This window comes from Bombina bombina, chromosome 2, assembly GCF_027579735.1.
Source record: "Bombina bombina isolate aBomBom1 chromosome 2, aBomBom1.pri, whole genome shotgun sequence".
Taxonomy (NCBI): domain Eukaryota; kingdom Metazoa; phylum Chordata; class Amphibia; order Anura; family Bombinatoridae; genus Bombina; species Bombina bombina.
Window position 1 is genome coordinate 472834205 of NC_069500.1, and position 72089 is coordinate 472906293.

Sequence of the window (72089 nt, forward strand, 5' to 3'; positions counted from 1 at the left end):
ATAACAAAGGTGGTCAAAATGAAAGGGACAGTCTACCCCAGAGTTTTTATGGTTAAAAAAAGATAGATAATCCCTTTATTACCCATTCCCCAGTTTTGCATAACCAGCACGGTTATATTAATATACTTTTTACCTCTGTGATTACCTTGTGTCTCAGTCTCTGCAGACTGCCCTCTTATTTCAGTTATTTTCATAGATTTGCATTTTAGCCAATCAGTGCTGACTTATAAATAACTCCATCGGAGTGAGCACAATGCTATCTATATGGCACACATGAACTGCCCAAAACAAACAGGATTACTTTAGAGACCATCCTGGAGTCATGTGATGATCATCAAACTACTTTAGAAGTCATTTGCACATCATCAGGCATCATCAGGCTTGTAAAGCCATAAGCTAAGGTAAAACATTATGGGTGATTACTTCCAAATGATTAGCAGATTACCTTACTGGTTACTTCACAAGCATGAACAGCCAGTGAATGACTCTAGAGTCATCTCATTTAAATATTTTGGCCTGTGGGCATACTTCAGGATGGCTTTTGATGATGAGTCTGAAGTCATTGATTACTTCAAAATGACTCCTGGAAGGCCATCCTTTTTGATTAGGGTATCGCTGTCTAACTGTGAAAAATTGTCAAAATGCACTGAGATAAAAGGCAGCCTTCAAGGGCTTAGAAAATGTTTAGCTTTCAACAAATAATGCCAAAAGAACAAAGCATATTTGATGATAAAAGTAAAATGGAAGGTTGTTTAAAATTGTATGCCCTAGCTGAATCATAAAGGTTTAATTTTGGCTTGACTGTTCATTCCACCTTTTACTGTCTCTTTTTGCCTATTTTATTTAACTCAACATTTTCATTTGGTTTCCAACCTACTTGGTAAAGAACTAAACGTGCAGGAAACTTACACATTTAGTACTGTTGATACATTTGAGCACCAGTTTACCCAGTTAGGACTGGGGAGTGATAAATAGCAAACTCTAGAGCCACCCCTGAGTAACATATGTAATGTGGACCCAGCAGAGGAACATTAACATTTTTACGAGGCCTCAGCCTCAGTCATAGAGACATTTTTGGGGTCTCAGCACCACATCACCTACAATCATCGGCGTCCAAAGGAGGGGCAAAGGGGGGGTGTTGTTGCCCCCTCCTGGAATTTTGCTCCAGGTAGAAAGTAATGCACAGTTTTGCAAGCACACAGCTACATTAAATCTTACTCTAACATTTTGCTTTTAATCTAGTTGTGTGCTTTCAAGATATTGTCAGACTTTCTATGTGTTAATATTTTTGTTTTGTAATTTTCCCTATGGGCTTTGCGCCCAGGCTGGTCTGGAGTGGGGTTGACTGCCTGAGCTGATGGGAGCAGTACAGCTGTCTGTGAGTGCTGGCAAGTACCCAGGGCTGTGAGTTTATCAGGGACATAGAATGTGCACCCAGTCTAGTTTGAGAGTATAGTCCATTTCCATTGTTTTGTATTTGTCTAGGGAAATTAAAAAAGGCCTGCATCACCTTTGTTTGTATCTCAATGTGTTTGTTTAAAGGAATGCATTGCGTGGCTGTAAGGACCCAGGGAAGAAAAGACCTTGACATAGTCTTGGGCTATCACCATTTGACCAAATGCTGTAGCTAACTCTTCCATTTTGCTTTTAAAGGGACAAGAAACTCAACATTTTTATTTAATGATTCAGATAAAGAATACACATTTAAACAACATTCCAATTTACTTCTATTATCTAATTTGCTTCATTCTCTTGGTATAATTTGTTGAAGAAACAGCAATGCATGTGGGTGAACCAATAACATAAAGCATATATGTGCATCCACCAATCAGCAGCTCCTGAATCTGATTTTCATCAAAGGATACCAAGAGAACAAAAAATAGATAATAGAGATAATTTGAAAAGTTTTTTTAAAAATTGCATGCTCTCTCTGAATCATGAAAGAAAAAAAATTGTGTTTCATGTCCCTTTAATCTAGCTAAATGCTTGCAAGAGAGTGACAGATTTTCTATGTGTTGTGTGTGTATATATATAAAATAAGTTGGCTCCTAGATTGCCAAATCATATTTACTAAAGGGACAGTCTAGTCAAAATTAAACTCTCATGATTCAGATAGGGCATGCAAACTTAAACAACTTTGCAATTTATTTTTATCATCACATTTGCTTTGTTCTCTTGGTATTCTTTGTTGAAAACTAAACCCTAGTTAGGCTCATATGCACCTCTTATCTCACAGCTAAACAGCGCTAGTTTGTGTGTGTCACATAGACACCATTGTGCTTACTCCTGTGGAGTTATTTATGAGTCAGCACTCATTGGCTGAAATGCAAGTCTGTCAAAAGAACTGAAATAAGGGGGCAGTCTGCAGAGGCTTAGATACAAGGTAATCACGGAGGTAAAAAGTATTTTAATATAACCAAACTGGTTATGCAAATGTGGGGAATGGGTAATAAAGGGATTATCTATCTTTTTTAAACAATAAAAATTCTGGAATAGACTGTCCCTTTAATCCCTGCCTTATATCTAAGCATAAATAAGCATACACACTCACTTGAGTCACTCTTTTCACGCCAATAAGCTACCAAGTTTAAAATTATGTGCAGCTCACAGGTACGACGTCTGTATTTACATGTTTTCACTGATATTATTATGCTTAGGGTATTTTATTTCCCCCCCCCCCCCCCCGAAAAATTTCTTCTCATGCTCATGCCCACAATCACATTTGTAGCACTGACAAAAAACAATAAGTCCTGCTTCTTAGACTATGCTCAAGATTCAATAAAACATTTGTAAAACTAATTACAAGAAAAACTCACTGCAACATCTCAACTTAAAAAGTGATAGTAAAATTGAGTGAGTGAGTGAGTGAGGACATATTTGCAGTTGGTGCAAATGCGTTTTTTTTCCCTTTTTTTTTAATTTTCTATTATTATGTATATATATATATACAAATACAAATGCAAAAAAGGATAGAGCACAAAGCTATATCTTGGAAAGCACTATAATAGAGAGAACAGGAGGTCAAGGAGACTAACAATATTAAATATATGTGTAATAGTATGGGGCTGATACAAAATACTGTGTGGTCGGGTAACCCTTGTAACCACCAGATCACATGACCAACATATACATGCAAGAGAACAAAATTATAAGAAAAAAATAGAAAGAAAAATGAAAAGAAGAGCAGATATATATATATTCTTACATATGGCTCATTCCACTACCCACCTCCCATGATTGACAGTTTTTTCATCTGGTGACAGTTACCCAATGACAGTCGTTGCCGTGCGGCTCGCTGATTTACAAAGCAAAAAGGGTAAAGAAGGGGCAAAGGGAATAGTTTATTACAGGGCAACAAAATTATAATTTATTATAAAATTTAAGTAAAAAAAAATGAAAAAATAATAGTGGTCTAAGTTGGGCTATGCTAATGTAATAAACTGGCATTTTATACAATACTTTCCTGTAAATGTTGCAGAATTCATAAAGTGATGTACCCCTCCCTCCCCTTCATATCCATGAGTTACAAGTCACTTTCCATTGCAATCACTACAAGTTCCACTGTGAAGAATTACGCTATCACAATAGAAAACCTTCAAATCTTTTAAAAACAAACACATTAATAAAAAACAAAACCTCTTTAAGACAGTCCACTAACATATACAAATAAAGAAAACTTGAAAACAGTTAAAGAGATAGAAAAAATAAATAAAAATCAATCAAAGGGAAACGCTAGGATTTACCAGTGGAACAAATAAAGGGGACTTTCAGTCATGAGCTATAAAATACTTCATGCTGAAAGTTCCTTTATTTGTTTGAAGCATTCACCGCACTGAGCAGCTCAAACAGCCAACGGCAGAACGATATTTTGCTGTTGTGAGTTGACGTTTCCACCTCTTAGCAAACAGCCGTGCAGGCCAGTCAGCATGTTCCAATGGAAAATCCTAACGTTTTACAAGCGCTAGGATTTACTATCACCTTAAGCTTGTCAGCTTTGAAATACTGAGACACCACCACAAAACGAGAATCCTCACCTCTCGGGAAGTGCCCACAGCCAGCCCCTAGAGACATCTTTCATTCTGTTCAGTGAGAGTACTTTACATTAAAAAACAAGCGCAAATATTTCACAATTACAAAAATTGCATAAACCATTATGTAAGTGCATTTTTAATGGACCACTGAGTACAGTAGAATTTATAACTGACATATACACATACAAAGACAATGAACAATACAAAACAGTACAAATACAATGCAATACTTACGTAGTAGAACATTTTCAGGCAATTTTTCCTTCCCCCAATCACAGAATGCATAAACGTATATACTGTGCACTTTTGCACATGCTCAGTAATCGCTGGAGCCTCATAAATTGTGCTTATACAAAGAATGCACACAATTTGATGAAGGAAGTATATTGAAAAGGTTTTTTAAAAAATTTAATGCTTTCTCTGAATCATAAAATTAGAATTTTGACTTTAGTGGCCCGGCTGTAATTATTGTCTTTCTGCAGTGCTGATGGAATGTGTTTAATGTGGGAGATATCATGCACTGGACACCTCATGACAGTACATCTGTTAATGGCAGAAACGCCCACTTACTAAACTGGAAAATATAGGTAAAGTGATATTCACTGCATTTCAAACATGAGTGTGTCTATGAATTTAGCCCAGTGTAACCATACACAGCACCAAGCTGTATCCACAGGCCAGCAAATAAATATTAAGGCAGGTGCTAAATGAAGAGGAAAAAAGAAGACAATGTTCTGCAGCTAAAACAGCATAGAATTTGACAACTAGATGGAGAAAGATGAAAAAAGAGATTTAAATAAGAAAGAATAGTTATTAGTAGACAATACTGTCAACCTATCCCTAAACCAGTGTGAGTACCTTAGTGTGTCAGCCTCAGGCACTGATTTTCTCACACAGAGTTATTCCAAAATTCTGGTTGGTCTCCAGCCCTAGAAGATAAACTTTAGACGACCTTGTATAATGCCCAGTACCCTTGCTATTTATTAGCTGCCTTTGGTATGAATCCCATATAAGCAATAACTGATGGTGACAATCACTTGATATCAGTTGCAGTTTGTGTGCAAATAGAAACCTAAAAGCAATTAGCATGTCACTTGCTGCATGCCAAAATGAATAGTGGAGGATGTTATTCCTGTGAGAGTCAAAAAATAATTATAACAACTGAATCTCCATCATGTCATTAATATTTACAGTCTATTGCTGTGCCTATGCAATACCCTTCTCCTCTACATCAGCCTTGATGAGATGTCCTTATATCAGCTACAAGTTAGACTAGGCATACAATCAAAAATAGATGATCACTGAGTTGACAGTATGGTGATCCTAGGATCCCCTGGAAGTGGAACCCTACCTCACACACAACAATTATCCCTAACTGCAAACTCTCTGCACCATATCACTAAAATATTTGCCCTACTAACAACTTAGTACCTCTGCAAAGCTTCACCACCAAAACCATCCTACAACCCCCACACACACACATGATCTCACTCCACAAACACCACACAATGAAAACCTACATCACCCACCTTACAATCCCCCTAATAACCAATGAATCTCCTTACCACATGAGTTCTCAAAAAAATATCCACTTCTTACTGCTCTAAAAAAACAAGCACCTAAAAATATAAAAAGCTATTTCTAACCTTAATTGATGTTCAAAATGGTCTGTCTTCAGTCTCTTCCACCTCATGTTAATTCTACTCTTTATCACTATTAGCTGAGTTCAATGTTCCCTCCTATTTATATATTTAAAGGCATTCCTGATTAAATAAGAGATAAACCAATCAAAATTGTAGTTGGAGAGCAAACTATCAGAATTGTGTAGGGAGATCACAGTTATGGTCATTTGCAGTGTAGGAGCAAATTATGGTTACTGGATAAACACTTTTACCCTTATGGTATGGGTAACATGGCTGGTGATTTTATTCATAATAGGGTCCATTTATGTGCCTCAATTCAGTATTATGTTAGTATACCCAAATAATGGTCCAGAACTGCTGCTAATCATGCTATGCTACTTGTAAATACCACACTAAGTTATACAAAAGATGCAGAATGCCATTTTATTAAAAGTTATCATGAGCTTGTCTAGGGCCTCTAAGGTAAAGAATTGTACAGTACATAACTGTGACTCTCTATGACTTTGGCTTCCCATATATCTTGCTATGCAGACTGCTGCTCTCAGTTCTGTACACTCCTGGACACCTTATATAAGTGGTGGATCTGGGCTTTTCCTGTCCCTTTCAAACACAACCAATCTTCATTGTCTGGCGGGGGGGCAGGTGGATGTGAAATATGTGCCAGGGTGATGCAGTATATTACCAGTGTCTGGCCTTGCTGTATAAAACATGACTGTAGTCGGCTTTTGCACTTACTCACCCCCGCTGCCTCCTTCACATCACCACCCCTATAAATCACAAAGGAATTGCTCTCCTTTCCCCAACTGCTAAAAAAACTGATGTAGAAGCAAATATTTATCACAGTATTATAGATTAAATTTGTAATATGTAGCACTGCTAATAATCATAAACTTAATAAAGCACACTTCCTATGTTATGCTAATAAACATTAATATTCACCAGGAAAAAATATAACTTTGTGTATCACATTTAAATACAAATCTTAAATATGCATAGAACGTACATCTCCACATTCAGGGTATGTATGAAATATTCATAGAAATTATATGGAAATCGCACTTTTATTACAAAATAAGGTTGATAAAGAAGGAGTTAATATGAATGTCCTTCCCAATGGAGCCTGCAATAAATAATGAGACAGTGAAGAGAGTAACATTTATTGGCTGGAGCTAGGGCTTAATGACATTTCAGATAAAAACAACATAAAGGTCAAAGAGTGTGAAAGGTTGGGAGAGGTCATATCAGAAGATTTCTTTTTAGTTCAAACGTGCATTTTTATTGATGTGGTGGATAAATTAAAAAGCCTAACTATTTTACACTACTCAATAAGATTTATTCATGTTAATCTAATAGTAGAGTGTGTTTTTTTTTTGCACCTGTAAGATGTTCATGAAAAAGTTATGCAGTAAATGGTACACAGATTTGTGCCTCAAGGCTTTAATTAGGTTTTTTTTTTGTGTTATGAATATGAATGTACTTTAGCTTGTTTTAACTACTTAGTTTTCAATAGAAAATATCTAAAGGAGGTGGAAATCCAGTTTACATTGCAAATCCATGCATCTATTGTTATTATTCCCTTTTACTGTCATTAAAGGGACATTAAAATGTAAGGGCTAGATTACAAGTGGTTAGCGTGCGCATGATATTGAAACTTGTGCGAATATTACAAGCCGAAAGTAAACGTAACTGCATGAGTGCAAACTATCGCCTAGATTTAGAGTTTTGTCTGTAAAAACCTGCGGGGCTAACGCTCCTTTTTTTTCCAGCGCACCCTTAAGCCAACGCTGGTATTACGAGTTTTCTGAATGGCTGCGTTAGCCTCAGAAAAGTGAGTGTTGAGCCAAATTTAGCTCCACTTCTACCCTCAATACCAGCGTTGCTTACGGTTGTGGTAAGCTGGAAAAACGTGCTCATGCACAATTTCCCCATAGCATACAATGGGGCTGAGCTGCAAAAAAGCAGTATTCAGCTCCTAACGCAGCCCCAGTGTTTCCTATGGGGAAACACTTTCTAAGTCTACACCTAACACCGTAACATGAACCCTGAGTCTAAACATCCCTAACCTTACACTTATTAACCCCTAATCTGCCACCCCCGCTATCGCTGACACCTACATTATATTATTAACCCCTAATTTGCCGCTCCGGACACCGCCGCCACCTACATTATAGCTATGAACCCCTAATCCGGCGCGGAGCGCGTCCATCTTCAAGACATCCGACGCGGAGCATCCTCTTCTTCCCGATGACTAACGATGAATGAAGGTTCCTTTAAATGACGTCTTCCAAGATGGCGTCCCTCGAATTCCGATTGGCTGATAGGATTCATCCATCTTGGATGACGTCATTTAAAGGAACCTTCATTCGTTATTAGTCGTCGGGAAGAAGAGGATGCTCCGTGTCGGATGTCTTGAAGATGGACCCGCTCTGCGCCGGATGAATGAAGATAGAAGATGCCGCTTGGATGAAGACTTCTGCTGGATGGAGGACCTCTTCTGCCCTGATCGGATGAAGACTTCTGCCACTCCGGATGTCCTATTCTGGCCCATCGGTGCCCGGCTGGGTGAACACGGCTCAAGGTAGGGTGATCTTCAATGGGGTAGTGTTAGGTTTTTTTAAGGGGGGATCGGGTGGGCTTTAGAGTAGGGGTGTGTGGGTGGTGGGTTGTAATGTTGGGGGGGTCTTGTATTTTATTTTTCAGGTAAAAGAGCTGATTACTGTGGGGCAATGCCCCGCAAAAAGCCCTTTTAAGGGCTGGTAAAAGAGCTGATTACTTTTGTAATTTAGTATAGGGTAGAGAATTTTATTATTTTGGGGGGCTTATTTATTTTATTAGGGGGCTTAGATTAGGTGTAATTAGATTAAAATTCTTGTACCATTTTTTTATTTTTTGTAATTTAGTGTAGTTTATTTAATTGTATTTTAGTTTAGATCATTGTATTTAATTTATTTAATTAATTTATTGATAGTGTAGTGTTAGGTGTATTTGTAACTTAGGTTAGGATTTATTTTACAGGTAATTTTGTACTTATTTTAACTAGGTAGGTAGGTTTTGGCGACATTGGGGGGGCAGATTAGGGGTTAATAAAATTTATTATAGTGTTTGCGAGGCGGGATTGCAGCGGTTTAGGGGTTAATACATTTATTATAGTGGCGGCCGGTCGGCAGATAAGGGGTTAATAAGTGTAGGTAGGTGGCAGCAACGTTGGGGGGGGCAGATTAGGGGTTAATAAATATAATATAGGTGTCAGCAATGTTAGGGACAGCAGATTAGGGGTTCATAGCTATAATGTAGGTGGCGGCGGTGTCCGGTCGGCAGATTAGGGGTTAAATAATTTTATTATAGTGTTTGCGATGTGAGGGGGCCTCGGTTTAGGAGTTCATAGGTAGTTTATGGGTGTTAGTGTACTTTGTAGCACTGTAGTTAAGAGCTTTATGTTCCGGCGTTAGCCCATAAAACTCTTAACTACTGACTTTTTATGCAGTTGGAGTCTTGGAGGTAGAGGCTGTACCGTTCACTTCTTCCAAGACTCATAATACCGGCGTTAGGCAAATCCCATAGAAAAGATAGGATACGCAATTGACGTAAGGGGATTTGCGGTAGCCAAAAGTCGCGGAAGAAAAGTGAGCGGTACACCTGTACCTGCCATACTCATAATACCAGGGGGCGTTAAAAAGCAGCGTTAGGACCCCTTAACGCTGCTTTTTAAGGCTGACACAGAACTCTAAATTTAGGCGTATATTTGTGCTTGTCAGGTTAGCACGACTGAAGTCCTCGCATAAAGGTTTAGGACTAAATAAAGAGTTGCACCAAACAAAACATAAATACATTAAAATAAAGTGTTGCACTTGTATATACACAATCTAATAAAAATATTCACATAGATATTAAAAATAAAAAAGTTATAAGGGTTAAAAGGTACAGTATATGGTATATGATAAGGTGTTTGAATGAAAAGGGATATAATGTATATATATATATATATACATAAATATACAGTACATGCCTAAATATGTGTATGTATGTATACATGTGTATTTATGCATATATGTACATATATAAATACATATATACATATGTAAATATACTTTGGAGCCCTTTCCACTCAAATACGTGAAAACATAAAAAAACATTTCTATTACATTTTAATATTTAATAATGTGTTTTACTGTGTATGTACTGTAAATATTTTATATGTTCTCCACATAGGGGAAAATGTTCTATGTATTTTTGAAGTATTGCATGGTTAGTCCAATAAAAAAGTATCATTGCTCAATGCAATACTCTTGTTATTTTGTTGTCTAAATCACTGGACTAACACGGCTACTCCAATCAATATATGCAGTGGATATAAAAAGTCTACACAACCCTGTTAAAATGGCAAGTTTCTGTGATGTAAAAAATGAGACAAAGATAAATCATTTCAGAACTTTTTCCACCTTTAATATGACCTATAAACTATGCAACTCAATTGAAAAACAAACTGAAATCTTTTAGGTGAAGGGAAGTAAAAATAAAAAAGTAAAATAATATGGTTGCATAAGTGTGCACACCCTTAAACTAATACTCTGTTGAAGCAACTTTTGATTTTATTACAGCACTCAGTCTTTTTGGGTATGAGTCTATCAGCATGGCACATCTTGACTTAGCAGGATTTGCCCACTCTTCTTTGCAAAAACACTCCAAATCTGTCAGATTGCGAGGGCACCTCCTGTGCACAGCCCTTTTCAGATCACCCCACAGATTTTTGATTGGATTCAGGTCTGGGCTCTGGCTGGGCCATTCCAAAACTTTAATCTTCTTCTGGTGAAGCAATTCCTTTGTTGATTTGGATGTATGCTTTGGGTCATTGTCATGCTGAAAGATGAAGTTCATGTTCAGCTTTCTAGCAAAAGCCTGAAGGTTTTGTGCTAATATTGACTGGTATTTGGAACTGTTCATAATTCCCTCTACCTTGAATAAGGCCCCGGTTCCAGCTGAAGAAAAACAGCCCCAAAGCATGATGCTGCCACCATCATGCTTCACTGTGGGTATGGTGTTCTTTTGGCGATGTGCAGTGTTTTTTTTGCGCCCAACATATCTTTTGGAATTATTGCCAAAAAGTTCAACCTTGGTTTCATCAGACCATAACACCTTTTCTCTTGTTAAGTGTATCCAGTCCACGGATCATCCATTACTTATGGGATATTAACTCCTCCCCAACAGGAAGTGCAAGAGGATTCACCCAGCAGAGCTGCTATATAGCTCCTCCCCTAACTGCCATTACCAGTCATTCTCTTGCACCCAACGAATAGATAGGATGTGTGAGAGGACTTTGGTGATTATACTTAGTTTCATACCTTCAATCAAAAGTTTGTTATTTTATAATAGCACCGGAGTGTGTTATTCCTTCTCTGGTAGAATTTGAAGAAGAATCTACCTGAGTTTTTCTATGATTTTAGCCGGAGTAGTTAAGATCATATTGCTGTTTCTCGGCCATCTGAGGAGAGGTAAACTTCAGATCAGGGGACAGCGGGCAGATTAATCTGCAAAGAGGTATGTAGCAGCTTATTATTTTCTGACAATGGAATTGATGAGAAAATTCTGCCATACCGATATAATGTAAACTCAGCCTTAAATGCAGTAGCAGCAACTGGTATCAGGCTGTCATGTATGTATATTTTACACTTCAGTATTCTGGGGAATGGCACTTCACTGGAATTATACTGTATGCATAAAACTTTAGCCTAATTTGCAGGGACTAGCAACAGGCTTTTTAATAACACTCAATTTATTAATGTTAAACGTTTTTTGCTGGCATGTAAAATCGTTTAATTTTCTGAGGTACTGGGTGAAAAAATGTTTTGGGCACTATTTTTTTCCACTTGGCAGTCGTTTTATTTAATTTATGACAGTTTACTGATCTCTCTCACTTTTATGTGTGAGGGAGAGGGGCCTTTTTTGGCGCTTTTGCTACGCATCAAAAAATTCAGTCAGAAGTTTATTGTCTTCCCTGCATGATCCGGTTCATCTCTACAGAACTCAGGGGTCTTCAAAACTTGTTTTGAGGGAGGTAATCACTCACAGCAGAGCTGTGAGATTGTAGTTGACTGTGATAAAAAAACGTTTATTTCTGTATTTTTTTTCTGCTATCAGGGTTAGTTATCCTTTGCTAATGGGAGCAATCCTTTGTTAAAATTGTGTTTTTTACAAAGATTTGATGCTATAACTTTTCAGTTTATTAATTTTCAACTGTCATAACTTTTTCTGTGCTTCTTATAGGCACAGTACGTTTTCATATTATAGTAAATTACTTGAAAAGTATTTCCAAGTTGCTAGTTTATTTGCTAGTGTGTTAAACATGTCTGATTCAGAGGAAGATATCTGTGCTATATGTGCTAAAGCCAAAGTGGAGCCCAATAGAAATTTATGTACTAACTGTATTGATGCTACTTTAAATAAAAGTCAATCTGTACAAATTGAACATATTTCACCAAACAACGAGGGGAGAGTTATGCCGACTAACTCGCCTCACGTGTCAGTACCTGCATCTCCCGCTCGGGAGGTGCGTGATATTGTAGCGCCGAGTACATCTGGGCGGCCATTACAAATCACATTACAGGATATGGCTACTGTTATGACTGAAGTTTTGGCTAAATTACCAGAACTAAGAGGTAAGCGTGATCACTCTGGGGTGAGAACAGAGTGCGCTGATAATATTAGGGCCATGTCAGACACTGCGTCACAATTTGCAGAACATGAGGACGGAGAGCTTCATTCTGCGGGTGACGGTTCTGATCCAAACAAACTGGATTCAGATATTTCAAATTTTAAATTTAAGCTGGAAAACCTCCGTGTATTACTAGGGGAGGTGTTAGCGGCTCTGAATGATTGTAACACAGTTGCAATACCAGAGAAAATGTGTAGGTTGGATAAATATTTTGCGGTACCGGCGAGTACTGACGTTTTTCCTATACCTAAGAGACTTACTGAAATTGTTACTAAGGAGTGGGATAGACCCGGTGTGCCGTTCTCACCCCCTCCGATATTTAGAAAGATGTTTCCAATAGACGCCACCACACGGGACTTATGGCAAACGGTCCCTAAGGTGGAGGGAGTAGTTTCTACTTTAGCTAAGCGTACCACTATCCCGGTGGAGGATAGCTGTGCCTTTTCAGATCCAATGGATAAAAAGTTAGAGGGTTACCTTAAGAAAATGTTTGTTCAACAAGGTTTTATATTGCAACCTCTTGCATGCATTGCGCCTGTCACGGCTGCAGCAGCATTTTGGTTTGAGTCTCTGGAAGAGACACTTGAATCAGCTCCATTAGATGAGATTACACACAAGCTTAAAGCCCTTAAGTTAGCTAACTCATTTATTTCAGATGCCGTAGTACATTTAACTAAACTTACGGCTAAGAATTCCGGATTCGCCATTCAGGCACGCAGAGCACTGTGGCTAAAATCCTGGTCAGCTGACGTTACTTCTAAATCTAAATTGCTTAATATACCTTTCAAAGGGCAGACCTTATTCGGGCCCGGGTTGAAAGAAATTATCGCTGACATTACAGGAGGTAAAGGCCATGCCCTGCCTCAAGACAGAGCCAAACCTAAGGCTAGACAGTCTAATTTTCGTTCCTTTCGTAATTTCAAAGCAGGAGCAGCATCAACTTCCTCTGCACCAAAACAGGAAGGAGCTGTTGCTCGCTACAGACAAGGCTGGAGACCTAACCAGTCCTGGAACAAGGGCAAGCAGGCCAGGAAACCTGCTGCTGCCCCTAAGACAGCATGAATCGAGGGCCCCCGATCCGGGAACGGATCTAGTGGGGGCAGACTTTCTCTCTTCGCCCAGGCTTGGGCAAGAGATGTCCAGGATCCCTGGGCGTTAGAGATCATATCTCAGGGATACCTTCTAGACTTCAAATTCTCTCCCCCAAGAGGGAGATTTCATCTGTCAAGGTTGTCAACAAACCAAATAAAGAAAGAGGCGTTTCTACGCTGCGTACAAGATCTTTTATTAATGGGAGTGATCCATCCGGTTCCGCGGTCGGAACAAGGACAAGGGTTTTACTCAAATCTGTTTGTGGTTCCCAAAAAAGAGGGAACTTTCAGGCCAATCTTGGATTTAAAGATCCTAAACAAATTCCTAAGAGTTCCATCGTTCAAAATGGAAACTATTCGGACAATTTTACCCATGATCCAAAAGGGTCAGTACATGACCACAGTGGATTTAAAGGATGCTTACCTTCACATACCGATTCACAAAGATCATTACCGGTATCTAAGGTTTGCCTTTCTAGACAGGCATTACCAGTTTGTAGCTCTTCCATTCGGATTGGCTACGGCTCCGAGAATCTTCACAAAGGTTCTGGGTGCTCTTCTGGCGGTACTAAGACCGCGAGGAATTGCGGTAGCTCCGTACCTAGACGACATTCTGATACAAGCTTCAAGCTTTCAAACTGCCAAGTCTCATACAGAGTTAGTACTGGCATTTCTAAGGTCGCATGGATGGAAGGTGAACGAAAAGAAGAGTTCTCTCTTTCCACTCACAAGAGTTCCCTTCTTGGGGACTCTTATAGATTCTGTAGAAATGAAGATTTACCTGACAGAAGACAGGTTAACAAAGCTTCAAAATGCATGCCGTGTCCTTCATTCCATTCAACACCCGTCAGTAGCTCAATGCATGGAGGTGATCGGCTTAATGGTAGCAGCAATGGACATAGTACCCTTTGCACGCCTACATCTCAGACCGCTGCAATTGTGCATGCTAAGTCAGTGGAATGGGGATTACTCAGACTTGTCCCCTACTCTGAATCTGGATCAAGAGACCAGAAATTCTCTTCTATGGTGGCTTTCTCGGCCACATCTGTCCAGGGGGATGCCATTCAGCAGGCCGGACTGGACAATTGTAACAACAGACGCCAGCCTACTAGGTTGGGGCGCTGTCTGGAATTCTCTGAAGGCTCAGGGACAATGGAATCAGGAGGAGAGTCTCCTACCAATAAACATTCTGGAATTGAGAGCAGTTCTCAATGCCCTTCTGGCTTGGCCCCAGTTAACAACTCGGGGGTTCATCAGGTTTCAGTCGGACAACATCACGACTGTAGCTTACATCAACCATCAGGGAGGGACAAGAAGCTCCCTAGCAATGATGGAAGTATCAAAGATAATTCGCTGGGCAGAGTCTCACTCTTGCCACCTGTCAGCAATCCACATCCCGGGAGTGGAGAACTGGGAGGCGGATTTCTTAAGTCGTCAGACTTTTCATCCGGGGGAGTGGGAACTTCATCCGGAGGTCTTTGCCCAAATACTTCGACGTTGGGGCAAACCAGAGATAGATCTCATGGCGTCTCGACAGAATGCCAAGCTTCCTCGTTACGGGTCCAGATCCAGGGATCCGGGAGCGGTTCTGATAGATGCTTTGACAGCACCTTGGACCTTCGGGATGGCTTATGTGTTTCCACCCTTCCCGATGCTTCCTCGATTGATTGCCAGAATCAAACAGGAGAGAGCATCAGTGATTCTAATAGCGCCTGCATGGCCACGCAGGACTTGGTATGCAGATCTAGTGGACATGTCATCCTGTCCACCTTGGTCGCTACCTCTGAAACAGGACCTTCTGATCCAGGGTCCCTTCAAACATCAAAATCTAATTTCTCTGAAGCTGACTGCTTGGAAATTGAACGCTTGATTTTATCAAAACGTGGTTTTTCTGAGTCAGTTATTGATACCTTAATACAGGCTAGGAAGCCTGTTACCAGAAAGATTTACCATAAGATATGGCGCAAATACTTATATTGGTGAGAATCCAAGAGTTACTCATGGAGTAAGGTTAGGATTCCGAGGATATTGTCTTTTCTACAAGAAGGTTTAGAAAAGGGTTTATCCGCTAGTTCCTTAAAGGGACAGATTTCAGCTCTGTCCATTCTTTTACACAAACGTCTGTCAGAAGTTCCGGACGTTCAAGCTTTTTGTCAGGCTTTAGCTAGGATCAAGCCTGTGTTTAAAACTGTTGCTCCACCATGGAGTTTGAACTTAGTTCTTAATGTTTTACAGGGGGTTCCGTTTGAACCCCTTCATTCCATTGATATCAAGTTGTTATCTTGGAAAGTTCTGTTTTTAATGGCGATTTCCTCGGCTCGAAGAGTCTCTGAGTTATCTGCCTTACATTGTGATTCTCCTTATCTGATTTTTCATTCAGACAAGGTAGTTCTGCGTACTAAACCTGGGTTCCTACCTAAGGTGGTCACTAACAGGAATATCAATCAAGAGATTGTGGTTCCATCTTTGTGTCCTAATCCTTCTTCGAAAAAGGAACGTCTGCTACACAATCTAGATGTAGTCCGTGCCCTGAAATTTTATCTACAGGCAACTAAGGATTTTCGACAAACGTCTTCCCTGTTTGTCGTTTATTCTGGTCAGAGGAGAGGTCAAAAAGCTTCGGCTACCTCTCTCTCCTTTTGGCTTCGTAGCATAATACGGTTAGCCTATGAGACTGCTGGACAGCAGCCTCCTGAAAGAATTACAGCACATTCTACTAGAGCTGTGGCTTCCACTTGGGCCTTTAAGAATGAGGCTTCTGTTGAACAGATTTGCAAGGCTGCAACTTGGTCTTCTCTTCATACTTTTTCCAAATTTTCCAAATTTGACACTTTTGCTTCTTCGGAGGCTGTTTTGGGGAGAAAGGTTCTTCAGGCAGTGGTTCCTTCCGTATAAAGAGCCTGCCTGTCCCTCCCGTCATCCGTGTACTTTAGCTTTGGTATTGGTATCCCATAAGTAATGGATGATCCGTGGACTGGATACACTTAACAAGAGAAAACATAATTTATGCTTACCTGATAAATTTATTTCTCTTGTAATGTATCCAGTCCACGGCCCGCCCTGTCACTTTAAGGCAGGTAATTTTTCCATTAAACTACAGTCACCACTGCACCCTATGGTTTTCCTTTCTCTGCATGTTTTCGGTCGAATGACTGGTAATGGCAGTTAGGGGAGGAGCTATATAGCAGCTCTGCTGGGTGAATCCTCTTGCACTTCCTGTTGGGGAGGAGTTAATATCCCATAAGTAATGGATGATCCGTGGACTGGATACACTACAAGAGAAATAAATTTATCAGGTAAGCATAAATTATGTTTTCTCACATGCTTTTGGGAGACTTCAGATGTGTTTTTGCTCAATTTAGCTGGGCTTGGATGTTTTTCTTCATAAGAAAAGACTTCCGTCTTGCCGTCTACCCCAAAGCCCAAACATATGAAGTATACGGGACATTGTTGTCACATGTACTACACAGCCAGCACTTGCCAGATATTCCTGCAGCTCCTTTAATGTTGCTGTAGGCCTCTTGGTAGCCTCCCAGACCAGTTTTCTTCTAGTCTTTTCATCAATTTTGGAGGGACATCAAGTTCTTGGTAATGTCACTGTTGTGCCATATGTTCTCCACTTGATGATGACTGTCTTCACTGTGTTCCATGGTATATCTAATGCCTTAGAAATTATTTTGTACCCTTCTCCTGACTGATACCTTTTAACAATGAGATCCCTCTGATGCTTTGGATGCTCTCTGCGGACCATGGCTTTTGTGTAGGACGCGACTAAGAAAATGTCAGGAAAGACCTACTAGAACAGCTGAACTTTATTCAGGGTTAATCAGAGGCACTTTAAATTATGGCAGGTGTGTGATGACTCTCTTATTTGGGAGAAAGAAAAAGAAGGTGGAAGCGCTAAAGGAATAAATATGATCCTGCTATACTCTAGAGTTCCCCTCAAAGAAACAAAAGTGATAATACCATAAAGTGTAAAAGAGAGATCAAATAATATAGAAACAAACGGCTAGATTTAGAGTTCTGCGGCCAAAGGGGTGCGTTAGCTGCATGTGCTTTTTTTCCCCCGCACCTTTTAAATACCGCTGGTATTTAGAGTTCACAGAATGGCTGCGTTAGGCTCCAAAAAAGGAGTGTAGAGCATATTTACCGCCACTGCAACTCTAAATACCAGCGTTGCTTACGGACGCGGCCAGCTTAAAAAACGTGCTCGTGCACGATTCCCCCATAGAAAACAATGGGGCAGTTTGAGCTGAAAAAAAACCTAACACCTGCAAAAAAGCAGCCCCATTGTTTTCTATGGGGAAACACTTCCTACGTCTGCACCTAACACTCTAACATGTACCCCGAGTCTAAACACCATTAACCTTACACTTATTAACCCCTAATATGCCGCCCCCGCTATCGCTGACCCCTGCATATTATTTTTAACCCCTAATCTGCCGCTCCGTATACCGCCGCCACATACATTATAGTTATGTACCCCTAATCTGCTGCCCCTAACACCGCCGACCCCTATATTATATTTATTAACCCCTAATCTGCCCCCCACAACGTTGCCGCCAGCTACCTACAATAATTAACCCCTAATCTACCGATCGGATCTCGCCGCTAGTCTAATAAATGGATTAACCCCTAAAGCTAAGTCTAACCCTAACACTAACACCCCCCTAAGTTAAATATAATTTAAATCTAACTAAATAAATTAACTCTTATTAAATAAATTATTCCTATTTAAAGCTAAATACTTACCTGTAAAATAAACCCTAATATAGCTACAATATAAATAATAATTATATTGTAGCTATTTTAGGATTAATATTTATTTTACAGGCAACTTTGTAATTATTTTAAACAGGTACAATAGCTATTAAATAGTTAAGAACTATTTAATAGCTAAAATAGTTAAAATAATTACAAAATTACCTGTAAAATAAATCCTAACCTAAGTTACAATTAAACCTAACACTACACTATCATTACATTAATTAAATAAACTACCTACAATTATCTACAATTAAACCTAACACTACACTATCAATAAATTAATTAAATAAGATACCTACAATTAAATACAATGAAATAAACTAACTAAAGTACAAAAAATAAAAAAGAACTAAGTTACAAAAAATAAAAAAATATTTACAAACATTAATAAAATATTACAACAATTTTAAACTAATTACACCTACTCTAAGCCCCCTAATAAAATAACAAAGCCCCCCAAAATAAAAAAAATGCCCTACCCTATTCTAAATTAAAAAAGTTCAAAGCTCTTTTACCTTACCAGCCCTGAAAAGGTCCCTTTGCGGGGCATGCCCCAAATAATTCAGCTCTTTTGCCTGTAAATAAAAACATACAATACCCCCCCCAATATTACAACCCACCACCCACATACCCCTAATCTAACCCAAACCCCCCTTAAATAAACCTAACACTAAGCCCCTGAAGATCTTCCTACCTTATCTTCACCATGCCAGGTTCACCGAACCGTCCTCGGAAGTCTTGATCCAAGCCTCCGAAGTGTTGATCCAAGCCCAAGCGGGGGGCTGAAGAGTGACGTCCATCCTCCGGCTGAAGTCTTGATCCAAGCGGGCAGAAGAAGACATCCGGACCGGCAAACATCTTCTTCCAAGCCGCATCTTCTATGTTCTTCAATCCGATGACGACCGGCTGATCTTCAAGACCTCCAGCGCGGATCCATCCATCTTCACCGACGACTTCCCGACGAATGACGGTTCCTTTAAGGGACATCATCCAAGATGGCGTCCCTCGAATTCCGATTGGCTGATAGGATTCTATCAGCCAATCGGAATTAAGGTAGGAAAATTCTGATTGACTGATGGAATCAGCCAATCAGATTCAAGTTCAATCCGATTGGCTGATCCAATCAGCCAATCAGATTGAGCTCGCATTCTATTGGCTGATCTGATCAGCCAATCAGATTGAGCTCGCATTCTATTGGCTGATCTGATCAGCCAATAGAATGCGAGCTCAATCTGATTGGCTGATTGGATCAGCCAATCGGATTGAACTTGAATCTGATTGGCTGATTCCATCAGTCAATCAGAATTTTCCTACCTTAATTCCGATTGGCTGATAGAATCCTATCAGCCAATCGGAATTCGAGGGACGCCATCTTGGATCACGTCCCTTAAAGGAACCGTCATTCGTCGGTGAAGATGGATGGATCCGCGCTGGAGGTCTTGAAGATCAGCCGGTCGTCATCGGATTGAAGAACATAGAAGATGCGGCTTGGAAGAAGATGTTTGCCGGTCCGGATGTCTTCTTCTGCCCGCTTGGATCAAGACTTCAGCTGGAGGATGGACGTCACTCTTCAGCCCCCCGCTTGGGCTTGGATCAACACTTCGGAGGCTTGGATCAAGACTTCCGAGGACGGATCGGTGAACCTGGCATGGTGAAGATAAGGTAGGAAGATCTTCAGGGGCTTAGTGTCTATTTAAGGGGGGTTTGGGTTAGATTAGGGGTATGTGGGTGGTGGGTTGTAATGTTGGGGGGGGTATTGTATGTTTTTATTTACAGGCAAAAGAGCTGAATTATTTGGGGCATGCCCCGCAAATGGCCTTTTTCAGGGCTGGTAAGGTAAAAGAGCTTTGAACTTTTTTAATTTAGAATAGGGTAGGGCATTTTTTTATTTTGGGGGTCTTTGTTATTTTATTAGGGGGCTTAGAGTAGGTGTAATTAGTTTAAAATTGTTGTAATATTTTTGTAATGTTTGTAAATATTTTTTTATTTTTTGTAACTTAGTTCTTTTTTATTTTTTGTACTTTAGTTAGTTTATTTAATTGTAGTTATTTGTAGGTATTTTATTTAATTAATTTATTGATAGTGTAGTGTTAGGTTTAATTGTAGGTAATTGTAGGTAGTTTATTTAATTAATTAATTTATTGATAGTGTAGTGTTAGGTTTAATTGTAACTTAGGTTAGGATTTATTTTACAGGTAATTTTGTAATTATTTTAACTATTTTAGCTATTAAATAGTTATTAACTATTTAATAGCTATTGTACCTGTTTAAAATAATTACAAAGTTGCCTGTAAAATAAATATTAATCCTAAAATAGCTACAATATAATTATTATTTATATTGTAGCTATATTAGGGTTTATTTTACAGGTATTTAGTTTTAAAAAGGAATAATTTATTTAATAAGAGTTAATTTATTTTGTTAGATAAAAATTATATTTAACTTATGGGGGTGTTAGTGTTAGGGTTAGACTTAGCTTTAGGGGTTAAAAAATTTATTAGAATAGCGGTGAGCTCCGGTCGGCAGATTAGGGGTTAATGTTTGAAGTTAGGTGTCGGCGATGTTAGGGAGGGCAGATTAGGGGTTAATACTATTTATTATAGGGTTATTGAGGCGGGAGTGAGGCGGATTAGGGGTTAATCCATGTATTATAGTAGCGGTGAGCTCCGGTCGGCAGATTAGGGGTTAATAATTGTAGGTAGGTGGCGGCGACGTTGGGGGCGGCAGATTAGGGGTTAATAAATATAATATAGGGGTCGGCGGTGTTAGGGGCAGCAGATTAGGGGTTCATAGGGATAACGTAGGTGGCAGCGGTGTGCAGTCGGCAGATTAGGGGTTAAAAAAATTTAATAGAGTGGCGGCGATGTGGGGGGACCTCGGTTTAGGGGTACATAGGTAGTTTATGGGTGTTAGTGTACTTTATGATAAAGTAATTTTTATTATTTTGTAGCAAAGGCATAATAACAAAAAAAAAAAGGGGGGGTGTAAAAGGAAAACAAATCAAGAGAACAGAACACCTGGTTCTCTGAAGTTACATAGTAAACAGGGTGATTCAAGTTACAAAACATTAGATCATTCGGTTACTAAGTCATAACTAATAGGGCCACTGTTACATGAAAGGCCTGATACCCTCCTTCATTGTGATACAAGAGTCCAAGTAATGAAGAATCTCCTGCTTGGAGTTAAATGCAAAATAAGTATGTGTACCATATAGTACAAACTGGCCCTAACAAACAACAAATTTCCAGGAAAAGAATCAACATAATATAAAGATAGTAAAGGGGGGAAAGAGTTAGGTGAAGCAAAGAGAGAAAGGGGGACAAGATACAGACAAGGGGATACCTCCTGACCTCACCTCTCAAATTTCTAGACCTTATTATGTGTAGGATTAAAATGTCTCCTTTTAATCACTGTTTTACCTGTCTTGTCTAAGGACTCTAAATTCCGTAGGGTAGAGCCTTCTAAGTTGGAGGTTCTATTGGATTAGACTAGTGTGTTAGGACACATTGTGTAATATCCAGTAATACCAGACCTTCTGAAAGGTTTCTTGGGTGTCTAGGAGAAATGCTGCCTGTTCTGACATGCTGTAATAGAATTTCATTTTAATTTTGATTTCTTCCCAGGATGGGGCCCCCTCCCTCCAATGGTGGGCTATACAAATCCTTGTGGCAGTGCATGTTATCTTAATAAACAAGTTTATATATTTGTTAAATTCTTTAAGTCTGGTGTGGAGTAAAGCTTGGTCCATGGTGAGCTTAATAGGGCTGTCTAGAATAGAGCTAAGAAACCTGGATAGTTGGTTCCACACCCTATGTGTATGGGAGCAGTCCCACCACATGTGTTTATAGTCCCCCACTTCCCCGCAGCCTCTATAACAAAGTCTAGATCTATCTTTGGTGGAGTGTGAGGTTATCAGTGGAGTTAGGTACCAACGAAAGTTGGTCTTAATACAATTTTCCAACATATCTGCGCTCAGCAGTCCCCTCCCCGCACTAGAGAGAGTTATATGCCAATCCTGAATCTCCATTACCTTGTTAATATCTTGTTCCCATTTGGTTTGTAGGTTGGATTTGGAGTTCTCTAATGCTAGTTGAATTGCTTGGTAAAGCTTGGAGATAGTGTTCTTGGGCCTGGATGAGGAGCTACATATGTTCTCTAACATGGAGGGCAAGTTTTTAGTTATGGATGGCAAGAGAGGGTGAATGATGGAGGAAAGCTGCAGGTATAGGAACCATTCTAATTTAACTGGTTGTAATTTTTCTTGTAGTTGTGAGTAGCTCATCATTTTACCTCCTACTATAAGGTCAGCTATTCTATAGAGTCCTCTGTTTTCCCATTTTTTAATAATGGGGGCCAGTTCATAACTAACCAGACTAGTGAGTGTAGCTTTAATGGAGTGTAGAGGAAGTAGGGCCAAGGAGGTAGTCAGCCTGGACCATTGCCTGATCATAAAATCTATCACAGGGTGTTCTTGTTGTTTCCTACCAAGGCACCGTTTAGGGTCCCAGAGGATCATGTCGCGTGGGATAAGTCCTGCAATGTCTGATTCCAGATGAGTCCAGATTATGTCTTTGTCAGGGTCGTTGAGAAGGGCAGTCTGCGCCAATCTAGCTGCTTGATAGTAATGTTTGAGGTTTGGTGCCCCCCCCCCCCCCCCCCAACTGTCTGTTTCTAGTGAGGACTGACGCTGGGATTCTAGCCTTTTTGTTTCCCCTTATAAAACTAATAATATGCTTTTGGAGGTCGTCCAAGTCTGGGGTCGGTATTCTAATCGGGAGGGAGCGAAATAGATATAGGATCCTTGGCAATATCATCATTTTGACTGCCGACAGTCTACCAAACCATGAGAATCTGAGTTTACTCCAATTATTTAAATCTTGTTTAATAGATTTGTACATAGGGGGGTAATTTGCCTTATATAGTGTCGTTGAGCTTGTGGTTAGGTTAATCCCTAGGTATCTGAGGAGGTGTTTGGACCATTTAAATTCAAAGTTAGCCTCTATCAGCTTTTTGGTGTGGTCTGGGAGGTGTATGGGAAGTGCTTCACATTTCTCTAGATTAATTTTATAGCCTGATATAGAGGAGAAGGAGTCGAAGGTTTGGTAGAGGTTCGGCAGCGTTATCAATGGCCTTGACAAGGAGAGGAGGACATCGTCCGCGAAGAGTGTGCGTTTGTATTCCGTCTGCTTTATTTTAATGCCTGTTATGTCTGGGGATCTTCTAATCTGCTGGGCTAAGGGTTCTATACACAGTGCAAACAGCAAAGGGGACAAGGGGCATCCCTGACGGGTCCCATTGAGAACAGCAAATCTGTCGGATTGGAAACCCATGGCTCTCACGCTCGCTGTGGGGGTGGAATAGATACTTTGGATTGCGCTCATATATTCCCCGGAGATGCCTATCTTGGCCAACACTGCCTGCATATATGTCCAATCAACTCTGTCAAACGCCTTCTCCGCATCCAAAGATAGGAGCAGAGAAGGCGTTTTCGTTGCATGCATATAATCAATTAAGGACACCATTCTCCTGATATTATCTGGGGCTTCTCTATTTTGGATAAAGCCAACCTGGTCGGGGTGGACCAGTCTGGGAAGTATAGGTTTGAGATGATTGGCCAGGATCTTTGTGAAAATTTTGAGATCCTGATTTATTAGGGATATAGGCCTATAGTTATGGCACATCGTCTTATCTTTGCCTGGTTTAGGGAGTACTATAATTTTAGCGTCTAGCAGTTCAGATGGGATCATATGGCCTTTTAGGATGGAGTTGCAAAATTGGACTATATGTTTGGTGAGAGATGGTTTAAAGTGTTTGTAGTAGTCTCCTGGGAAACCGTCAGGGCCCGCCGCCTTGCCTGGTTTTAAATCTTTAAGTACCCCTAAGACCTCCCTATCTGTAATGTCAGCATTTAATGATTCTAGTTCTTGTTTGCTAATCTTGGGTAAAAGCTGCCTCATCTAGAAAGGTGTTTAGGGAGTTACGTGTCATTTCTGATTTAGTGACCTTCTGTCCGTCGTATAAAGATCCATAGTAAGTCGCAAATGAGTCGACTATATCTTTGGGGTTTGATGTCAGGACCCCTTGAGAGTTGTAGAGAGAGTGGATAGACATGTCTCTAGTTCTATTCCTAATTTTATAGGCCATGAATTTGTCAGGTTTATTTGCATAGAGAAAGTATTTAGATTGAAGTCTAAGCCCTGCTCTGGACGATTTGTCAGAAAGTAATTTGTCGAGTGTTTGTCGTTTGTCCTGTAATGATTTATATATACTAGTTGATCCAGTCACTTTGTGACGTTTCTCTAGACTAGCTATATCTCGTTGGAGAGAGTCGAAAAAAGTTTTCGCTTTACGCTTAGCGTGTGACTTCATTTGAATCAGTAACCCTCTTATAACTGCTTTGTGAGCAGCCCACACCTGTATGGGGTTATGTACAGTGTTTGTGTTGAGATTCCAGTATTCCTCCATGTGTCTGAGTATCGTCTCTCTATGGTTTGGGTATTTTAGGGTTAAGGGGTCAAATGTCCAGCTTTTGGTGTTATTGTATGGGAGAATCCCTTTCGTCTTAAGTGAGACAATTGAGTGATCAGACCACACACATGGGTGAACAGCGGAAGACACTGAGTTGGCTATCAGGATCTGACTTGAGAAAATATAATCTAAACGGAAGTATTTGCGATGTGCTGTAGAGTAGAATGTATGGTCGGTTTTAGTGCCGTAGAGGGCCTTCCATGTATCCAGTAGGTTGTGTCCTGCCATAGTCTTGAAAATTGAGAGGACCTTTTTATTCAATCTATGTTGGGCGGCTGTGAGGGGGGTGTTTGAGGTTTGGGTCTGCGTGTATAGAGAGATGTTAAAGTCCCCTGCTAGGAAAATCCTAGTTGTATCCCAACTAGTGAGGAGATAGGACAAATTAGTAAAAAACTGCTCTTGATGCTCATTTGGGGCGTATACATTTCAAAAGACTATTTCAACCTCATTAATAGTGCCTTTAATGATGAGGTATCTACCTTCCTTGTCTATGATGGAGTCAGTGTGATGAAAGTTTAGGGAGGAGTGGAGGAGTATAGATACCCCCCTTTTTTTCTGGTTAACCGTCGAGTGGTAATGTAAAGGGAATTGTTTCTCCCAGTACTTCGGGACTTGGGAAGACATAAAATGGGTCTCTTGCATAAAAATGACGTTGGCCCCAAGGAGTTTATACTGTGACATAGCCTTCCTTCTTTTTAAGTCTGAGTTAAGGCCTCTCACATTATGTGAGACTAGTGTAATGTCGGTGCTAGCCATCTAAATTTTTAATAGGTGTCTTGAAGTCATTATGTATGTGTGTAATCTTGGTTACCTGACCCCTTGTATTGGATCCATCTGAGTTTGTTGAACCTGAGTTTCCCTTGTGTGTGTCGGTCCAGCTTCTACGTGACAGGAGCATTTGTGGTCTTTTTGAGGGTGAGGAGGAGGAGAAGAATAGAGAGGTAGAGGGGGATACATTCTGATAGGGAAAGAAGAGAAGAAAACAAAACAGGTTAATCATGTTATACATCACATTATCAACCCATACAACTGAACCTGGTATAAATAACAAAAAAATTATTACAAGAATAAACATAACATCTTCAAGGGGGACTTTCAAGGTCCGAGGAGGTGTCACCTATCCCCCCGCTTAGTGCTTAAGGCTAACATGTTGGGAGAGGACCTTCTAAGGGAACAGTACTAATAAAGTAAACATGAGAATCAGCCTTTCTGGCAGTAAGACTGTGTAACATTAAGTAACTAGAAAGGGGAGTAGCCCCTGCTAACTGAGTAAAACCTTAAACTAACAATATATATGGTGGTTATCTAAAAACGTAACATTATTGTTGAGGCACTGCTTCTAAATTTGGATTAGGAGCTCATGAGGTTAATCTATATGTCATATTGTCCAGGTAACCTCGTGTGAGACAGAAAGGAATCTAGATCAAAAAGGTTCAAATTGATCCAATCAAGTGTTCTTAGATTTCTTCGCAGGGATCTTCGCCTTTGTGTTAGTGTACTGTAGAGCACAGTAGTTAAGAGCTTTATGAACCGGCGTTAGCCCAGAAAGCTCTTAACTACTGACTTTTTTCTGCGGCTGGAGTTTTGTCGTTAGATTTCTAACGCTCACTTCAGCCACGACTCTAAATACCGGCGTTAGGAAGATCCCATTGAAAAGATAGGATACGCAAATGGCGTAGGGGGATCTGCGGTATGGAAAAGTCGCGGCTGCAAAGTGAGCGTTAGACCCTTTCCTGACTGACTCCAAATACCAGAGGGCGGTAAAAACCAGCGTTAGGAGCCTCTAACGCTGGTTTTCACGGCTACCGCCCAACTCTAAATCTAGCCGAAAGTGTGTAAACAAATATGTAAAGAATAATAAGTGAAATAACTAAAATAAAACCTATGCCAAGGTTATAAAACCTATAAAGGGAAATAAATAAAACATATATTTATAACCAAACCAAGATTATGGAAAAGATTATTATAATACAGCTAATATGTGAAGAACAACCAACAAGTAAAGGCTATTTAGACAATAACAATTTAAACAATAACAAATTAATAAAACAGTTTAAAACAAATCATTGTTAAAATATTGAATTATAAAATGAAGGGACGTCTCCCTAGATACAAAAACCGGTTCCTTAGAAATATATATATACACAGAGCGTGTCAGAGCAAAAGGATGCTCAAAGTCACTTGCGCATAAAGAAATATACTGTAGCAAAGGCCTATGGCTGTAAAAATAAGACCAGGGTACCTTAGAATGTGGTAAATTCCAATAAATTCTGTGTGATAGAAAGAGAAGAGAAGTTTCGGTAATATTACCATGGCGGGGTAATATTACTTCAGCGTTACCGACCGTTAACTGAAGGTGGCTTTTTGTAACAGACTCATGTGATCTTTCTGACTTCACTGGTGTGGAACTTTAAAGTAACATTGTAGTGATAAGAGTGCAACACCTGTTGCAATAAGTGCGGTAGCTGGAAATGTATTATGTAAAGACACTATGTGTTGTGGTGAATCCCAATGTAAGCAGATGTCTGAATATTCTCAGTTCCGTATTACCAATCCATACCCCTATTCCCAACAAAGAAAGGGAGTCCTGGGGGTCATTGTAAATAGACTTGGTGGTCACTTACTGTGACTAAACAATCTTTGGTCCCTTTATGATGGCTTGATGAACTTGAGAGTGACTTGCACTGGTAGGAGGTGCTCCAAGGCTGCCTCTATTAGCTGATAACGCTTGACGGTCGCTAATAGCGACTAAGTGGTATCCGTTTGTAAGTGATAGGTCTCCAGGTCAGATATGGTCCAAATGATATGCACAATAGAACAAGGTGAAAAAGAATGTCAGGGTCAACGCGTTTCGCCCTTAGGCTTTATCAAGACATGTTTGTCTGAGTCACCTTCTGAGCCATTTAAACACTTCAAGCTCTCCTGATTGGATGTACAGATCAAATAATTTAAGGTGGAAAAGAGAAAGATATACTTAATTTTGATCTTAATGTGGAAATTTATATCAGTAGAGGTATTCTTTAGATGTTATATTCAATTCTTAAATTTTGATCTAATAGTTACGAATATAAAATGAATGTAGGTATATTCTATACATATAAGAAGTATATATAAAAATGAACTAAAAAATATGTTAAGTAAAACAATGGACTAAAACGTGAACTAAAAAGTGAATAACAAGAAAGGGATATAAGGTACTGAATACAGAGAACAAATCATAAGGGGGAGATGTCTAGCTCAGAGTTAAGTCCTGTTGGATAAAGCGTATCCATATTGTAAATCATCTGTGCTTCTAATTTTAGTAGTTGTTTTTCTTGATTACCCCCTCTGCAATTTAGTTTAACTTTCGATAGACCCCAAAATCTAAAATGTTTGAGATTGTTGTTATGAACTTCTCTAAAATGTGAGTACAAGTGAGTGTCAAGATTTCCTCTATCTATGCATGAAAGGTGTTCTCTAATCCTTTCACGTAGGGTTCTGGTCGTTTCTCCTATATAATATTTTTTACATGAGCATTCTATAATGTAGATCACTCCCTTATCCTGACACCTTATAGTGTCCTTAATTTTAAATTTTAAACTATATTTGCAAGACCGACAACCAAAACATGGAAAGAAGCCCATCAATTTGTTTCCTTCTATTTTTTTTCCTGACTATGTATTTTAATTGGTCTCAATTCACTCTGGGCTATGGTGCTTTTCAAATTTTTTGCTCTCCTGTATATTATCTTTGTATATTCAGGTACTTTGTCTCCTATTATAGGGTCTGTTTGTACTAAGTGCCAATGTTTTTTTAGGACTTTATTGATCAGTTTATTATTACAGTTGTAAGTTGTAATGAAAGATGTTTCTATTGTTTCTGGATTTTTTTTCTCTGGTATTAGCGCTTTGTTTAGTGCTTTTTTTTATAGGATAGAAGATTTTTTTCGGTCTATTTTATCTACCTCTTCCTTGGCCAAATGTATTACTTTCTCATCATATCCCCTTTCCTTAAATTTATTTTCTAGAATACATATTTGTTGTTCATATTCTATATTCCTAGAGCAATTTCTCTTTATTCTTAAGTATTGGCCTTTAGAGATGTTCTTTTTCCACCTCTCCAGGTGACAACTATTGTAGTGTATGAAGTTGTTGGCATCTACTTGTTTGAAATGAGTGGATGTAATTAATTCATTTTCGATTACTTCAATTTCTAGATCCAAAAAAATAATCTTTTGTTTACTATGTGTATATGTGAAAGTAATATTCATATTATTTTTATTCATGTCAGTACATATCTCTTCTAACTCTGATATTGCTCCCTTCCACACAAAAATGACATCATCAATATACCTTTTATATAGTACAAGATTTGCTATATATATATATATATTTCTAAGGAACCGATTTTTGTATCTACGGAGACGTCCCTTCATTTTATAATTCAATATTTTAACAATGATTTGTTTTAATCTGTTTTATTAAATTGTTATTGTTTAAATTGTTATTGTCTAAATAACCTTTACTTGTTGGTTGTTCCTCACATATTACCTGTATTATCACGATCTTTTCCATAATCTTGGATTGGTTATAAATATATGTTTTAGGTATTTCCCTATATAGGTTTTATATCCTTGGCATAGGTTTTATTTTACTTATTTCATTTATTATTCTTTACATATTTGTTTACACACTTTTTTTCTATATTATTAGATCCGTGCTTTATAGCGCTTACTCTCTCTTTTACATTTATGACTCTCTTATTTAACATGGTTTTGAATGTGATTGCTTAAATCTAAACACAACTACATCCCCAGTTATAAGAGGGTGTGCACACTTATGCAACCATATTATTTTACTTTTTTTTTTGTTTTCTTCCCTCCACCTTAAAGATTTCAGTTTGTTTTTCAATTGAGTTGTGTAGTTTATAGGTCACATTAAAGGTGGAAAAAGTTCTGAAATGATTTATCTTTGTCTAAGTTTTTTTACATCACAGAAACCTGACATTTTAACAGGGGTGTGTAGACTTTTTATATCCACTGTATATATATATATATATATATATATATATATATATATATATATATATATATAGATATATATATATAGATATAGATATATATTTAGCAAAAAAGAATCAATATATATATATTTAAAAATAAATATATATTTTTTTTCTATGTGAAGAACATTGGAATGTAAAATATTCATAACTACCTTTGGGTTAGCGCTGTAGGTTCAGCACGGTGACGGGTTAGTGTGCGAGCGATGTGTTAGGTTTTTTTTTTAGTTTGCGAGCTCCATTGAAGTAAATGGGGAGAAGAACTTAGCGAGGTTGCGCTATCCAAAGTCCTCAAGTTAGCGTGTTCATAAAGCAATAGGTTTTGCTAAGCCAGTAAAGAACAAGGTCACTAGAGTGTGCTGGCAATGACTGTGTGAAACACAAGTCCGGAAGCTTTACTTCCTCTTTAAACAGCTACTAGAAAGCCCAGCATTTTTAAAATTAAATTATACGAAAATAAAAAAAATGTATACAAGTATATTGGAACGTTTTATTAGTTTATTTATTTTATAGGATCAACGACAGAGGGTTAGCATTTAACCATAAGATTTAGGATGTAAAAAGGGGACAACAGGCCTATACATTTTTATTTCTTTGTCTGTTTAAAACACTGGGTGTGTAAGAAGACAATACCTTGCTAACTCACGGCATGTGGTACTTCTGAGGTTTGGGAGTGTGTACTACCCACATAGAACCACCACTGCACTGATAACAAAGATTTATAAATCATATATGGCAAAGTCTTAAATGGCAACAATCAACAAACTGTGATAATCTTTTAAAACTGCATAATAACATTCCTCTATACATTGCTAGGTTCTCTATACCGGAGGCATGTCTGGTTATAGGTGTAGCTATGGATACAGACAAAACATATTTATTTCCTAATATTATAAGCTAAATCACCTTATGGTCCATAGTCTGCTGCAATATAAAGGAAGATGGTGCTTCAGGTATTCAAAAAGCAGGGCATCTTCAGGTGTTATGTGTAAATGGGGTCAGGATCCTCAAGGACAAAAGTTAGGTTTTAAAACTTACTGTCTGACACACAAATCAATTAAAAGACAAGGACATTGCTGTATTGAATAGTGCTAATTTGAAGCCTTTCCCGCTAACAGAGTAACAATTTTAACAGCATGAACATATCAATTACATTTTTGCAGCATATGTTTTTTGTTAACGGACTGGTCGTTTATCATTTACAGGTGAATGCAACGAATATGTGAAGTTCAGTGTTTTTTTACATCTGCCTGAATGCGCATGTTTGCCATACATGACTGTGTGTGTCAGGATGAGTTAGTGAACATATCTGTGTAAACCAGTGAATGTGTATGGCTGTGTATATGCATCATTTATGTTGTGTGGGTCATTGAGTGAGTGCTTATCAATGAGAGCGACTATGCGTCTTCGTGTCAGTGAGTGAATGTGGGTTTGTTCTACGTGCGTTTGTCTCAGTGGGTGTCTGCCATTGTGTCTGTGATTCTGCAGCATGCTTTAATTAGTGAGTTTGTGTGTATATTAATGGCCAAGATTCAATAAAACTCATTCATGAAAATTCTCGCCACAACATTGCAACGCAAAGAGATTTGTAAAGAACCCACAAGTTTCAGAATCAGCTGCATTATGATTTATTGAGCAGCATCTTGTGCGCAATTGTTAACTTCTCATCGCACAGTACTACTGTCAATGATACGGGCATCAAAAACAGTCCTTTAAGGCCTTACTAAAAAAAGGTATTTAAAACAAACACAGTCAAAAAAAAAACTGTCTACTCTAACATGACTCATAAGAAAACTTAAAAAAGGTCAAGAGAATTATAAGAAAAATGAGAAAACCTCATTGTCTTTGAAATAGTGAAACTCAACGAGAGACAAAAAAATTCACATGGACAATAAAGTGTATGAATTCTACATGCCTGAAGACGTCTGTAGAACACAACAAAATGCCTACAGACGGCAAGACTGCTTTACACTAATAAAACACACTTGCACATATTGCACATTTGCAAACATTTACCAAAACCTATTTTGCAAGTGTATTTCCCAAGTCTTACGGTAATAATTATTGTTTTTCCATTTTGCTAGCACTTCCAGTTTGCTGTATTTGCATGTATTAGGGCACTTAAAGGGATATGAAATAGTGCTCCTTCAGTTAAAAAAATACGTTAAAGTAAACATAAAAAGAAACATATTGGGGCCGATTTCTCATGTGCCTGGCGGACATGATCCGCTGTAGCGATCATGTCCGCCAGACATTGATAAATGCCGACAGCATACGCTGTCGGCAGTTATCATTGCACAACCATTTCACTAGAAATCGTCCACTAGCAGGGGATGTGGAGGCGGCGGACGAGTTAAGGAGCAGCGATCTTAGAACCGCTGCTTCTTAACTCCTGTTTCCTGAAGGCTTGTGCGGAAACAGAGGCATTGGGGCTGATACAGAGCTTGTTAAATTGGCCCCATTGTGTTAAAAAACAGCAAACAACTTACCTTTCTTGCAAAATGAGCACAAAAAATTCTCATTGTAGCCACTGCCTGCATGGAGCTACCATTATAAAACTTAAGTTCCACTATCACATGATCTTTGCAGCAAAAGCCTTCTACTGTACATTAGTAAGAAACTGCCTGGAGCTAAAGCACGTGTCTCCTAGCAACAATTTAAATGGGAAAGCTCCTCCTTTGTCTTCCTTTAGAAACCACAGTCCCCTGCACAGATGAAGAAAAAAAATAGAAATAAAAGGCACATACTTTTCAAGAGGCCAGATTATGAGTGAAGAGCAAACATTTGCACACAAGCGACATCAGGTTTTTGCGTTCGATAGCGCACAAGTTAAGTTGAAAGTAAACGTGATCGCTTGATCGCAATTCAAGTTAATGCTTGACACCTTACGCGCGTCCTCAGAGCTCTGTTTAACTGTTTTGTGAAACAAAAAAGTCTCACAATAATAACACTAATAAAAATTATTTAAAAAAAATATTGCACAAAAAAGTTATAAAGGCTTAAAGATATGAGATCTCAGGTGTTAGAAAGAAAGGCAGCCAAAAGGTTTTAACATAGAGATACATATGCATTTGTGTTAATGTGTGTACATATATATTTATGTATTTATATGTGTATACATGTATTTACAGACATATATACACATAAATACATATGTATACATGTGTATACATATATAGACATATATATAAATGCATTGGAGCCCTTTTAAGTAGATGAAAACATGAAAGCATATTTATACAATATTCATATTTAATAAAGTGATATACTTTGCATTTACTGTACATATTTTACAGTCCAATGTTCTGCACATAGCATAATGTGTTCTATGTATTTATAAATAAATAAATAAATATATATACACACAGTATATACCTATATATAATCAAGTATTTAGCATACTTTATGGTCCCACATTTCTTTGTTTATATAAATTTTATTTTTTATTAAAGACTTAAATTACATAAATAGTCATGTCATATAGGTAAAATAAAATGAATGAAACAAAACAACACTGTGCATCAATATATGGCATGTGATACATGAAAAAGTAAATACATCCACCAATCATATTAAATGTGTACAAGCATTTGATACATATAAAAAGAGACTGAATATTCGCTAACTGCTCTGTACAGGTTAAAAACCTTGTGCCTAAAGTTGTGCCCCCCTACCATCTAGTATTAATATATTCATCCCAGAGCAGTTTTATGTAGTCATGCATGGAGAGCTGGGTTTTTACCATATACAAGTATCTTTCTAAAGAGATAAAATTATTGATTTGTGTAATCCATTCTGAAAGTGATGAAACAGAAATGGATTTACATTTTCTAGGGATTAATTGATAGTTAAAAGGATGTGAAACAATCAAAGCTAAGGTTTACAAGTTAGATTAATTTTCTTATGAAATAAAAATATTAATGGGTTGAAAGGTAATTTACAAGATAAATACCTTTCTGTTTCCTCTTTTATAACTTTTCCAAAAGGGTACAATAAGCGGACATGTCCACCAAATATCTACCTATATTGTTACACCCCCCTCCAGCACTTATTTGAAGTCCCAAGAAAAATGTTACTCCGTCTACTGGGGGTTAGATACCCCCTTTTAAGGAGTTTGGTGTTAGTTTTGATAATATGGGCCGAGAGGGAGGATTTTGCTATCTCTAATAATATATAAGTCCAATTCAACTCCACTAAGGGGAGGCCTAGGTCTGTTTCAAATGTATTGGTATGAGAGGCAAATTATATGAATTGTTCATTAAAAATGTATATATCAAAGACACACAACCTTTCATCTGAATGATAGTATAACAAAGTGATTAAGGAATATGTGTTCTAGTTATTAATACATTCATCAGTCAGTTCCTCGACTACTCAACAGGGAGCCCTGGTGCAAAAAAAAAATGTTTTGGCCCCCCCAAAGGTAACTCAGTAATAAACAATTGTAATGATATACATGCTGCTCTGTATTATGAATTTGAGGATAGATAAATAGATAGATAGATGATAGATGGATAGATCTGCAACCTGCACTAATAAAATGCATCCCTGTTTTAGGAAAGTACATTTTCTGCACATGCATATGTATAGACGGGCTGCTATGGGCCCCTCCAGCACTTGGGTCCTGGTGCCACTGCACCTGCTACACCAATGGTAGTTCCACCCCTGCATCCGCTAGCAGGGCAACAAGTGGAATCGCATTGTGTATAGAGGAAGGTGAATGTAAAGTGGGAATAGTAAGAATTTAAGGTTACTTTTTAACCTTTTAACACCGTTATGCCGTTCTATTCCGTCATATTTACACTGGGCTTTAAAGCCGTTATGACGGAATAGAAGGTCATATCAAACGGCTGTCCTGAATCCTTCTGCGCTTCAAGGACTTGATCGCGGTCTGGAGGGCGTTCCTAGGGTTGTAGGGACGCCCCCCAGATGCGATCCAATAATTGAAATCTCGCGATCGTATGCACGATCACGTAGTTTCAATTTGTCTACATCGGAACAGGTGTTCCGATGTAGACACTTTAACCCTGTCACGAAAGGGTTAATGGTGTAAGCAGAGATGGGGAAGATTGTTTTTATTTACTTCAAGTACAGCATTCCATGCCTTAAACATTTCTGCTATGATCGCATATGGAATATTCTCCAACTGGGCTGAAAGTCTAGGTATCTGGCAAGCACCACCTAATTGTGCTGCATCAGTCAAATCATTTTCTGGAGTATAACCACTCTCTTTAGCATTTGAGTGTCTGGACCATTCAACCACTTGGTCCAAAAAAAATTGTTTTGTTTTTATTTTCTATAATGCAGGTTTTTCTAGGCCCCTCATCCTCTTGGTCTATATAAAATAACTTTTGTTATCTGAAAGGACCTTGATAGTTTACCATTCATTTTAATCTGAGCAGACAGAATATTATAAAAGGCAAAAATTCTATCTATCAAATTATTGCCAAATCCATAATGGGAGAAAGCAGTTTTTAAAAAGGGCCAAATGAAACAATTGAAAGCCTTTTCAGCATTGGTTTTTAAAAAAGAAAATACCAGTGTGCTGGTTAGTTTTACTGTATCTGACTAATTTGCAAAGAGACTGAGATGGCAAAAATTTAAAGATTGAAAAATAATAGTGCTACCTTTGCATATTATACCTCTGTTTATAGCACTGCAGAATCTGTTGGCTCTCTACAAATAACTGATGATAATAATAATAATAATAATAATAATAATAATAATAATATTGCATGTTATGCATGTTAATTTTAAAAGGGTGTACCAAGAAAACCGTGGTACATATTGATAAATACTTGTTAACCTAGGGCTAGTAAGTTGAGCAAACATTTGTATACAATTGTAAAAATCTGTTTATTATATTGTATAATAAAACATATATCATTTGGGGCATATTTTGGCCTAGGCCAACAGGATTTTAGAGGGGCAGCAAATTATGAAGGACAGATTGTTTTCATGATGGTTTGCTTCTTTCATGCTCTCCAAGGAGGTGGAAATGGTTTAAACTGGTTTAAGGTTGGGTTGCAGAATGTTTTTCTGTGTATCTGGCAGGAAAGAGAGGACAATTGTCTCCTCTGCACGTTTGTGAGATAAATATGTAAAGCAAATATAAGCTAAAAATGGTGGATGCTTGTTGTTTGAGAGGGCATCAGATTTTGCAGTGCCTATGGTAGCACTAAACTCAAATACGGCCCTGCAACATTTACATTTGTGGGGCAGTTTGCTGATTTTTCAGATGTATTACAAATCTATTAGAAAGGCTAGATATTGTTTGATTTTAGCATGATGTCTCATCACTTAAACTCCACCATTACTTTGCACCGAGAGAATTCAATTTCAACAACATCAATCCATCACAAAAAGAAAAAAGTAGGTTCAGGAGTAATTTGCAGAAGCACTTCTTCTCCGAAAGGGTGGTTGATTCTTGGAAAAAAACTCCATTGGAGCTGGTAATGGCACTGTGGAGGGCTTCAAGAATGCCTGGGAAAAGCATAAGGCTTTCCTATAAACTAGATAAGTTTACGCTTTTAGGAAATGTTGGTCAGACTTGTTGAGCCAATGGTTCTTATCTGCCGTCAAAATCTATGTTTCTATGTTTATAAAAAATCTTAGACTGTGTTTCCTATGACCAATTGATAACCCAGCTTGTCCTCTTTCCAACAATAAAATATTAAAATATAGCTCAAATCTCAAATTTAAACTATGGAGCCAGTGGTTGTTCTAGAAACCTTATATTGGAGGTCAAACTCTCATGTGATGGAGTCACAGTTGTTCCGTTGGCAGGATCCGAGTGAGTGGAGGTGGCAACATGTGTGTTCTAAGGGTGGAGCCCGGTGTTCTTAGGTTGTGGTTAGACATTCCATGGCATGTATAGGTAACCCTTTGGGGTGGCTTGCCTAAAAGCACAGGGGCAGGGATGGGTCATTTTAAAAAAAATGTAACCCCCCTCCTCTCCACAGAGGCTGCTGTTTATGAACACCTTGCTCCCTCTTTTTACCGCCACTGTATGAAACTTGTACTCAACTAGAGTATGGTCCTCAGAATGTCCATGTATATGTTAATTATTAAATTACATAAAAGTATATGAAATTGTTAAGTGAAAAAAAGCTCTTCTTGTAAAGGCTGGTTTATTACCGTGCCCCCGCAAATAGGCAAGCGTGATAATTTAGCACTCCACTTGTTTTTGCACTTTTTTGTCCTTTTAAAAATTAACATTTTTTTTTCATAATGGATCCCCACAGTATCCATAACAAGACCTTTATTTCCATAGTTATTCAGTATGACCAATATTGTCTCAAGCATTGAAAACCATTAGGGAGACAACCCTTTGCGAAATAGACAAATATTTGATTAATTATAATTATATGTATCTGAACTTATGAACACTCGCCTATACTGAGCATGTGCACGTCCATCTGTCAGCTTGTGCCCGCTTAAAGACCCAGCTGAGATATATTGGTGATAATATAATTTGTGTCATTGTTGGTAAAATACCCATCATCACCCTAAGCATACTGTCTGTTAGTCCTTCCATCAGCTTTTTCTAACCATCCTTGTCCCATCCACATCACACCAAACCATGCTTATGCCTTGCACTACCCCACCCACCGAACACACATGACTCCACCCACAAATTTCCTTGTCTCAGCCTAAGCTCCCCAGTTTCAGAGATTAAATGATGGGAGAAATTCTTTGTGGGAGTATTTTTCTTAATGCACGTGTAAATAATAGCCTCTATATATTTTATAGTGCAAGCGGACATGATACAATGTAGCGTATCATGTCCGCTGCACATCGATAAAACATACACTGTGGCCATTTATCATTGCACCAGCAATTCTTGTGAACTGCTGGTGCAATGCCGCACCCTGCAGATTCCCAGCCAATCGGCTGCTAGCAGGGGGTGTTCATCAACCCGATCGTATTCGATCAGGATGATTTCTGTCCTCGGCCTCAGAGCAGGCGGACAAGTTATGGAACAGTGGTCTTTAGACCGCTGCTTCATTACTTCTGTTACCGGCGAGCATGAAGGCTCGCCAGAAACAATTGATAAATCGGCCCTTCTAACTTTCCTTTAAGCTTACATAGAAGATGCTGATACTTTTTATGCTCCAACACAGTAACAAACAAATAAAATAAAAAAAAACAATACAGATAAAATAAATAAAAGAGATATATAAGATTGTCATGTCAGGTAGGTAAGGTACTCTGAAATGATTCAGATAATCTGGAAAAACAAATTGTAGTACTGACTGGTTTCAAAGCTTACACTGTGAAAGGAACAAGATTTATTTTATCATAAAGGAAGGCATGTGTATGAATTACAGGCAGAAACACAGGGAAAAGGACAAAGGCCAAACCTTCACTAGAGTGACTTACTGAAATATGGGTTTAGATTCATTGAATGAATACTGCAAGGTATTCTATGTAATTTCTCCCATGCTTAGTAAATTGGGAAATTACTATTTAGTGTTTCTATTTTAGCAAACTATAGTATAAATGGGACATTAAAATCATTTATATTGCATTAAAAATCAATAATTTCATTGCAAAAGATCTACAAACAAAATGAGTGGTTTAAAATAGAATATTTGTACTGTCAACATTTGCACTGTTTTGCAATCCAGGGACCTACCAATTAAAAATTATCTTGAGGTTTGTTTATCTTCTTTGCTGTGGCCAATTAAGGACAATAGAATTACAATTTTCAAATTTAAATTACAGTAAAATCAGGGGAAATAAATAATGAATTGCATTGCAAAGTGTTGTCACTATGCCTAATTAAACATTTTGCGAGGAATTAAATGTTTTTAAAGGGACAGTATACACCAATTTTCATATAACTGCATGTAATAGACACTACTATAAAGAATAAGATGCACAGATACTGATATAAAAATACAGTATAAAATCGTTTAAAAGCTTACTTAGCAGCTTCCAGGTTAGCTCTGTTTAAAAGGTTAATGGAACACCCACTGCAAGTGGGAAAAAGTACACTCCCCCCTCCCCCTTCCTTTGCATATGAAAAGACCCTTTACACAAACAGAAGCAAGCTGAAGTAGATGTACGTCGGTATTCTCCTAAAACTCCTAAAACTTTGGGGCATTTGGAGCAATGTTATTTAAAAATAAGCAAAACAAAAAACTGTATGGGCTATATAAATAGATCATCCACAAAACATTTATGCAAAGAAAAATCTAGTGTATAATTTTCTTGCCCCCCCCCCCCCACCCCATGCAATTTGGCTCTCCACCTCAACATCCCAAAAAACAACTAAATCAATTTTTTTTTATTATTAGCCCAGCGGTGGATCATCCACTGCTGGGCTAATCATTTTAAAAAAAAAAAAAAAAAAAAATTGCAGTATGTGAAACTGGACCTAAGCAGTACTAATAAGTAAATAAATATATAAATTCCTCCACTGTGGATTCATTTAATATTCTTTTGAATGTGATTCTGGTGTGAGGTTAGCTGGTTAAAGAGATTTAGGGCAGCCAACAGGAGCAAAGCAAGGTAAAGGAGGAAGCATGGAGGTGCAGACAAATATAAGTTTACTGACTGGAACAGCAGAACTACTATGGGAAGTTGTAAAATCTGAGACAGAGAGAAAATAAAAACAACAAAAATAAACGTTACATTAATGTGTGAAGTATCAGCATGACGCTATACATCAGCCACACCAGCACATGGCGCTTCTTTGCTAGGAACAAGTTCCCTCTCACCCTGAACTAGACAATGCTGCATGGGGAGGGGCGTGTGTGTGCACTCACTTATTCTTCCCACTGACACCTTTCTACAAAGCACTATTCCCCTAACAAACTTCAGTTAGTTGATCTTAGGGCCACAGCAGAAAGAGCAGGGCTAAGGGAACCAGTAGACTGGATGCTGTCTGTCCAAGGCTGCATGGATACAGTGTGAGATGAGTCACACAGCCTCAAGACTGAAGAGAGCAGTGTATGCAGCTGCACAGTTGCTCAAATCCTCATGTGCCTGCCGCTCCAGCTTTCTGCTGCATGCGCCTACAGTCAGCCCTACCCAGAAACAATCCCCACCACCAGAGCAGTTACCTGGTAACAGTGGTAACCCCAGTAGGACCTTTTATGATGCAGTGGGAAATGGCTGGATGCCGAGTTAGGGCTTTGCATTCAGTGCTGCACAGTGCACATCTAAAACAGCACATGGCACTAGCTTGGCATGTCACATGACACTGGCACGGTCTGGCACAGTTTTTAAAAAAAAAATAAGCAGAGTACTTTTGACTGTGACAGTATTAGGACTGAATGTGTGTATTCCCCATGTCACATCAGCAGTCTGGTATGAACCATAAAAAAAAATAAAAAAATTTTTTTTAGGACTCTTGGGCCCCTCAACAGAGACTGGGCCCAGGGCAGCTGCCCCTTTTGCCCTGTGTTAAAGACGGTCCTGATAATGTCCCTTTAATGACCCTTTAAGTGAATGATACCAATAAGGCCATATTTATTTTAACCCCATGTTGTTTAAATTATTGAGGCCTAGATTACAAGTGGAACGCTAATTTATTTGGCACCTGCAAACGTGCAAATTTGCCCATTTGCGGGCATACAATAAATAACCAGCTGGCAGGTTATTGCTACTGCAAGCTCACGGTAGCAATTAGCGCATAATTAACCAGAGATCAGATCTCTGGTAAGTTTTATAAATTTCCACCAAATGCTCCCAATATACGGTGTAATATACTTTATTAAAAAATAATCAGATAGATTACGAGTTTTGAGCTCTATAGGGATTTTAACAACTGCCACAAAAGCGGTGTTATTTCACCTCCCTATAGTGCTGGTATTACAGGTTTGTAAAAAGCAGGCTTGCACAGGCGAAATGGTTGGGTTGAGCTCCATACTGCAAAAAAAAAGCCTAACACCTGCGATCGCGGAAACAAAAGCTCAGTAATGCAGCCCCATTGATGTCTATGGGGAAAAGGAAAATAATGTTTAAACCTAACACCCTAACATAAACCCCGAGTCTAAACACCAATAATCTGCTGCCCCCCAACATTGCTGCCACCTACATACAGTTATTAACCCCTAATCTGCCGCCCCCAACATCGCCGCCACCTACACAATTGTAATAACCCCTAATCTGCTGCCCCCAACATCGCCGCCACCTACATAAAACTATTAACCCCTAATCTGGGCCCCCAACATCGCCGGCACCTACATAATGTTGTTAACCCCTAATCTGCCACCCCCAACATCGCCGCCACCTACATAAAACTATTAATCCCTAATCTGCCGCCCCCAACATCGCCGCCACCTACATAATGTTATTAACCCCTAATCTGCCGCCCCCAACATCGCCGCCACCTACATAAAACTATTAACCCCTAATTTGCCGCTCATGATGTCGCTGCAACTATACTAAAGTTACTAACCCCTAAACCTCTGGCCTCCCACATCACTACCACTAAATAAAGCCATTAACCCCTAAACCTAACCCTAACCCTAACGTAACCCTAAGCCTAACCCTAACACCCACTAACTTTAACATAATAAATATAAAGCTAAATTAAATTTACAATTATTAACTAAATAAACCTATTAACCCCTAAACCGCCCCCCCCCCACATCGCAACAAGCTAAATTAAACTATATTAACCCCTAAACCTAACCCTAAACCCCCTAACTTAACACAATTAAAATAGAGCTAAAATAAAGTTACAATTATTAACTAACTACCTATTTAAAACTAAATACTTACTTACCTGTGAAATAAAACCTAAGCTAGCTACAATATGACTAATAGTTACATTGTAGCTAGCTTAGGGTTTATTTTTATTTCACAGCTAAGTTTATATTTATTTTAACTAGGTAGACTAGTTAGTAAATAGTTATTAAATTTATTATAGTGTTTGCGATGCTGGAGGGCCTTGATTTAGGGGTTAATAGGTAGTTTATGGGTGTTAGTGTACTTTTTAACACTTTAGTTTAGTTTAGTTTTATGCTACAGTTTTGTAACGTAAAACTCATAACTACTGACTTTAGATGGCGGTACGGATCTTGTCAGTATAGGGTGTACCGCTCACTTTTTGGCCTCTCAGGCAAACTCGTAATACCGGCACTATGGGAGTCCCATTGAAAAATGACTTTTTTAAAAGTGTGGTACTGATGTTGCATGACAGGCTAAAAGGTGTGCGATACACCTATACCTCTATACCTACAAGACTTGTAATAGCAGCGTTAGGTAAAAAGCAGCGTTATGGGCCATAACGCTGCTTTTTCACTCATAACGCCAAACTCGTAATCTAGCTGAATGATAGCAGCATCTTTATTTTTTAATAAAGTAACTGCACTTAGCAGTTTGTGGGGGCTAAAGTTGGCAGCTGTAGGATGTTAGATAAAAGTGCCTTTACATTGCAGTCTATGGGAACTGTGTGTTCCCTGTAACTATATATGTATATGCTTAAATGCATATATATTTATGTGTTATTATGTGTATATACACATATTAACACATAAATATATAAGCATATACATTTATATTTACAATTTGCTGCCATCGCTGTGCGACTTACCATCTTCGATGTGCTATGTTCTCATGCCGTGTCTCACGGCATGAGAACGAGGCTCCCATTGGAGTCTATGGAAGCGAGGTCGTGTTTACATTGAGCTGTACTTGTAAAACCAGTGAACATTTTCGTGCGCTGGTATTACTCAGCTGAGCGCAAATATCGTTTTCGCAGAAGCAATATTTTGTGCTCAACTTCTAATCTAGCCCCTTAGTATGAAATAGTTTGCAGATCTGAGATGTTTCTAAATTCCAAAAATACAAGATCTTTGCAATTAGTTAAAAGATTATTAATTTGAAATGCTGCAATTTATTTTTTTATAACCACACGGTGCCTCTAATTGTATTTTTGATACATAGTAATGTATATTTCTGTACCTCATTGTATAATCAGAGAGAAAATCCTGTTGTGTCAGATAAAAGCTAATTGGACCATTGTTAAAAATGTAAACTCAAATGTGACACAGACTGAAAAGAAAGAATCTGAAGTATACACTAAGGAGTTCAAATAAATGAGAGCAATGTGAGTAGAAAAAAATGAATATGTTTGTGAAAATAGTCAGCTATGTAACTATGCAGCATTTGCTTTTTTTTAATATCTTTGTTCACATTCTGGAGATTGTTTCAGCGCGATGCTACTTACCATTTTCAAATGAATATACAATATAGATACAATAATTAAAACATATTTGCTACACATGTTCTAATATGTTATATGTGTATGTCTGTATGTTTATTTTATGTCCAATAAATCATGCTTCAGATTTTTTTTTAAATGTGCACAACTGCCTTTATGCACATGCAGTATATATGTAGGGCCCTTGCAAATTAATACATTAGCAAATGCTTAATAATGCATTACAAGAGCATATTAATGATGAACACCCCAAATAAGGCAAGCTTACAAGTGGCACACTAATAATAGTGCGGAACACGCTAAGATTAGTGTGCACCTTGCTATTACAAGCCCGTGGTATATCCCAGTGTTCTCCTCAGAACTTTTCAGCGGGTGCACCACCCGTCTGATTTTACTGACCACCCGGCTATAAATTTTAGCCATTATTATGTTTTTATTGCACAAATGATAATTAAATACTTTTAATAATCAATTAATTTGTGCTTTGGATAGCTAAAAATGTTATAATATTAGAAAATATTACACCCCACCCGGCTACTTCATAATGACACCTGGAAACTTCAAAATGCCACCCGGCTGGCAACATTTTCTGGGGAGATTGGAGAACACTGGAAAGGTTAGCGAGGTCGACATCACTCTAGGGCAACCTATACTTTTAATGGATTTTGTGACTGTACTAATTAGTATGCATATTACAAGTTAAAAGCTATAGTTTGCGTTCGAACGATAGCCAAAACTGCTAGAATATTTAGTGTGAATTGAGACTGGAGGTAAAGTGTTAAAAAAAAAAGTTGCACAAAACACATTAAAATAAAGTGTGTGTGTGTATATATATATATATATATATATATATATATATATATATATATATATATATATATATATATATATGTATACATGTATATTTATACATATACTATGATATACTATATGATATACTATCATTGGCGCACCACTTGTAATCTGGCCATATATATATATATATATATATATGTATTCATATAGATATAAAGATATATAATTTGCAAAAAAATATATAGATATTTATATAAAATAGATATAAAATATATAAAATAGATATAAAATACATATAAAATAGATATATACAAATTTTACATTTTAGATAAAAAAAAATTGGTGAATTACAATTTTTGATGCACTGTAACAATAAAAAAATTTTCCTGCGTATTTTTTGTGTAAATGGTTCAATTATTTGTTTGTAAGATTTTTAAAATACAAACTTTATTGTGCACTTTTGTAATGTCCTCATCTCCTTCCCATACACAAATGCAGTATACGCCCCTTAGCGAGACACCCTGTTTTTAAGGTAAATCATTCCACCAGGGAAATAAAAGGACTGGTGAGCATTCTTTAATATTCTCCGCAGCCCAGAGACCTTTAGATCACCGGGCCCTAAGCATTGGTCTCACTGTGTATATTGAGATGAAATAATGAGGATTTTGTCTAAATATAGAGAGATAAGCTAATGAGGTCTGCTCGCTCAGTAAGCTCAGCTGATTTCATTGGATTGGGGTTTCAATTGCCAGACACAGCTATTTCATATACACAAATATACACAAATGAGCAATTTCACATACATTTTAAACTCTGCATCTGGTATAACAAGTCAGTACAATGTCCCTTTAACACTCAGCATTTCACTTAACCCTCAGTGCCTATAGTACCTGCTGGCCATACCTGGATATTGGCCCTGCCAGGGATTCCTGCTATTATTTCTGATGGACTTACTCAACTGTAATGGTTGCATGTACTATAAGTACCTTAGTAAATAATCTTAAACTATTCCTGGTGTTGTCTCACCGAGGCTACCCTGTCTACTACCTTTAGGAACTTGTATACTACACAATCTCCTATGACTCCGTTTTGTCAGAGTGATGGGAGTGCAAGTCCATGTAGGTTATGGGATGTGCACCTGCAGAAGCGCAGTCCATGTAGGCTATGGGATGTGCACCTGCAGAAGTGCAGTCCATGTAGGCTATGGGATGTGCACCTGCAGATGTGCAGTCCATGTAGGCTATGGGATGTGCACCTGCAGAAGTGCACTCCATGTCCAGTAAAGCAAACCAAGGACCCAAACACTGGTGACCCTGCACAGACACTTTTGGACTTATAATTTCTTGATCAAATAGAAGCAACACAATCTTCCATTGTTTTAGCATATTGCAAGTTAATCTTTTGTGCTGTGTTTGCTCATATGTGTGGTTCTTCTGTCCTAGTGGAGTTTTCAACCAGTCTGGGAAAGTAACTTGCCCATGTCAGAGATGTGCCTCGATTTCAAGTTAGGTGTGGGTATATATACCAAAATAACAAGAGTTCTGCTAGTGGATGAATGGCTAGATGATGATAGAGATTAGGAAGACAGATAACATATATTTTTTAAATATACAGACAAATACACACACACACTAACATAACATTGCTAAATGAATCTCTCCACAGCAGTTAATGATTCTGCAATTTGATAAATATACCATAGTATTGTGTGAAGCCAGTGGCACCATTTCCCAGTATAGCACATAGGCATACAGTTTTACCATGATAATCTTTGTAAATTCCAGGCAATCATGCTGTTTTCTACTAAATATTAACTATATACTGCCACCTAATGGACATTCCCATAATATGTGCATATTAAACCACCTTACTTTTCAAATACAGTATGTGTTGCAGGGTATTTTAAAATGAATTACAGAGGGGTTTTTTTTTTGGGGGGGGGGGGGGATAATTGATGTTTCTGTGTTATGTTCTGTGTTAAGGTTTTGTTTTGTTTTGTTCTTTTTGCAAACCACAGGGGTGTACAAATATTGCTCTGTGTCTTGATGTCAGTCAAGGGGGTCAACCCATAATACAAATTATGTATTTGTGTCTGGTATTCAAGGGGATACAATCACTGCTTAGTTGTGTAACTTATATATGGCTGGGTCAAGGATGGGCTTAAGATAGAGCTTTGAGGTTGGTCTGGATCTTTTGTGTAACCTCATCTACCATCTGTGCCCAGTCACCTACAGGCCATCTAGCATTTTTGTGGAATACAGCTGGCAACCCTTTTACAATTTCACTATCTAGTTCTTTTAATGAAACTATTAAAAACAAAAATAAATATCCCTACCTATGTGCAACAGGAATAATACAGACTTTTTTGAGGACATAAATTTGTTAAACTAGAACAAGAACTATTGAGGATTCAAACAGAACAGTTGACAAACAAAGATACTTGCAGAGCAATGGGAGGCTTCTTAAGAATCTGGCCCATGGCAAGAACATTAAATCGGATTGACAAAGGACTAACAGTAAGATTACAAAAAAAGATACATCCTTTGTTATTATATGAGTATTTTACAATAAAATACTATAGCTATACGTGTATTTTCATGCTTACATAGAAATAAATGAATACATTCTGTAATTCACATGTCTAGACGAGTTTTGCACATCTGTACAAAACTCTATGGGCTAGATTACAAGTGGCGCGGATCCCAATAATCAATATTTTGCGACCACGCTTACTTGCGCTTATATTACAAGATGAAAGTAAATGTGTTCATTTGAGCAAAAACTAAGTATAAAAAAAAAATAAAAAATGAAGAGCTGAGTCCATTGTGAGATTAAATCCAGTGGTTTATTGGATTGGAGCCAAAAAGTGAAGCGGTGTGCTCCCTGCTATCTGACGTGTTTTGCGCATGCACACATGCGCTTCATCAGAGATAATGTCATATCCTACTAAGAAGCCTTATATACCATATAGGAGCCTATTGTAATGTTTTTGCCACATTTTTACAATATTGTTGCTAACATTTGTTTCAATGCTCCCAGTGATTTGTGCTTTGTTACAATAATGTTACAGACATTATTTATAATGTGTCAACACTGTAGATCATTTAATGGTATATATAGGTTAATAGAGAAATAAATAAAAAATAAAATAAAAGACTACTAGTTTTTACGAAAAGAGGGGGGGGGGGGGGAAGAGAGAAGACAAGAGAAAGAACAAAAGTGTTATGAAGTGAAAAAGTATAAGATGAAATAAAATACAGGGAGTGCAGAATTATTAGGCAAGTTTTAGGTATTTCCCTATATAGGTTTTATATCCTTGGCATAGGTTTTATTTGAGTTATTTCACTTATTATTCTTTACATATTTGTTTACACACTTTTTTTCTATATTATTAGATCCGTGCTTTATAGCGCTTACTCTCTCTTTTACATTTATGACTCTCTTATTTAACATGGTTTTGAATGTGATTGCTTAAATCTAAACACAACTACATCCCCAGTTATAAGAGGGTGTGCACACTTATGCAACCACATTATTTTAGGTTTTTTTGTTTTCTTCCCTCCACCTTAAAGATTTCAGTTTGTTTTTCAATTGAGTTGTGTAGTTTATAGGTCACATTAAAGGTGGAAAAAGATCTGAAATTATTTATCTTTGTCTAATTTTTTTACATCACAGAAACCTGACATTTTAACAGGGGTGTGTAGACTTTTTATATCCACTGTATATACAGGGAGTGCAGAATTATTAGGCAAGTTGTATTTTTGAGGATTAATTTTATTATTGAACAACAACCATGTTCTCAATGAACCCAAAAAACTCATTAATATCAAAGCTGAATAGTTTTGGAAATAGTTTTTAGTTTGTTTTTAGTTATAGCTATTTTAGGGGGATATCTGTGTGTGCAGGTGACTATTACTGTGCATAATTATTAGGCAACTTAACAAAAAACAAATATATACCCATTTAAATTATTTATTTTTACCAGTGAAACCAATATAACATCTCAACATTCACAAATATACATTTCTGACATTCAAAAACAAAACAAAAACAAATCAGTGACCAATATAGCCACCTTTCTTTGCAAGGACACTCAAAAGCCTGCCATCCATGGATTCTGTCAGTGTTTTTATCTGTTCACCATCAACATTGCGTGCAGCAGCAACCACAGCCTCCCAGACACTGTTCAGAGAGGTGTACTGTTTTCCCTCCTTGTAAATTTCACATTTGATGATGGACCACAGGTTCTCAATGGGGTTCAGATCAGGTGAACAAGGAGGCCATGTCATTAGATTTTCTTCTTTTATACCCTTTCTTGCCAGCCACGCTGTGGAGTACTTGGACGCGTGTGAAAGCATTGTCCTGCATGAAAATCATGTTTTTCTTGAAGGATGCAGACTTCTTCCTGTACCACTGCTTGAAGAAGGTGTCTTCCAGAAACTGGCAGTAGGACTGGGAGTTGAGCTTGACTCCATCCTCAACCCGAAAAGGCCCCACAAGCTCATCTTTGATGATACCAGCCCAAACCAGTACTCCACCTCCACCTTGCTGGCGTCTGAGTTGGACTGGAGCTCTCTGCCCTTTACCAATCCAGCCACGGGCCCATCCATCTGGCCCATCAAGACTCACTCTCATTTCATCAGTCCATAAAACCTTAGAAAAATGATGTTGCAGCTCTGAAATATGGCCAAACTGGTGGCAAGTGGCATCTTGGCAGCTGCACGCTTGACTTTTCTCAGTTCATGGGCAGTTATTTTGCGCCTTGGTTTTTCCACACGCTTCTTGCGACCCTGTTGACTATTTTGAATGAAACGCTTGATTGTTCGATGATCACGCTTCAGAAGCTTTGCAATTTTAAGAGTGCTGCATCCCTCTGCAAGATATCTCACTATTTTTGACTTTTCTGAGCCTGTCAAGTCCTTCTTTTGACCCATTTTGCCAAAGGAAAGGAAGTTGCCTAATAATTATGCACACCTGATATAGGATGTTGATGTCATTAGACCACACCCCTTCTCATTACAGAGATGCACATCACCTAATATGCTTAATTGGTAGTAGGCTTTTGAGCCTATACAGCTTGGAGTAAGACAACATGCATAAAGAGGATGATGTGGTCAACATACTCATTTGCCTAATAATTCTGCACTCCCTGTATATTGTGTAAAAACAACTAGAGGAAAAAGAAACGCCTAGATTTAGAGTTTTGTCAGTAAAGACCCGCGTAGCTAACGCTGCTTTTTTTCCCAGCGCACCGTTAAGACAACGCTGGTATTTAGAGTTCTCTGAGTGACTGCGTTAGGCTCAGAACAGGGAGCGTTGAGCATAATTTAGCTCCACTTCAACCCTCAATACCAGCATTGCTTACGGTAGCGGTAAGCTGGAAAAAACGTGCTCGTGCACGATATCCCCATAGGAAACAATGGGGCTGAGCTGGCTGGAAAAAACCTAACACCTGCAAAAAAGCAGTGTTCAGCTCCTAGCGCAGCCCCATTGTTTCCTAAGGGGAAACACTCTCTAAGTCTGCACCTAACACCCTAACATGAACCCTGAGTCTAAACACCCCTAACCTTACACTTATTAACCCCTAATCTGCTGCCCCCGCTATCGCTGACACCTGCATTATATTATTAACCCCTAATCTGCCGCTCCGGACACCGCCGCAACCTACATTATCCCTATGAACCCCTAATCTGCTGCCCCTAACATCGCTGACACCTATATTATATTTATTACCCTCTAATCTGCCCCCCCAATGTCGCCACTACCTTACCTACACCTATTAACCCCTAATCTGCCGACTGGACCTCGCCGCCACTATAATAAATGCATTAACCCCTAAACCGCCGCACTCCCGCCTCGCAAACACTATAATAACGTTTATTAACCCCTAATCTGCCCTCCCTAACATCGCCGCCACCTACCTACAATTATTAACCCCTAATCTCCTGCCCGCAACGTCGTCGCTACTATAATAAAATTATTAACCCCTATACCTAACTCTAACCCTAACCTTAAAACCCCCGCTAAGTTAAATATAATTTTAATTAAACAAAATAATATTCCTATAATTAAATCAATTATTCCTATTTAAAACGAAATACTTACCTATCAAATAAACCATTAAGATAGCTACAATATATATATATATATATATATATATATATATATATATATAATATATATATAACTAATAGTTACATTGCAGCTATTTTAGGATTTATATTTATTTTACAGGCAACTTTGTATTTATTTTAACTAGGTACAATAGCTATTATATAGTTAATAACTATTTAATAGCTACCTAGTTAAAATAATTACAAAATTACCAGTAAAATAAATCCTAACCTAAGTTCCAAATACACCTAACACTACACTATCAATAAATTAATTAAATAAATAAACTACAATTAGCTAAACTAAAATACAATTAAATAAACTATGTAGCTTAATGAAAAAAAAGGGGGCGCTAGAGGTATATCAATGCAATCATAAACATCTATATATACAATAAAAACAATACATAAACATAAAAGATATCTTAATGACTAAATTCCCTTTTGAGATAAAAGAAAAAAAGAAAAAAATGTCCTTTTTGAAAATAATAGAAAGTATTCTTGTGATGGCTGCCTCCTCCTCGCCGACTGGTCCGGGTACAACTACAAAGAATACAAAGAGACAGAGGGGCGACTCATGTGTGGTATCATCAGATAAAAAGAGGCAAAACAAACAGCAATAGAGCCAAATGAGTACTCACATACTCCAGGAGCACACCTATGTGCTAGTAGGGACGGGCTGCAGATTTATACAGGTGTAACAGCTCACCCTTCAAACAGTGCTGTGGTGCTGGAAATGAAGTGGAAGACCCAAAGAGAAAGCACTACATGTGCAGACCATTAAAGGTATAACCAGCAATATTTCTTTAGTGAAACAGATGGGTACTCACATACTACAGGAGCACACTTATGTGCTGGTAGGGACAAGCTGCAAATTGTAGGCAGGTGTAACAGCTCACCCCAGATGTAGTCTCTTGATGTTGTGGGAGCAGCAGTCCAAATAAACTGCACCAGGTATCAGGAGAACCTCTTGAAAGTCAGCAAAGGCAGTAGGTAGGTAGAGAAATCCACTCAAAGCGTATTAATAATAAAATACAAATATTTATTAAAAACAAAAATAAAAATACACAACCCAACAGTTGTTGTGGTAGGTGGATAAAAGGGTTAACAATATTACCCCAATATTGAAACGCGTTTCTCGGTTTCAAACCGTTTCATCAGGCATAAAATCACTCTCCTTCCTATCTCTGCCTTAAATAACAAACTGACAAACATTCACATCCTTACAAAGGGGTGTGTTTTCTAATTGATACTTAACACCTGTCTAATACAACCAGGATCCCTAATTAGTGCATCTTCCAAAGATAAACAATGCTTTAACAATTACAAATCTCTATGCTTAGTATAGTAATGATGGAGTATTCCTACATTTAACAATTTTGTCTATGTGTATAATAAAGGGTTTATACTGACCTACAATATTGGTAATATAGCCAGACATGTTCCCCTATTGTGGAAAAATTTGCATTCTCCGTTAATAGACGTAACCGTGTGTGTATATTTACTTACTTTCAACAAGATTTGTATTGTGAACGGATGTGTCTAACGAAAACTAGCAGTATGAAGAGCCATTTGTTTCCGTATTTATACTAACATTAAGTTCCTATTTATTCTCATATGTCATCACGGGCTTATGTGTCTACCCATTGGTTAGCGTCATACAGTTGTAAAGAAAGTAAATCTCCCTTGACCAATGGTGATCTCGCAATGTGGGGGTGTATTTTCGTTTGTTCAAAGCATATGATCCATCCCGATGTAGATTAAGCTGACAAGCTGACAATATAACTAAGTAAGCTGCTTTCCTATACCTATTTTCTCAAAAGAATATATAAGTGCCCCCTATTTCAAACCAGACAAAAACAATGATCTTTCTATCGATATGAACCTCTACGCAATCAGTACCCTGATTATGCCCGATCAATCCTGAATACTAAAAAGACTGTATGTAAACATCAAGTCGCCCACCTATACTGATATGTCTCTATGGGAAATCTGTTATTTGAGCATATGTATTGCATTGAACTTGTAGTTTCTAGTGTAGATCGGGGGCGTGTTTATGGCTGCAGAGAGGTATATGTGTCAAGTGTGTATCAAACCAGCACTGTAATTATGTAATAAGAAAAATAGATGTGGCGCTAAAGAGCTGGGTATATTTAAGGGTACAATAATTGTAAAAAAGCACTATATATGTGCAAAATTGATATATAATAATATTAATATGTGTAAAATCGATATATAGTAATAATAAAACAAATAAATAAAAAATAAGCTAATGCTGTCTAAATGATAATTAACAGGGAAATGGAGTGGATCAAGTCTACAAACTAAGGATATAAAAGTTATAAATAAACTTAAAATAAACTATTACAAGTTTTCCCAATAAAGGTTAATTTAATTAAACACAATAGATATAAATACACATAATACAATAAACCACCGGTGCTTAAGAAAAGACACGAAAAAACAAATCGAAGCAGAAACAATGAGCCAATAATATAAATACAAAGAATATATAATGTCAAGTGAGCAGTAGTTCAAGTAGTCTGGTATAAATAATTGTCCCAATCACTTTCCTGTTGATGCGATAAAATAGGCTAAAAAGGATATCCGTAGTGAAAGGCAATAAAGGCAGTATAGATAGTATATTGAAAACAATAGATCCAATAAATTGCAGTGTCAGTAGTGTAAATGGAGTTCCAGTCTTTACCTCTAAATTTGCCGACCAACCATCTGGACGGACTTTCTCTCTAAGCCCCGACCGGGAACGAGAATCACCTGGTTTAGGCATCCGGGTCTTTCTGTCAGCGGTATTTTCCTCCTTCGGCGTGTGACGTAATGGAGATCGTCACGTGGACACAAACACCCAATCAGCTGAGGGGTTTCCCCTCTGACGGTCCCAATGCGGGAGTTTCAAAAAACACAGAGCGCTCTGGTATATCAACGGGTGTTGGAGGAATCCAGGTTCACAGGTTCACAGAAAAAAGACAAAAAGACAGTAGAGGTGGAGAAGAGGTGGAGATTATGAAAAATTGATTTTATATAAAGAGGCAGAATTAATTTACTACTTTGGCTCACTGGTACCAGAAGGGTTAAATGTGGAATTAGACCTCAATCCATTTCTACATGAGTAGTAGGTTATAAATTGAGTATGGAATTCACACTTGTATGAATACAATATATCCATTGTACATAAGGACTTTCATGGAGCCTAAACTATCTAGGTTTTTAATCTATCTTTTATATATGTCTTCACATTAATTTTAGATAACATTAATTACATTTCTAGATAGCCCTCTTGGATATATATGATTTTAAATTAAAATAAATTATTGGTCGCTTTAAATAAGGTATTTGTATTTTTATATAAAAAATTATTTTAGCTAATATAAATTTTGATCTTGTATGCCCCTTTTGACTTAAGTTGTGTATTAATTCTAGAATGCATCAATTGTACCATCTTATATAGTTGTTCTCAAACTTGGATTAGCTGTTTGATATTTTAAGGCCCATCCCCAATAGAAACTCTTGCCTTTTTAAATAAGTTTATTTTTAAAAATCATGACAGTTTGATATATATGTTTTTAAAAAATATATTTCTCATTATCTATTTATTGTATGAACTATTAATTGTTTTGATGATTGCTTATTTAATCTTTTGTAATTTAACTTTATTTATAACACTATTAAAATGTATATGTACAATAGTTTTAAAGAACAGTGTTTCTTTAAGTCGTTAGAGACATATTAGCAATGTTGTTACCAATCAATTATTCAATGATGCTAGGACATTGATAAGGCTATAAAGAGGCAGTATAGGACATGGTTTAAAACATCTTGATAAAGGCCTTTGAAGGGCTGAAATGCGTCAATGTTTTCTGTGAACCTGTGAACCTGGATTCCTACAACACCCATTGATATACCAGAGCGCTCTGTGTTTTTTTTTTAAACTCCCGCATTGGGACCGTCAGAGGGGAAACCCCTCAGATGATTGGGTGTTTGTGTCCACGTGACGATCTCCATTATGTCACACGCTGAAGGAGGAAAATACCGCTGCCAGAAAGACCCGGACGCCTAAACCAGGTGATTCTCGTTCCCGGTCGGGGCTTAGAGAGAAAGTCGTCCGGATGGTTGGTCGGCAAATTTAGAGGTAAAGACTGGAACTCCATTTACACTACTGACACTGCAATTTATTGGATCTATTGTTCTCAATATACTATCTATACTGCCTTTATTGCCTTTCACTACGGATATCCTTTTTAGCCTATTTTATCGCATCAACAGGAAAGTGATTGGGACAATTATTTATACCAGACTATTTGAACTACTGCTCACTTGACATTATATATTCTTTGTATTTATATTATTGGCTCATTGTTGCTGCTTCGATTTGATTTTTCGTGTCTTTTCTTAACCACCGGTGGTTTATTGTATTATGTGTATTTATATCTATTGTGTTTAATTAAATTAACCTTTATTGGGAAAACTTTTAATAGTTTATTTTAAGTTTATTTATAACTTTTATATCCTTAGTTTGTAGACTTGATCCACTCCCTTTCGCTGTTAATTATCATTTAGACAGCATTAGCTTATTTTATTTATTTGTTTTATTATTACTATATATCAATTTTGTACATATTAATATTATTATATATAAATTTTGCACATATATAGTGCTTTTTTACAATTATTGTACCCTTAAATATACCCAGCTCTTTAGCGCCACATCTATTTTTCTTATATGTCTCTGGTTCTTCTGAATTGCTTTCAGAGTGCAAATCTAATTTTGATGTGTGCAGGTATATATTTTTAGTGTCTAAGAGGTTTATAATATTGTTTTCTGTACTGTAATTATGTAATGATGTGTGGTTCGTAGGCATGTTTATCCTGGAGGTGTGTGTGAAATCAGCTAGTGGATAGCCACCTATAGGCATGTATTCACAGACCAACCCCAAACATAATTTAAATGTGTTACTTCTATAATAGACCAATTACTATGTATATAGCAATGAACAATTACCATAACAGAAAAGTTGATGCATAATGGAGACCAAATGAATAAAACATATATATAGGATTTAAAATTTACCGTAACAGAAAAGTGAATGCATGATGGATACCAAATGAATGAAACGGACCATGTTGTAACTGAGACCTAAAAGTGTATCCTTGTATTATAATAGAAAACGCTGTGTCTAAAGCGCTAACTCGATCAGCCAATCGTATTGAGCTTGTATTCTATTGGCTGATTGGAACAGCCAATAGAATGCGAGCTCAATACGATTGGCTGATTGCATCAGCCAATCGGATTGAACTTCAATCTGATTGGCTGATTGCATCAGCCAATCAGATTTTTCCTACCTTAATTCCGATTGGCTGATAGAATCCTATCAGCCAATCGGAATTGAAGGGACGCCATCTTGGATGATGTCCCTTAAAGGAACCTTCATTCGTCGGCAAGTCGTTGGTTGAAGAGGATGGCTCCGCGTCGGCTCCTTTGAAGATGGCTCCACTCCGCTCCGGATGGATGAAGATTAAAGACGCCGCCTGGATGAAGACTTCTACCGGATGAAGAACCTCCTCTGCGCACCTTGGATGAAGAATTCGGCTCGGCTGGGTGAAGACGACTCAAGTTAGGATGATCTTCAGGGGGGTTAGCGATAGGTTTTTTTAAGGGGGGTTTGGGTGGGTTAGAGTAGGGTATTGTATTTTTATTTTCAGGTAAAAGAGCTGATTACTTGGGGCAATGCCCCGCAAAAAGCCCTTTTAAGGGCTGGTAAAAGAGCTGATTACTTTTGTAATTTAGAATAGGGTAGGGAATTTTTTTATTTTGGGGGGATTTTTTATTTTAGTAGGGGGCTTAGATTAGGTGTAATTAGTTTAAACTTCTTGTAATATTTTTTTTGTAATTTAGTGTTTGTTTGTTTTTGTATTATAGATTAGTTTATTTAATTGTATTTTAGTTTAGCTAATTGTAGTTTATTTATTTATTTAATTAATTTAATGATAGTGTAGTGTTAGGTGTATTTGGAACTTAGGTTAGGATTTATTTTACAGGTAATTTTGTACTTATTTTAACTAGGTAGCTATTAAAAAGTTATTAACTATTTAATAGCTATTGTACCTAGTTAAAATAAATACAAAGTTGCCTGTAAAATAAATATAAATCCTAAATAGCTACAATGTAACTATTAGTTATATTGTAGCTATATTAGGGTATATTTGATAGATAAGTATTTACTTTTAAATAGGAATAATTTATGTAATTATAGGAATATTATTTCGTTTAATTAAAATTGTATTTAACTTAGGGGGTGTTAGGGTTAGGATTAGAGTTAGGTTTAGTGGTTAATAATTTTATTATAGTAGCGGCGACGTTGCGGGCGGGAGATTAGGGGTTAATAATTGTAGGTGGCGGCGATGTTAGGGAGGGCAGATTAGGGGTTAATACAATTTGTTATAGTGTTTGCGAGGCGGGAGTGCGGCGGTTTAGGGGTTAATACATTTATTATAGTGGCGGCGAGGTCCGGTCGGCAGATTAGGGGTTAATAAGTGTAGTTAGGTAGCGGCGACGTTGGGGGGGCAGTTTAGGGGTAATAAATATAATATAGGTGTCGGCGATGTTAGGGGCAGCAGATTAGGGGTTCATAGCTATAATGTAGGTGGCGGCGGTGTCCGGTCGGCAGATTAGGGGTTAAAAAAATTTATTAGAGGGTTGTCGATGTGGGGGGGGGGCTCGGTTTAGGGGTACATAGGTAGTTTATGGGTGTTAGTGTACTTTATAGCACAGTAGTTAGGAGCTTTATATTCCGGTGTTATCCCATAAAGCTCTTAACTACTGACTTTTTTTTGCGGCTGGAGTCTTGTCGGTAGAGGCTCTACCGCTCACTTGTTCCAAGACTCCAAATACCAGCGTTAGGCAAATCCCATAGAAAATATAGGATACGCTTGACGTAAGGGGATCTGCGGTAGCCTGGAGTCGTGGAAAGGAAGTGAGCGGTAGACCCTTTCCTGCCTGACTCTAAATACCAGCAGGCAGCCAAAAGCAGCGTTAGGACCCCTTAACGCTGCTTTTGACGGCTAACGCAGTGCTCTAAATCTAGCCGAAAGTGTGTACACTAGGTTCATTTAAAAAGAACTGAATCTAATAATTTACAGTTTTTCTTTCTTTGATACTTTTTTTCGCAATTATTTGCAGATTGGTTAAACTGTAATTACCTTTTAGGGGATCTTGCTTCTATTACTTTATTGTTGGTTCTAAAGGGTCGATTTACTAAGCAGCGTATGTTGCTTATTCTGCGCGAGCCTACGGGCTCTCCGGAAACAGGAGTAAAGAAGCAGTGGTCCTTGACCTGTCCGCCACTTCTGATTGACACCCCCTGCTAGAGGACAATGGGCCGCAAATGTGCAGGGGGCGGCATTGCAAAAGCATTTCACTAGAAATGCTTGTGCAATGATAAATGCCAACAGCGTATGCTGTCGGCATTTATCAATGTCGGGGGAACATGATTCGGTTAATACCTTTTGGAAATTTGGTTTCTAGTGTGAAGATCCAAAATGCTTCCCTTTTTTAGTCATTTTTTTATATGCGTCTCCCACCTAATGGATTTTTCTCTATTTGTTCTATGCCTGAAAAAGAGAAATTGGTGGTCCCTCTGCCATGTAGGTGGAAGTGCTTTGTAACTGGTGTGCTTACTATCTCTTCATCTAGAGAATGGAGATGCTAGGTAAGAAGAAAGCAGCGTCGCTCCAAGTCCATGAACAAATAGCAGCAGTCGCAGTCCAATTGCACTGCAGGGATTGCACTAGGGCAGCTTGATGCCAGCGTGCGCCGTAAAACCATAACAGAATAGGGAAACAGAGAAGGTAGCACTCCTTGAACCCTTGCATAAAAAACAGTCTTTAATGATACAAGTTAAAACCAACACTCATGACACAAGACATGGATGGAGGGGGAGGAGTCCTTATGCGTTTCGTGCCATGCGGCACTTAGTTATCAGATGCTCATGCTCCCTAATTCTATCTTTGAGTGGGCAAGTTGTGATACCTACGTATTGCTGAAAACAAGATTTACATGTAATAACATATACTAAGTGGGTATAAGTACAGTCTGTCCTTTTCCCTATGCTGTATACCTTATTTGTTTGTGTTGAAGTAAAGGTAAGGCTCTTGTCTGTGCAAAAACAACTTCTGCATGGTACATGTCCACATTTTTAATTCCCTTTGATAGAGGACAACCAATTAGTGGTAGTTTCTTGTCTTTTGAAGATTTTTTTCGTAACTACATCCCCTATATTAGGTGCCCTTTGTCCTACAAATTTGATACCTTTGTATAATGTATTTCTAAGAGCAGCATCACCATTTAGGACTGGTAGGTATTTATTTATAATATTAGAGATAGTGTTAAATTGATTGCTATAGTTGGTTGTAAAGTATATTCCTTCACAGTCCGTACTGGTGGTGTCTTTCTTTGTATTGTTGAATGTTTTTTTGCTACTGCTAACTTCTCTACTATTGAGCAAAACTGATTTATTCATTTTGGATACTTGTTTATTGATGTTGTTTAACTGATGTCTGTTGTAACCTCTTGCTATCAGTCTCGATGATAGTTAATCTGCTTGTTTTTTATACATGCTCAATGAGGAGCAATTTCTGAGAATACACAGGTATTGGCATTTTGGAATGCCTTTTGTCATGTGTGGGGCACGGCAGGAATCTGCTCTTAGAAAGTTGTTCTTAGATAGTGGTTTTCTGTAAATACTTGTAGTGATGTTGTAATCCTGATCATATTCTAGAGTGCTGTATTGATGGGTGCTGTATCCTGGTAGTGACTTGATTATTGGCTGTAAAACACTATCCAACCAGTTTTCCACTCTTTCGCACAGTGAGCCCCTACTAGCCACTATAGGTCTTCCTGGTGAATTGACTAGAGTTTTATGTATTTTGGGGACTATGCGAAAGGTGGGGACTGATTGGAACAGCCAATAGAATGTGAGCTCAATCCTATTGGCTGATTGGATCAGCCAAAAGGATTGAAGTTCAATCCTATTGGCTGATTGCATCAGCCAATAGGATTTTTTCAACCTTAATTTCGATTGGCTGATAGAATTCTATCAGCCAATCGGAATCGAAGGGACGCAATCTTGGATGACATCACTTAAAGGAACCTTCATTCGTCGGGAGTCGTTGTAAGAAGAGGATGCTCTGCACCGGATGTCTTGAAGATGGAGCCGCTACACGCCGGATGGATGAAGATAGAAGATGCCGTTTGGATGAAGACTTCTAGCCGTCTGGAGGACCACTCCTCCTGGCTTGTATAAAGACTTCTCCTGGCTTCCTTGAGGACTTCTTGCCGCTTTGTTTAGGACTTCTCCCGGCTTCGCTGACGATGGATGTCCGGTCTTCAAAACTGTAAGTGGATCTTAGGGCCTTAGTGTAAGGTTTTTTAAGGGTTTATTGGGTGGGTTTTAGTTTTAGATTAGGGTTTGGGCAGCAATAGAGCTAAATGCCCATCCAAATGACCTTTTCAGGGCAATGGGGAGCTTAGGTTTTTTTAGTTAGGGTTTTATTTGGGGGGTTGGTTGTGTGGCTGGTGGGTTTTACTGTTGGGGGGTTGTTTGTATTTTTTTACAGGTAAAAGAGCTGATTTCTTTGGGGTAATGCCCCGCAAAAGGCCCTTTTATGGGCTATTGGTAGTTTAGTTTAGGCTAGGGTTTTTTTTATTTTGGGGGGGGCTTTTTTATTTTGATAGGGCTATTAGATTAGGTGTAATTAGTTTAAATATCTTGTAATTTGTTTATTATTTTCTGTAATTTAGTGTTTTTTTTTACTTTAGCTAATTTAATTTAATTGATTTAATTGTTGTTAATTTAGTTAATTTATTTAATTATAGTGTAGTGTTAGGTGTTAGTGTAACTTAGGTTAGGTTTTATTTTACAGGTACATTTTTATTTATTTTAGCTAGGTAGTTAGTAAATAGTTAATAACTATTTAGTAACTATTCTACCTAGTTAAAATAAATACAAACTTGCCTGTAAAATAAAAATAAACCCTAAGCTAGATACAATGTAACTATTAGTTATATTGTAGCTAGCTTAGGGTTTATTTTACAGGCATTTAGTTTTAAATAGGAATTATTTAGTTATTAATAGTAGGTTTTCTTTTATTTTATATGATTTCTTTTATTTTATATGATTTATTTTAATTATATTTAAGTTAGTGGATGTTAGGGTTAGGGTTAGACTTAGGTTTAGGGGTTAATAAATTTAGTATAGTGGCGGCGATGTTGGGGGCGGCAGATTAGGGGTTAATAAATGTAGATAGGTGGCGGTGATGTTAGGGATGGCAGATTAGGGGTTAATAATATTTAACTACTGTTTGCGATGTGGGAGTACGGCTGTTTAGTGGTTAATATGTTTATTATAGTGGTGGCGATGTCTGGAACGGCAGATTAGGGGTTAATAATTTTATTTTAGTGTTTGCGATGGGGTGTTATTGTACTTTTTAGCACTTTAGTTACGAGTTTTATGTTACAGCTTGGTAACGTAAAACTCATAACTACTGACTTTAGAATGCGTTATGAATCTTGACGGTATAGGGTGTACCGCTCACTTTTTGGCCTCCCAGGAAAAGCTTGTAATATCGGCGCTATGAAAATCCCATTGAAAAAAAACTTTATGCAATTTGTGTAAGTTGATTTGCGTTTTGGCCAAAAAAGTGTGCGGTGCCCCTAAACCTGCAAGACTCATAATAGCAGCGGTAGAGAAAAAGCAGCGTTATAACCTGATAATGCTGCTTTTTCACCATAACGCAAAATTCGTAATCTAGCCGAAAAATTTGTGAATGTCTTAGTTGTGTATCAGATAAATTAATGACTGATTCTATTTCTTCATTGTTGTGCAAACTAACATGCAAGCGAACAGAGGTTTATCACATTAAGGACAACAAATGAGAGAGCAGGCACTACTAGGTTTGAAAAAATAAAACATAAGTTTATTATAAAAATGTAAAAATGGCATATGCCCAGACAAGGAAACAGACATACAAAGCAAAGTCTTACCCGCTCGTGCCCCCTAGTGGAGCTTAATCATAGACTGATTAGGTCTCACAATAGGGGCTCTATTTATACAATGGCACAAATTAACCCCTGTTTGACCACATTTTTTTAAAAAAACATATACAAAAAGAATATAAAAAGCATATATGCTACAAAATTATAATAACAGAGGAGAGGTATCTAGGAAAATCCTTTGTTAATACAAATAAATGCATATGTACAACACTATTTGAATCTAGATTGAACAGGCTATAAAAACAAAATATAATTCTTAAACGACTATAAGCTGAATTTCTAGTGAACCTTTGTAGGTTTATCACAGCTGTTTGCATGCGTCTGATATAACACCCCTATTACAAGTTGAAAGTAAACACGATCAGTACAGTTACACTCATAACACTATCTAATTTAAAAAAAAAAAAATTGCTCTAAAAAGTGCTTAAAGATACGAGGTCTCAGGTGTTAGAAAATAAGCAGGCAAAGGGCTTTAACATTGAGATACATACATATACATTCATATACACAGCTAAAATTTCATTTTGATCTATCAAATAACTTAAGGACACAGTAATATTTCAGTAGTAAAATGAGGTTTATTGGATTAATAGAAAATATGCAATATGCATCCAAAGAAATTAGACTGGTGCATAAATGTGAGCACCCCAACAGAAATATTGCATCAATACAGGGAGTGCAGAATTATTAGGCAAGTTGTATTTTTGAGGATTAATTTTAATATTGAACAACAACCATGTTCTCAATGAACCCAAAAAACTCATTAATATCAAAGCTGAATAGTTTTGGAAGTAGTTTTTAGTTTGTTTTTAGTTATAGCTATTTTAGGGGGATATCTGTGTGTGCAGGTGACTATTACTGTGCATAATTATTAGGCAACTTAACAAAAAACAAATATATACCCATTTCAATTATTTATGTTTACCAGTGAAACCAATATAACATCTCAACATTCACAAATATACATTTCTGACATTCAAAAACAAAACAAAAACAAATCAGTGACCAATATAGCCACCTTTCTTTGCAAGGACACTCAAAAGCCTGCCATCCATGGATTCTGTCAGTGTTTTGATCTGTTCACCATCAACATTGCGTGCAGCAGCAACCACAGCCTCCCAGACACTGTACAGAGAGGTGTACTGTTTTCCCTCCTTGTAAATCTCACATTTGATGATGGACCACAGGTTCTCAATGGGGTTCAGATCAGGTGAACAAGGAGGCCATGTCATTAGATTTTCTTCTTTTATACCCTTTCTTGCCAGCCACGCTGTGGAGTACTTGGACGCGTGTGATGGAGCATTGTCCTGCATGAAAATCATGTTTTTCTTGCAGGATGCAGACTTCTTCCTGTACCACTGCTTGAAGAAGGTGTCTTCCAGAAACTAGCAGTAGGACTGGGAGTTGAGCTTGACTCTATCCTCAACCCGAAAAGGCCCCACAAGCTCATCTTTGATGATACCAGCCCAAACCAGTACTCCACCTCCACCTTGCTGGCGTCTGAGTCGGACTGGAGCTCTCTGCCCTTTACCAATCCAGCCACGGGCCCATCCATCTGGCCCATCAAGACTCACTCTCATTTCATCAGTCCATAAACCTTAGAAAAATCAGTCTTGAGATATTTCTTGGCCCAGTCTTGACGTTTCAACTTGTGTGTCTTGTTCAGTGGTGGTCGTCTTTCAGCCTTTCTTACCTTGGCCATGTCTCTGAGTATTGCACACCTTGTGCTTTTGGGCACTCCAGTGATGTTGCAGCTCTGAAATATGGCCAAACTGGTGGCAAGTGGCATCTTGGCAGCTGCACGCTTGACTTTTCTCAGTTCATGGGCAGTTATTTTGCGCCTTGGTTTTTCCACACGCTTCTTGTGACCCTGTTGACTATTTTGAATGAAACGCTTGATTGTTCGATGATCACGCTTCAGAAGCTTTGCAATTTTAAGAGTGCTGCATCCCTCTGCAAGATATCTCACTATTTTTAACTTTTCTGAGCCTGTCAAGTCCTTCTTTTGACCCATTTTGCCAAAGGAAAGGAAGTTGCCTAATAATTATGCACACCTGATATAGGGTGTTGATGTCATTAGATCACACCTCTTCTCATTACAGAGATGCACATCACCTAATATGCTTAATTGGTAGAAGGCTTTCGAGCCTATACAGCTTGGAGTAAGACAACATGCATAAAGAGGATGATGTGGTCAAAATACTCATTTGCCTAATAATTCTGCACTCCCTGTATTTAGTAGAGCTTCCTTTAGCAGAAATAACAGCCTCTAGACGCTTCCTATAGCCTGTAATGAGTGTCTGGATTCTGGATGAAGGTATTTTGGACCATTTTTCCATGCAAAACATCTCCAGTTCAGTTTGGACTGATGGTCGCCAAGCATGGAAAGCCCGCTTCAAATCACCCCACAGATTTTTAATGAAATTCAGGTCTGGGGACTGGGATGACCATTCCAGAACATTGTACTTGTTCATCTGCATAAATGCCAGAGTAGATTTTGAGCGGTGTTTCGGGTCATTGTCTTGTTGAAATATCCAGCCCCGGCGTAACTTCAACTTTGTGACTGATTCCTCAACAGTATTCTCAAGTATCTGCTGATATTGAGTGGAATCCATGCGACCCTCAACTTTAACAAGATTCCCAGTACTGGCACTGGCCCCACAGCCCCACAGCATGATGGAACATCCACCAAATTTTACTGTGGGTAGCAAGTGTTTGTCTTGGAACACTGTATTCTTTTGCCGCCATGCATAACGCCCCTTATTATGACCAAAATAACTCAATATTTGTTTCATCAGTCCACAGCACCTTCTTCCAAAATGAAGCTGGCTTGTCCAAATGTGCGTTTGCATACCTCAAGCGACTCTGTTTGTAGCGTGTGTGCAGAAAAGGCTTCTTCCGCATCACTCTCCCATACAGTTTCTCCTTGTGCAAAGTGCGCTGAATTGTTGAACGATGCACAGTAACACCATCTGCAGCAAGATGATGTTGTAGGTCTTTGGAGGTGGTCTGTGGGCTGTTTTTGACCTTCCTCACCATCCTTTGCCTTTGCTTCTCCGATATGTTACTTGGCCTGCCACTTCTGGCCTTAACAAGAACTGTGCCTGTGGTCTTCCATTTCCTCACTATTTTCCTCACAGTGAACACTGACAGCTTAAATCTCTGCAATAGCTTTTTGTAGCCTTCCCCTAAACCATAATTGTTGAACAATCTTTCTGCTAGATTATGAGTTGTGCGTTAGGGTAAAAAAGCAGCGTTAAGAGGTCCAAAGCTGCTTTTTTACGCCCGCTGCTTGAAGGTTTAGGGTCACCGCACACTTCTTTGGCCTTACCGCAAAACGACTTACGTAAACTTTGTAAAGTCTTTTTTCTATGGGACTTCCATAGCGCTGATATTATGAGTCTGTTCTGGGAGGCCAAAAAGTGTGCGGTACACCCTATACCTCCAAGATCCCTAACGCATTCTAAAGTCAGTAGTTATGAGTTTTACACTACAACGCTGTAGCATAAAACTCATAACTAAAGTGCTAAAAAGTACACTAACACCCATAAACTACCTATTAACCCCTAAACCGAAGCCCTCCCGCATTGCAAACACTAAAATAAAATGTTTAACCCCTAATCTGCCGCTCCGGACACCGCTGCCACCTACATTATATTTATGAACCCCTAATCTGCTGCCCCCAAAATCACTGACACCTACATTATATTTATTAACCCCTAATCTGCCGTCCCCAATGTCGCCGCCAACTACCTACACTTATTAACCCCTATTCTGCCACCCCCAACGTCGCCGCCACTATAATAAACATATTAACCCCTAAACTGTCGCACTCCCGCCTCGCAAACATTAGTTAAATATTATTAACCCCTAATCTGCCATCCCTAACATCGACGCCACCTACCTACATTTATTAACCCCTAATCTGCTGCCCCCAACGTCGCCGCCACTATATTAAAGTTATTAACCCCTAAATCTAAGTCTAACCCTAACACCCCCTAACTTAAATATAATTTAAATAAATCTAAAGAAAATTACTATCATTAACTACATTATTCCTATTTAAAACTAAATACTTACCTATAAAATAAACCCTAAGCTAGCTACAATATAACTATATATATATAACAGCAACTAAAATGTTAAAAGTAAAAAAGTGAGTCATTGTGAACCTCATTTGCATATCTCACCCAGAATCCTTTGCTGCATTGGAAACGTATGTAATCAGAGAGTTTCTGTGGGAAAAGCAAGTCTTCTGACTTGTCTAGATTTGTAAATAGTTTACACAATGAGTTATTTTCTCTCTCTCTCTCTCTCTCTCTCTCTCTCTCTCTCTCTCTCTCTCTCTCTATATATATATATATATATATATATATATATATATATATATATATATACATACAGGGCTTTTTTGTGTGGGTACTCATCAGTACTGAGTACCACCACCTCTGTAATCTCATAACAGGTAATATTTGTAATCATCATGTAAATACACTAGTTTTTACAAGAGGGGTCTGCAAAATATATCAAACGTAAATCCCTTTTGTTTTTCTCAAAGTGACTAAGCACAATATATCAATCAAAAATCAATGAGGACCAGCACCTTTTTTCTTAGAAAAAAAGCACTATATTATGTAATCAGCCAATAGGTTTGAGCTGGCATTCTATTGGCTGATTGGAACAGCCTATATGATTTGTCCTACCTTAATTCCGATTGGCTGATAGAATTCTATCAGCCAATCGGAATTGAAGGGACGCCATCTTGGATGACGTCATTTAAAGGAACCTTCATTCAGTCGTAGCCGTGGAAAGAAGAGGATGCTCCGCATCGGATGTCTTGAAGATGGACCCGCTCCGCACCGGATGGATGAAGATAGAAGATGCCGTCTGGATGAAGATAGAAGATGCCGTCTGGATGAAGACTTCTGCCCATCTGGAGGACCACTTCTGCCTGGCTTGGATGAAGACTTCTGCCTTTCTGGAGGACCACTTCTGCCCGGTTGGATGAAGACATCTCCCGGTAGAGTGATCTTCAGGGGGTTAGTGTTAGTTTTTTTTTAAGAGGGGATTGGGTGGGTTTTAGAGTAGGGTTGGTTGTGTGGGTGGTGAGTTTTAATGTTGGGGGATTTGTCATTTTTTTTACAGGTAAAAGAGCTGATTACTTTGGGGCAATGCCCCGCAAAAGGCCCTTTTAAAGGCTATTTGTAATTTAGTGTAGGGTAGGGTTTTTTTTTTTATTTTGGGGGGGCTTTTTTATTTTGTTTGGGGGATTAGATTAGGTGTAATTAGTTTAAAAATCTTGTAATTTGTTTATTATTTTCTGTAATTTAGTGTTTGTTTGTTTTTGTACTTTAGATACTTTTATTTAATTTAGGGAATTCATTTAATTATAGTGGTAGTGTTTGGTGTAATTGTAACTTAGGTTAGGTTTTATTTTACAGGTACTTTTTTCTTTATTTTAGCTAGGTAGTTATTAAATAGTTAATAACTATTTAATAACTATTCTACCTAGTTAAAATAAATACAAACTTGCCTGTAAAATAAAAATAAACCCTAAGATAGATACAATGTAACTATTAGTTATATTGTAGCTATCTTAGGGTTTATTTTACAGGTAAGTATTTAGTTTTAAATAGGAATAATTTAGTTAATGATAGAAATTTTATTTAGATTTATTTAAATTATATTTAAGTTAGGGGGTGTTAGGGTTAGACTTAGGTTTAGGGGTTAATAACTTTAATATAGTGGCAGCGACGTTGGGGGCAGCAGATTATGGGTTAATAAGTGTAGGTAGGCTGTGGCAACATTGGGGGCGGCAGATTAGGGGTTAATAAATATAATGTAGGTGTTGGCGATGTTGGGGGCAGCAGATTAGGGGTTCATAAGTATAATGTAGGTGGCGGTGGTGTCCGGAGCGGCAGATTAGGGGTTAATATTATTATGTATGTGTCGGCGATGTTGGGGGCAGCAGATTAGGGGTTAATAAGTGTAAGATTAGGGGTGTTTAGACTCGGGGTTCATGTTAGGGTGTTAGGTGTAGACGTAAATGTATTTTCCCCTTAGGAATCAATGGGGCTGCGTTAGGAGCTTTATGCAGCTTTTTTGCAGGTGTTAGGTTTTTTTTCAGCCGGCTCTCCCCCATTGATTCCTATGGGGAAATCGTGCACGAGCACGTTCAACCAGCTCACAGCTAACGTAAGCAGCGCTGGTATTGAGGTGAGATGTGGAGCAAAATTTTGCTCTACGATCACTTTTTTGCGGTTAACGCCGGGTTTGTAAAAACCTATAATACCAGTGCTGTCTGTAAGTGTGCGGTGTTTGCACCGCACAGCTTCTAACGCAAAACTCGTAATCTAGCCGCTAGTTTTTCCCCACTTATTTTGCTCCATTGACTTGTACGGCGGAATACGTTTATGCGCTTGTGATATCGTAACTTTTTGTGCACTTTGGGTTTGCGTGTGAGTGAAAACGTTCAAAAAGTTTACTTCTAGTGGAGTTAGCGCGTGAGCGGAAACCTTAAATATCACTCCACTCATAATCTGGCCCTAAATTAGCACACGGGTTTGCGTAAATGCAGATCTAGCATAAACTCTAAGGTTTAAAAAAAATGTGCACCAAACAGTGTAACAAAAGTGTTACATTCATATATACACTATCTGATAAAAATTATTAATATGAATATTAAATAAAAACAATTATAAGGGTAAAAGGTACATGGTATATGACAAGGTATTAGATTGGAAAGGGATATATTATGTGTATGTATATATATACATATATATACTATATATATATATATATATATATATATATATATATATATATACAGTATATATATATATATATATATATATATATACAGTATATATTTATATACATATATATATATATATATATGTGTGTGTTTGTGTTTATATGTGCACATATATGTGTATATATATATATATATATATATATATATATAAACAAAAGAGGCTTGCACTCGCTGGACTTAAAAAGACAGGTGCCTTTAATGCGATGTTTCAGGGGAACGTATCCCCTTCCTCAGACGTTCCCCGAAATGTCACATTAAAGGCACTTGTCTTTTAAAGTCCAGCGAGTGCAAGCCTCTTTTTTTTATGATAATATTTTGCATGCACCCTGGCTATTTGACCATGAAGTGAAAGGGCTGTCCTGCTGTATATTTTTATATATATATATATATATATATATATATATATATATATATATATATATATATATATATATATATATATGTATACACACACACAGACACATTTTTTGAGCCCATTCCACTCAAATACCTTAACCCTTTAACGACCAACAGGGTAAGTCATACAAAAACTGGTCGTTAACGGTGGAAGCGATCCTGATCACTTCAAGCTGCTTTCAAGGTATTGCTGTGATGCCTCAATATTGAGGCATCACCACAATAACTTTTTAACACACCGATGCAGAGAGAGAAACTCTGTGGCCCTCTCTGCATTGGCCAGCGATGGTGCAATTGTTGGTGGGTGGGAGCCATGACAGGGAGGCGGGGGGCAGCCATCGCTGGTTTAAAAAGGTCAGAGGGGGGCAGGATCATGTGCAAGGATGCCAGGAGTGTACACTGAGGCGGGCACGGGTGCGGGAACAGATGGGAGCCCTATACTATGGAACAAAGTGTAAAGGAAAGGAGGGAGAGAGGAGGGGGATAATTTTATCTAAGGGGTCCTGGGAGGGGGTGGGGGGTTGGTTATTGATGGGGGTAAGCTACACTATAGAAAAATAAATAAAAAAATAAATGAAATATAGGAAAAAAAAGCTAATTGTATGCAAACTGGGTACTGGCAGACAGCTGCCAGTACCCAAGATGGCGGTCAATAAGGTAGAGGGGGAGGGTTAGAGAGCTATTAAAAAAGAAAAAAAAAAGCTTTTAATTTTAGTACTGGCAGAATCTGCCAGTACTTAAGATGGCGGGGACAATTGTGGGGTGGGGTAGGGAAGAGAACTGTTTGAGAGGGGTCAGGAAGGGATCAGGGAGTGGGATGTGTCAGGTGGGAGGCTAATCTCTACACTAAAGCTAAAATTAACCCTACAAGCTACCTAATTAACCCCTTCACTGCTGGGCATAATACACATGTGGTGCGCAGCAGCATTTAGCAGCCTTCTAATTACCAAAAAGCAACACCAAAGCCATATATGTCTGCTATTTCTGAACAAAGGGGGTCCCAGAAAAGCATTTACAACCATTTGTACCATAATTGCACAAGCTGTTTGTAAATAATTTCAGTGAGAAACCTAAAGTTTGTGAAAAAGTGAAAAAAAATGTATTTGATCGCATTTGGCAGTGAAATAGTGTCATAAAATGTACCTAAATTGGCCTTGATCAATACTTTGGGTTGTCTACTACACTAAACTAAATCTAAAATTAACCCTACAAGCTTCTTACAAGCTCCCTAATCAGGGCTGCCATCAGGGGGTGAATAGCGAGACTCCTGTCAGGGGCCCAGTGGGCCAGGGGGCCCCATGAGGCAAGCACAACCAATATTTAAAAATATATATATATATTTATTTATTTATTTTTACATTTTGGCAGCCACCAGAGGGCGCTACAGCAGAGTGCTATTGAGCATGGGAAATGTCATTACAAGGAGTAAAGCATTAGCATTTGAGAGGATTTCTGACTGTGCACTAAACCACTATGCACAGTGTGAGACAGACTTGGCACTTCAGTTTGTACACTGTGTGCCTGAGTCAGATGGCAGATCACTTTCATTTGCAGAGTAAGTAGGAGTTACTTAGTAAATGTTTTTTTTATTTATTTGTGCAATTTCAGATTGTAAATTCAGTGTGGTAGTTTTATGGTGGGGTCAGGGGTCAATAAAAAACATTTTTTTTAGCAATATGCATCAGTGTATTTATGATTAATTTACAATGTTATAGAAATTGTATATTTAAAACCATGCAGAAATGTTTGCTCCTCAATACACAAATGGTAGGTGCCCTTTTGGCAGATATGATTTTTTTAATTAATATATATTTTAATTACAATCCAGTTTACTGCCCCTTTATGCAAGGACTTTCCAGATGCAGGAGGCATTTTATCTAAGATTACTTTCTTACTTTTGTACTCTCAGGTTAAGATTGCTCAGTGTTTGAAATGAGACAGGTTAACTTAACACTGTTCAGTTTACACTACAGCTGACTTTATTTTGAAATACATATAAACAAGCCTAAATCCTGCATTTAACCAGATCTAATGGTTTGAAACTGAGTACCACAGCTTATGGTTCAACCAAGACATATAGAGTACAGCATTTTCAAAATCCATAAGTACAGCTGACAGATTTGAAGTGGTGCTCTTGGTTGGGGAAAATGGGGGGAAGGGACTGAGATGGGAGACCTGCAGAGTGCTGACTTGCTGCCTAGCCTGCCTGTGTGCCTCCTCACTGACTGTCACTGCCGCCTCCCGTCCCACTCCTCTGCCTCCCACAGTGTGCTGGCCCGGCCGCCCGGCATAGATAGCCTATTAATACTGCTTATTGAACATTATGGGGGGGGGGAGGTCCGATTGAGTGTACGTCGCACCAGGCATGCGTATTGTGATCGTGTCACTGGAGGACTGGTGACCAGGCGCAGCTCACTTGCCTCACATGACGTCACTCACTCTGATGAGAGCGGTAGAAAGCAGAGGGATACAGCCATGGCCGCCTGACGTGACGTCTCCAACTGCAGCAGGCTGCAGGCAGGTCAGTCACGAGTGGAGTCACGAGCGCCCGCAGACAACCAGTCCAGGTCCACAGTGTCGACCATCAGTACAGCCAGGTAGGAAAATCTTGAAATGGCCAGGCTGGGGATGGGGCACTGTGTCACTGTCTGTCCACATATTGATGGGGGTCTCTGAACTTAAGGGAGGGTTCTGGCACTTGCGCCATCTATAATTTATTACTGACTACTCTACTCACTGATTAATTTTATAATAAACCACAACCAGAAGCCCATAATAAGCAGAAGCCAGCAGTTGTTAGCCCTAATGCTAAGCCTTCCCTATCTCTTTAAATATCAATACCACCAGCATGATATAATATATATATATATATATATATATATACTGTATATATTTATATATATATGTATATATATATTTATATATATGTATATATATATATATATATATATATATATATATACTGTATATATTTATATATATATATGTATGTATGTGTATATATATATATATGTATATATATATATATATATATATATATGTATATATATGTATATATGTATATATATATACATGTGTATATACTGTATATGTGTGTGTGTATATATATATATATATATATTGTGTGTGTATATACACATATATATATATATATATATATATATATATATATATATAGTGTGTATATATAGTGTTTGTGTGTGTATATATATGTATGTATATATATATATATATATATATATATATATATATATATAGTGTGTGTGTGTATATATATATATATGTGTGTGTGTGTATATATATATATATTTTTTTATTTTTTTATTTTAAGGGGTAATAGGAAACAATATTTTCTTTTTTTTTAGTACATCTTTGTAAAATTTTGTATATATATATAGTGTGTGTGTGTATATATATATATATGTGTGTGTGTGTATATATATATATATTTTTTTATTTTTTTATTTTAAGGGGTAATAGGAAACAATATTTTCTTTTTTTTTAGTACATCTTTGTAAAATTTTGTAAAAAAACAGCTATGGTATGTAATGGGGGGGGACACGCAAAATTTGTCCTCGCCTTTGTGGCCCAAAATCCTAGCACCGGCCCTGGGTGTGTGTGTGTGTGTATGTATGTCTTTGTGTGTTTTCTGTGAGTGTCTCTCTCTTTGTGTGTCTGTGTGTTTTCTGTGGGTGTCTGTGCATGTGTATGTGTTTGTGTGTTTTCTGAGGCTGTCTCTGTGAGTGTTTCCTTGGGTGTATGTGCAAGTTTGTGTTTGAGTTTGTGTGTGTCCATTGTCTGATCCTTTTTAGGACACTTTGACCTTACTACTAAGTTCTGTGTTTGTGTGTTACTACCTTCACAACATTTCCAAGTTTGACTACACTTAAGAATAAAGTGCATATACGTTTTAG